We start from the raw sequence: 54,769 nt of genomic DNA, 5'->3' as shown, positions 1-54,769 counted from the left end.
ATGATCATTTCAGGAGCATTAGCTTACTAATTTTAACCCCAGGTTCTTTTCACATCTTCTTTTACTTTGGACAGTACTTTTCAAATCAGGACACAATTATTCCTGACTGAGGCAAAGAGGTGATTGCTTAAATCTTGCTTGTCATGGAGTGTGGAATAGACTGATTGTTTCCTGATTGAAGCAGAAAGGGAGTTATAGTAACTTATTAACAATATATATTCAGGGTATATTTGACCTCTGTACACCTCACACTGACCAGGCAGCCAGGCCTATCAGCATATAAATCAGCAACTTTAAAAACATGATTAATTGATGTTAAGGGCCTGGAATTTTCTGTGAATATGGAAGTGATTTTGCAACCCAATTAACTACGTGTCTGACTATATGGTTGCCCCTGCAAATCATGGAGGCAGCTGTCTGCATACAACTAGTTGCTCCAGTAGTCATCTGAGGGGTCAGAACCGCAGGCACAAAATGAGAAGCTGGGGAGGGGTCTCTTTAAAAAGCCGAGCCATTTATTGGTAGAGCAGGAAAGTGACTCTTGCTTCAAGGTTCCGAGGATTGAGAAGAGAAGGGATGTCATATCCACTGAATCTGAGGTCTGGTCTACACTGCAGACCTATACCCGTACAGCTAGGTCACTGGGGGATGTGAAAAATCCACACACCCCTGAGCGACTTAGTTATACCAATCTAACCCCCTGTGTAGACGGCGCTATGCTGGCGGAAGACTTCTTCCACTGACGTAGCTTCTTCCTCTCGGGAAGATGGATTAACCACACCGACTGGAGAACTCTCTCCCATCGGCTTAGAGCAGAGGTGGGCAAACTACGGCCCGGGGGCCTCATCCAGCCCGTGGGACCATCCTGCCTGGCCCTTGAGCTCCCGGCCGGGGAGGCTAGCCCCTGGTCCCTCCCCCACAGCCTCAGCTCGCCGTGCTGCCAGTGCTCTGGGCAAGGGGGCTGCGAGCTCCTGCCGGGCAGCATGGCTGCAAGACCCGCTGGGTGTAGTGTATTAAAGTGCTCCCCGTAGGAACGAGCTACTTACAGAGCACCAGGACTGGCAGCGGTAAGTAGTACACCATAGTAGCACATTCCTACGAGGAGCACTTTAATACACTACACCCCAGTAGGAAAGTCTGTGCCTCCCTAAACAGCCTGGCCCCCACCCCCTATCTGCCCCCTCCCACTTCCCGCCCCCTGACTGCCCCCCTCACAACCCCTGACCCATCCAACCCCCCCCGTTCCTTGTTCCCTGACTGCCCCCTCCTGGGACCCCCCGACCCTAACCACCCCTCTGGGACCCCACCCCCTATCCAACCCCCCCTGCTCCCTGTCCCCTGACTGCCCCGCCCCCTATCCACCCCCCCTCAACCCCCTGACACATACCCCAGGACTCCCAAGCCTATCCAACGCCCCCTGCTCCCTGTCCCCTGACTGCCCCGCCCCCTATCCACCTCCCCTCAACCCCCTGACACATACCCCAGGACTCCCAAGCCTATCCAACCCCCCCTGCTCCCTGTCCCCTCACTCCCCCTAGGACCTCCTGCCCCTTATCCAACCTCCCCGCCCCCTTACTGTGCCGCTCAGAGCACCAGGACTGGCAGCCGTGAGTAGTACACAGTCAGTAGCACGTTCCTACGGGGAGCAATTTAAGACCCTCCATCCACTTTTGGAACCCTTACGGGGCCCTCCGGCCAAAAAGTTTGCCCACCCCTGGCTGGCAGCATCTTCATTAAAGCATTACAGCCACCCAGCTGCGCTGACGCAGCGTTTTAAGTGTTGACTTGCCCTGATACTTCGGGGAACTTCTGCTTCTATTCACTCCTAGGAGCCCTGCAATCCGGGCTGTCTCAGGAGTCTTCGTCAAAGAAAATATTTTGTTTAACAGGAAAGAACTAAGTGGCAGTTCTAAGGTACTAGGCGATTTATAAACAGCTAAGCAAGGTAAATAGCCGACGGGGGGAGAGAGGAGTCTCAACTTTTAGAAACTCTGATTTGAAGTAGCAGCAATACACTGTACAAATCTTGGGGCTGCCAATTGGACAGGAGAGGGATGCTGAGCAATCGCCGGCCGAGGGTTTGTGTCTTATGAGAAAACTTGTCTTATGAAAGGAGACTCAAAGAGCTTGGCTTGTTTAGCCTAACTAAAAGAAGGTTGAGGGGAGATATGATTGCTCTCTATAAATATATCAGAGGGATAAAAACCAGAGAGGGAGAGGAATTATTTAAGCTTAGTACCAATGTGGACACAAGAACAAATAGATATAAACTGGCCACCAGGAAGTTTAGACTTGAAATTAGACAAAGGTTTCTAATCATCAGAGGAGTGAAGTTTTGGAATAGCCTTCCAAGGGAAGCAGTGGGGGCAAAAGATCTATCTGGCTTTAAGATTAAACTCGATAAGTTTATGGAGGAGATGGTATGATGGGATAACATGGTTTTGGTAATTAAATATTCACGGTAAATAGGCCTAATGGCCTGTGATGGGATATTAGATGGGGTGGGATCTGAGTTACCCAGGAAAGAATTATCTGGCTGGTGAATCTTGCCCATATGCTCAGGGTTTAGCTGATCGCCATATTTGGGGTTGGGAAGGAATTTTCCTCCAGGGCAGATTGGAAGAGGCCCTGGAGGTTTTTCGCCTTCCTCTGTAGCATGGGGCACGGGTCACTTGCTGGAGGATTCTCTGCTCCTTAAAGTCTTTAAACCACAAGTTGAGGATTTCAATAGCTCAGACATAGGTGAGAGGTTTTTCGCAGGAGTGGGTGGGTGAGATTCTGTGGCCTGCATTGTGCAGGAGGTCGGACTAGATGATCATAAGGGTCCCTTCTGACCTTAGTATCTATGAATCTGTGAATCTGCCTTCGTGTTGCCTGTTCACGCTGCAGAATGTCTCACATGCCTAATAAACTCATAATTCCGTCAGGGGAAGTTACCTTTAGATGCCAGCCAGTGACTCGGAGGCAATAACCTTGAATTTGTAACCTGCTACAGGCGCTGCATTCATTATTTTTCTTCCATTACCAAGAAGGATCAGCTTCGGGATGTGGAAGGAGGAGATTTCCAGGGTCAGCGAGTTTAATATTTTGCATGTCTAGATAGAATGATACTCAGAATAGAAGGAAGATGTTTGTCCTCCATGAAGGACTGTGTGAAAAGCATAAATGCATAGGGTCTGAGTCTCCTCTTGCTGGGATAAATCAGGACCAGCTCCATTGTGGGAAATGAAGTTACAGTGGTATAAAATTGGTGCGGGGGTGGGGGTGGAACCAGGCCCCAGGTGGCAAAGTTACAGTTGATATACAAAGGGGTTATACATATTCTGTCAATCGGATGATAGTTTAGGGCTGGACCCTCAGCTGCTCCAGAGCTCCTCAGGGATGGAACTTGTGCTGGCAACTTGAACTTGCCTCCAAGGGCCATTCGGAGAGCTGGCGATCACTCCAGCTCCTCTCCCATCTCTGGAATTCCCATCCTCTCCTGTGCCCTCTGGCATTCACATGGCATAGACCTGGGCAAGCCTGCTCGGGAGTCATCCTCAGCTGCCACCTTTCCATCCCCCTTTCCCTGCCAGGGACTGGAGTCAAGATCAGAATCTGGCCCGTTAAGTCTTTTCTTAGACGTCTGATTCTGTCAGGGGCTGAGTGCCTTCAGCTCCCTAGTTAAAGTAATGGGAGTTGAAGCCATTGAGTATCTTGCAGAAGGCTCTCAGCACCTCACAAGCTTGGGCCCTAGGAGCATAGAGAATAGCCAGAGGAGATCTGGGTTCTGGGTGATGCTGCTGTGGGCAGGTCAGTGGAGTCACCTGGATTTACTTGTTTTTCTTCTTCTTCCTCTTCTTCTCCCTCTTTTACTTTGCTTAGTGGCTTTGTGCCGTGCAAACACCTCATAAATAGGCAGAGTGTATCGAAATGATGCTTAATTCTCTTATCACACTTATCAGAGAATGCCACTGGGACACATTGAGGTAATTGTCTTCTTCTCCCCTCTTGCTTTTCCTCTTTAATTTGATCCTTATGTTTGCCTCGGAACAGCAGGCATAAATGGATGGCAGTTTCAATGTGTTTATCTTTTCTTACTGTTTTATTTAATAGATATGGATTGCTTGGATGCTTTGTTTAATGGATCTGTGGACAAGAGACGAGAGGAGATCTCATCTCTGTAATTTAAAGAACTGGCAATAAAAGGAGAGAAAAAAAGAAAGGAAACGGTGAACAGCAATGCTTTCAAATATATGTGAACATTAATAAAAGCCCTGATCCTGCAGTGGGATCTGCGTGGCCCCAATCCACCCTTAGCCAGGTTGAGGCTTTTGATTGTAATCCCTTCAGGCTGGGAACCATGCGTCATAGATATCTCTGTAAAGCCCCTTTCAAAGTGCTACATAAGGACTAACTCATGGCCCAGTGGCACAAGGGAGTAAGGGAGTGGAAGAGGTCCCTCACTCCTTTGCATTGGCTACCTGTGCCAGGTTGCAGCAGGAGGAAGACAGCAGGTAATTCAGAGCCACTAAGCCCTTCCCTCCTGTGCAGGTGGATGATGGGGAAGGGACAGGATCTGAGCTCTGCCCCCCAGGGCACTGGCTAGCATCTCACTCTGCACCAGGGACAGCACAGTAAACACTGCCCTTTGCCAGGGCTGGTGGTAAAGTGACCATTCCAGCCTAATGCTCATTATTAATAATGGTTAACAGCCCTACCCTCCGCTGTATATGCAGGAATGGGAGAAAATCACAAGCGTGCAAAAAAACCCAAAACCCTGTATTCCACCACACTGTGGCCTTGCCTCCACTTCTGCTCTAATCTGCATATTTTCAGCTTTCATTTTTTAAAACATTGCATTTGTATCATATGAAGATGCAGCTGTCACATTATGCTGCTGACCTGCTAACCCAGCCTAAGAGAAAAGTTCTCCTACCCAACAAGAGCTCCCTATGGGGTGGGATATTCACCCCAGTGAGTTGACACTGCACTAGCCCTTTGCAGGTGAATTTCCCTCAGCCATCTTGTTCTTCGAGTGGCTGCAGCTACTGACAGAGGAGAGGCACACACTGTGCTCTCTCCTGGATGCGTTACCTTTGTTCTTTCTTGCTGCTAGTTTTCCTTAATCTGCAATCAAAATCATTTTAGACTCATAGTGCATGTTAGGTCTATGTGTCTGGTAACACAACACCCACTGAAACAATTTAGTTGTTCAGCACAGAATGCCAAGATATTGAAAGAAAGTTCTTAACTTTTCTCTCAACTGTGGAAGGACTTGAGAAAACAATCTATCAGAACATACCCACTGGGGACAAAAGCCTCTTGATCTAACATGTTTGGGCTCATCAGCATGTGCAGAAAATGGAGGGTTATAAATGAAACACTGTGTTATGCTCTTTCTCACTTCCTTTCCGTCCATCTTAATGACAGAACTTTGCTGTCTTGAAGCAGGATATAGACCTTAGTCAGACAGAGAACTTCTGATGTTTGATGTTACTTTCCTGTTATTAGGATTTTCCCCCTGTCACTTCCTATAACAAACCCAATAAGGCCCAGATCCTCAAAAGTGTTTAGGTACCTAACTCCCCATGGTTCTAGGCCTAAGTGCCTAAGGCTCGTTGTTCAAGCTTTTTTGGTACATGATCAGTTTATCAGTTTTCTGATCTTTGCCATTCAGTCATGTTGCCCATATTACAGACAGCTGACCCTGCACTGAAAGGCAGTGGACAGTCCACTGCACATCAGCCTCTGGGGACAGAAAAAGGTAGAAAGAAATTTCTTTTTGCTACAACTCGGTGGCCAGCAGAAGTGTATTTAGAACCATGTAACATAAACATTACCAGCCACAACTGAGGGGATGTATCCTGTGAGAGACTGGACATCCTGAAGGCAATGGGGGTGGATGATACTCAGTATCATCTCTTTTCAGAGTAACAGCCGTGTTAGTCTGTATTCACAAAAAGAAAAGGAGTGCTTGTGGCACCTTAGAGACTAACCAATTTATTTGAGCATGAGCTTTCGTGAGCTACAGCTCACTTCATCGGATGCATACTGTGGAAACTGCAGAAGACATTATATACGCAGAGACCATGAAACAATACCTCCTCCCACCCCACTCTCCTGCTGGTAATAGCTTATCTAAAGTGATCATCAAGTTGGGCCATTTCCAGCAAAAATCCAGGTTTTCTCACCCTCCGCCCCCCCCCACACAAACTCACTCTCCTGCTGGTAATAGCCCATCCAAAGTGACCACTCTCTTTAAAATGTGTATGATAATCAAGGTGGGCCATTTCCAGCACAAATCCAGGTTTTCTCACCCCCCCACCCCCCTCCAAAAACCACACACAAAAACTCACTCTCCTGCTGGTAATAGCTTATCCAAAGCGACCACTCTCCCTACAATGAGCATGATAATCAAGGTGGGCCATTTCCAGCACAAATACAGGTTTTCTCACCCCCCCCCCCCCCACAAACTCACTCTCCTGCTGGCAATAGCTCATCCAAACTGACCACTCTCCTTACAATGTGCATGATAATCAAGGTGGGCCATTTCCAGCATAAATGCAAGTTTAACCAGAACGTCGGGGGGGGGGGTAGAAAAAAACAAGGGGAAATAGGCTACCTTGCATAATGACTTAGCCACTACCAGTCTCTATTTAAGCCTAAATTAATAGTATCCAATTTGCAAATGAATTCCAATTCAGCAGTTTCTCGCTGGAGTCTGGATTTGAAGTTTTTTTGTTGTAAGATAGCGACCTTCATGTCTGTGATTGCGTGACCAGAGAGATTGAAGTGTTCTCCGACTGGTTTATGAATGTTATAATTCTTGACATCTGATTTGTGTCCATTTATTCTTTTACGTAGAGATTGTCCAGTTTGACCAATGTACATGGCAGAGGGGCATTGCTGGCACATGATGGCATATATCACATTGGTGGATGTGCAGGTGAACGAGCCTCTGATAGTGTGGCTGATGTTATTAGGCCCTGTGATGGTGTCCCCTGAATAGATATGTGGGCACAGTTGGCAACGGGCTTTGTTGCAAGGATAGGTTCCTGGGTTAGTGGTTCTGTTGTGTGGTGTGTGGTTGTTGGTGAGTATTTGCTTCAGGTTGGGGGGCTGTCTGTAGGCAAGGACTAGCCTGTCTCCCAAGACTTGTGAGAGTGTTGGGTCATCCTTCAGGATAGGTTGTAGATCCTTAATCATGCATTGGAGGGGTTTTAGTTGGGGGCTGAAGGTGACGGCTCTTGTTTTCCTGAATGAAGTAGCTGATGCTGGTGTGGAGGGGAAGCTCAGTTACTCTAGTCCCAGGCTTCCCTGGAAGGAATCATCAGTGCAGGGAATGGTATAGCTCACCCTGGCTGGTGTGGCAAAAGGGGGAAGCTCAGAGCTGCTGCAATAGTTCCAGACTTACTGGGGCTATTTGTCAGTCATTTTTGCTGATGTTTCCAGGATTAGTTTGGTTTTATTGTTCAGTGGTGGCCGAGGTTTTGAGAGGAACCATTTGCTGTTGGCAGGAGCTCAGATTGCCAAGTCCGACGTTCTACCCTGGAGACACACTTTACTGCCTGCCTGACAGTTATATCAATCTTCTGGCTTCTGAGCGTGCCTGCCTGGACTTGAGATGGGAAATGTTGTGGGGGACTGGGGGGAGGGAGGGGTCTACCCAACAGGACAAGGCCTGAGCAGGTAAAAAAGGTCCAGTAAGCCCTGTGCCTGGCTGCACCTGGAGGAGAGTCAGGGCTGGCTGAGCCTAATGGCTGATGAAGCCCAGCTGGGGGAAGAGCTGGGACAGGCATATAGAGAGTAAATTGGTGGTAAGAGCAGGCTACAGGAAGGAACTCTCAGTTACTTCCTAGAAAGGAGGGGAGGGGAGTGGGCTAGGCTAGGCTAGGCTAGGCTAGAGACAAGAGCAGGTCTAGGGGGAGAGTAAGCCCTAGGATCCTGCCTCGGAATACAGAAGCTGGCAAGAGCCTGCGAGAGGGTGAAGTAATCATAGGAGGCTGCAGTGGTAGGGGGGTGGGCCAGTAGACAAAGAAAGGAAGAGCACAGGTGAACAGCAATAGGGCTGAGATTGGGTAGACCGTGGTTGCTGGGCATAGGGTGCCTTTGCTGGAACCTAGAGTAGTGAGCAGGCCTGGGTTTCCCGGCTAGCCACTAGAGATGTGGCCTGGTCTGGGCAGTGGAAAGGAAGACTGCCTGAGACAGATCGTCCAGCGGAACTTTGATATCCTGTAAGGGGAAAATTATAGTGACCTGTCCAAAGGGCTGAGCCATGAAGAGGAAGCAATCGAGTCCAGAGAGAGATGGAGTGAGCGACCGAAGGAGGGGGTGTCAGATTGGTCGAGAGTGGCCATAAGGAGGTGCCTGAGTAGTGAACCACATGACAGGGTCCAAGAGGACTAACTGTTCTTTACCTTGACAGCAAGGAAAAGTCCCTGTTTGAGGAGTTACTGCAATACATCTGCTTATTACCTACTGTAGAATGGTTTTCTCCAGGACACTGTGTCTAGTTATTCTGCAAAGTCCCCCCTTTTCAGTTTAACTCCACGCACCTTCTATAAGAGCATACAACCCAATGCCCACGGCAAACATCTGTATGGGAAATGTAATGCGTGTGTAGGGCGCTTGGGGTACTACTGGGGTGATTCTCCTAGCACTACCTGAAATGGACTGGATTAGATGTGCATCTAGAGAGGACCTAAGCTGTGTGATATGTTCCTCAGCAGTTCTCTGCCCGAACAGCTATGATCTGGTACGTGCCTCTGCTAATGGCTGGGGTACCATCAGTGTGAGCTTCTTCACCCTAATTTCTTTTTGTCATCTATGTCCCCACCAGTGGGAGCATTTTCATAGCAGTGTATATACCCTGGCAACATTGATGGGCATTTTACTTCTGCATGGTAATTTTCTATTACTGGTTCAGTGCAGGGATTACGATACTGTTCTCACACTTGGTGTCGTAGCCAGCATGACAATGATTTATTTCTGTGTCCTCTGACCAGATGCTACTTACTGGGGGAGAAAAAAGGAGTGAGCTGTGTGAAGGCAGCAGCTTTGCTCTGACTTGGTGCTGGATTATTGGTTTATGGCGTGTGGCTGGTATAGCCCATTAAATGCTCCTTGTTTGCAGAGCCTGCAGTCAGGCAGGTGTTCACTGAGTTGAGCAGAATGGGGCTGTTTGGAACTTGAGCCGGAGAGGTCATTATTAGCTGGGATCAGGTTCCTGAAAGTTCCAGCAAAAGCCCATTTGGATGAAAATCTCTCTCTTTATTATTACAATTAGCACTGTGAGGGGCCTGATCATGCCACTGCATTGCTCTCAGGAAATACCAGGCAACAGGAGGGCAACTCAATACCCAATGCCACAAATTGCCTAAAGATTTATTTAAGGATGCAATTGCCCCTGTCAGTCTGAGAGGGCACATGCAGAGCAGATGGATGGCTGCAAACGGTCAGACATTGAGACTTCAGGGTTACCTGAGAGCATGGGAATTCCATGCTTTCATAGGCAGAGTAATGAGCACATTGAAGCTAGGAACTCTTAGGAAGAGCTGTTATGGTATTTGTTCTCAGAAGTAACTTTGACAATATAAAAATGGCACCTTCTTACTCTGCCTCTGGTGCCTGATCCAGCTCTGACTTGTAAATCAGGAGTAACTCCATTAAGTCAATGGAATTACAGCAGCTGGTATGACAGTAACTTTGCATCCACTGTATTTTGTTCCTTGCGGGCCTTGTTCCAATCTCACACTAATAGAAATAAGTATACCAAAGTCAACAGGTTACACTGGTGCAGAATGAGTGGAGGAGAATCAAGCCCTGTGTGTTTTCAGTCACTGAATTACATCTGTTTACTGAAACAAATGAGTTTTTGCTACTGTTAGCACTGCAGAACCAACACTGGCATGGGAAAGCAGGCTGGGGTCTCTTCTGTATTGAGCTTCAATAAAATGCTCAACTAAATTTGTTCCTGGTGATGCTAGTGTGGGAGGCAGACAGAGCCCTGTTTGATGTTCAGAGCGCAGATGGAGCTTACAGGGCTGACAGAAAAATCATTGCTTGGCCTGTACGCCCAACAAAGTGATTTGCAAATTCCTGAGAAAATGTAATCCTGGAGGCCAACCTGTTATCCTTATAGAGCTGCTCCTCTGCCTGAAACTTCACTTGAAGAGCCTCTAGTTCTCAAAGGGACATCTACCATCCCATAAAGGACAAGCCTCATGGTAAGGCTTGACTCTGCAGTGCTGCTCTCCTTGCATGTGCAGGTTTCCATGGGAGTCCTGCATGCGCAGGAAGAGCAGAATACCAAAGCTGGCTACTGCCAAGGTGGCTCTAGGAGGAGAATTTTTGCCTTTCCTGTCTTTGTAGCATATCTTCTCCCTGATGCTCATCTGCCATATTGTGTCATCAGTTTTTACACAGTACTCCCCATCCCCAGATAAGCTTTTGTGAGCCACTCCAGCTTTGACTATTGAGCTGCACTGTGGAGCTGTAAGGGAACCTGTCAGTTCTTCCTGTAAATACTGTGTACCCCCAAAAGAGCCTAGAGAGTCTAGAAGAAGAATGTCTTGTGATTAAAGCACTGGGCTGGGACAAAGGAAACCTGGGTTCATTTCCCTGCTCTGCCAGAGACCCCCTGTGTGACATTAGACTAGTCACTGCATCTCTGTTTCTTGTCTGTAAAATAGGGTTAATTCTAATTCCCTGTCTCACAGAGAGGATAAATGTATTAATGATCGTGAAGCACTGAGAAATTACAATAATGATGCCATTTAGATACCTAGGCAGATAGCAAAAATGAACCTGCTGTTTTACAGGCTGGTTGTTATGCAGAGTATGCTCTGAACTGCAGAAAGATCCCCGTGCACTAGGCAGAACTCATGAAATAATGAAATTGGTTGTGAGAGGCAAGGAGGTGCTTTGGACCCATCACTGATAATATGTTTGATGTGCATCAACCTGCAAACTTCTTTGGAGACAATTAAAGAGATATTGGAGCTTAAGGGGATTAGGTGGATCCTGTCATCTGGGCTTCACATACCATCTACCTGTTGCTGCTTATGCATGTTAATATCTGGAAATGGAAATAGAAAGGTCTCTTCTGAGAGTGTACGGCTTTCTGAGATCCTTAGGCTGTGTGGTTGTTGCAGATTTAATAGCTTTATTAGTTTAATTGTCCAGATCTTTATCGTAACATATTAGCAGGTACTTGTGAGCTTTAATAAAATTGGCAGTTCTATTTTTTTGCCAGTAACTAGTTTAAGATGTTTCACTTCACTGTCTAGATCTTTTTCTTTCTTTTATTTTCCATATAGCATATTACACTTTCCTTCACTGCCCTGAGAAATAACTTCTGGGCTTGTGAGCACTAGATAATGGGATAAATCTGCCTAAACAATACATTCATCGTACACTCTTTTTTTATTCACATCCTGCATAAGCAGCCACACCTTTTCTGCAACAAAATAGCTGAGAAAAGAAAACTGGGAATTGAATAAAACCCCCTCAAGTGGAAAATGGATTATGCAACACCCGAGTTGGATGCATTCAATGTATAATCCATTTCCGACACAGGAGTCGGAGACAGATACAGGATCTCTGACTCATAGTCAATAGGTAGCTGTGGAGATCCTCTGAAAGGTGCTCTCGGGGATGACTATCCCTCGCAAGTTCAGCCTTGCTAAGGTAATCAGAAATGCTCCTCAACCTGCACTGGCTAAGGGTGACAAAGTTCTGGGCTGCACAGCATGGTGAAGGGAAGTCAAGCTAGAGAACCCTTCACTTTGGATGGAGCTAACTGCACCTGAGATGAACGGGGATCAGTTTATGTTCAGGAGAGGATTCTCAAAGATTTGCATATCAGAAACACATGTGATCCACATTTGGACGTACACTAAAGAAACACTCATTTTAGACTCAGGAAGCTCCTGCACCATGAGCAGAGAGGCACTTATAAATAATAAAGCTCTCCTTTTTAAAGGTGTTAAACACTCACAAACCCAGCCAAAGTCAATGGAAACTCAGCACCTCTGAAAATCAGGCCCAATGATAACTGCTTCCCTATTATAACACTCTTCTCCGTGGAAGAGCTTTGTGGGGAACAGTACGCTCTGATCTGCCTCTTGTCTGTATGCTTGTATGGAAGGGATCAATGCTTCCCACCTCCTGAGTATTTTCAGAGTTCAGGTTCAGGAAACGTCTCCCATAGAAGTTATTTGAAATGTACTTGCCTTTTTTTTGTAATTGATCTGCCAAAATGCAGTGCGTTGGCTAACATGGAGCTATGCAACAGGAGCAGGCTGCTGCACTGAAAACATGCAAAATCAAAGGTGACACTTCTGCTCCAGTAAAACTCCCTTCCCCCGTTCAGTGATGATGATGACAAACTAACCAGCCCCTGAATTCTGCCAGCCCCAGACCATTTCTTTACTGCAATGCTCCAGGCATTGATTTCTTCAGGCTGCTTCTTGCAATGAGCAAGGGGCACCAAGCAGAAAGACTTTGATTTGGAGACACCTCACTTGGAAAAATGTTAGTTTGCAAGTGTTGAATCTATCTAGGTACTTATATGGTCCCTGTTACTGTCATATCTGAGCACTTCACAGTCTCTAGTATACTTATCCTTACAACACACCTGGGGGGCAGAGGAGTACCATTCTTCCCGTTTTACAGATGGGAAACTGAGGCATTGAGACACTAAATGACTTGCCAAGAAAGCAGAGAATTGAATCCTGGATTGCCCTGTAAAGGAATCTGGAGGCATCATCCTTGCTAGGGAAGGCAAAGGGACTGTTGGGACACCTGCTGGCTGGAGTGGAGTGCAGGAGATATGCAAGTATAAGGAACAGCCCACTTGTTAGTTTTGGAGTATGTCCCCTATGAATGCCAGAAAAGGTGCATAATGGAGAGATGAATGTAATGTGCTGGGGGACCCCTTCCATATTCCTGACCAGGGCTCTAGAACAACAAACGATGAGGCTCCCTCTGACAGTGTCCGTCCCAGATTTTATACTGAGCCCAGTGCATGCTGGGACAGAACTTTGGCTGTTTAGTCCCTGTTATAAGAACACTGGTATACTGCAGTCATTATACTTTACCATTGAATCCAGAGGCTTGATTTAAGGATTTCACTAATAACACAGATTGTGGTTACAGGGCGAGCAGCACTTTAGACCCTTTTTAGTGCATCTCTTTAGTGACAGGTTGTGATACCTTTACTTCTCTCTAGATAGAGAAACTAGACTGGGTCTTAGGGCTGCAGTCACCCTGCTTACCACCATGATAACATGACAGACCCAACTGTGTTTGGTACCTGTATACCCCTTTCCTCAGGGAGCCTGTGGGAGCAGCTGATTAAAGTGACTCAAACAGCTTCTTCAATACAAAATATTATTTATTATCCACAGGTACGTAACACTCAGAGCATAGGGGTAAAATAACAAAAGGCCTGTCTGCCTGGGTCAGACATAACTTTTATTCTTACCTTGAAAGCTTTGGGTAAGTTCCACTCAGCCCAGCCCCTTCTCCCTGGGAGAGACAGGGGTCCTCTGAGTGTTTCTCTCTGTTAGAGACCCATCTCCAGCCACTGCTGCCTGCTCACCCACTTTCTCTCTAGACTGGGGTCTTTAATGGTTTGGGGTCCCCTTGATTCTAGGCTCAGGCCTGGGAAAAATTAACTTGCAAGTCTGGTTGGAACCAAGCAGGTGACCACTTCCTAATGAATAGCTCCCCCATTGTTTCCTTAAGGGCCCTGGGTATTCCTTAAGATATGGCAGTACCATATTTTTGTCATTGTTTCATTTTCTGTTTGTTTCCTCCCAGCAACCTCCTTTGATTTAATTCCATGCAGTCAGGAGGATAATATCAAATGGGGAAACTGAGGTGCAGATGATATTCCTAAAAAGATAATATGGAGAACTTCCTCCTTCTCCACCATATGGGACATAAGAAAATGTAGGAGGCCACAGTCAGCTGGTGGCATTGCTGTTCTCACTGATTTAATTTTAGAATATGTCAAGTGTCTGTGTGATGGACTTACTACCAGAGCAAAAGAGCTTTGAAGGAGAATCACAAGCTGACCCCTGTGCTGGTGGCTTTGCATTTAACCTGCCTGATATTTCCATCTCTGGGGTGGGGGTTAATTAAGTAAAATATGTAAAACATGAGCAAACAGAACCCTCCCCCCTTTGTGGAGAACCCTCTTCTTGCCCTGCTCTGGATTATTCCAAGGGTGGGACAGGCCCTCTGAGATTCTTGAGGAGTAAGTGATGGTGAATAATAAGACAGGGTCAGATCCTGACCTCTTCTAAGGCTGCTTTGTGCCCCCAGAATAGCAACTTTAAACCAGGCAGCTGGGGATTCCTGAGGCTGCTCTAACTTATGCCAGGGGTTCGAGTGGCTCTTAGCTGTCCCAAGTTCAGGGGAGTAGAAAGATGGCTGACAGTGATGTATGCTTCCTCCGCTGTCCTCATCTGCAGCCTGGGGCGCTCTGGCACAGCTGAGGATCTGGGCCTGCAGCTGGAGACCAGCCATGGGGAAAAATCAAAAGTGGTGGAGACTGAAGGAAATCCACTTAAATGACAAACTTCTGGGGCAGGATCATGGGCTCAATTCTGATCTCATTCACACCCACATAACATCTTTGACTTCCAAAGGAGTCACTCTTAATTTACAGCAGTGTAAGTAAGATCAGAATATTAAATGTCTCTGCTCATGGCTATGCATGTCAGTGACTCAACATATACACACTTCTTATTATTAATATAAATTACTAATACTTGTGAGGAATAAATACATTGATGAGCAGTGGTGGAGAGTTGGGGAAGAGGGTGGAGAAAGGGAATAGAGGGGCAGATGGTGGAGGAGAGGCTGAGGTGATGGAGGGAATGGGTGGGAGTTGCGAGATTAGTAAATAAAAATGGGGTGAAGGGAGGAAAGCAGGGGGGCACCCCTACAGCATCTCCAGCAGAGATTGAGACAAACATTCACTTGTTTTGTCAATGAATGAATGAGCTTTCCCCAGTCTCCGCTGTGTCAATGTTAATGTACAGTAATTGCAGCAGGCAAGAGACAGTCCATGTCCCATCAAGCCCATAAAGTTCTGCCTTTAATAGAGTTACACCAGGTCTGAATTCAGCCTGAATTCAACTGGCAGAAAATCCATCCCCAGGTGCTGAGGGCTTTGAGACAAAACTGAGAGCATGAGACTGGCAGAAGAGGAAGAGACAGTAGGACAGTCCAGGCACCATAGAGAAACTGTCTGTGATTTCGTGCAGCAGCAAAGAGATTCAGTTAAAGTTACATTACACCCACCCACCTTGCAGCATATTTGCCCATATTGATTCAAATGGCAAAATTGCAGCCAGTCTGGCAAAGCTTAGAATAGGGTGAGGTCCTGTGGAGCTGGGGTGTATTAACAGCATTGTTAATGGCAAATGAGTCAATGGCCTTATTTCACTGTCTGTTTCCTGTGGAAACAGTTAGTAGTTATACTGCTTGGATAATTAGATTTCTCCTTTCACAAAGCCCATGTGTCCTGGGTAGTTGCTATGGGATGGGATGGGAGGTTAGTAACTAGGGACCAGCAATGAGTTTAGTTCAGATAAGAAGAACCCCAAACCTCAAACTGAACCTCTGAGCCTTTCACTTCTCACTAAATGCAGCACAAAGATCCAAGTGTGGGTGTGTTTTCAGTTGATGAAATCAACCTTTGGGCAGTGATTGTCCACGAGCCCTAGGGAGGGACAGAAGAAAGTTTGGTCATGATTACCTTAAGTCATCTTTTAATCAAGAAGCCAAAATGCATCCGGTGCTGCTGTTCTTATGGCCCAGGGCCAAAGCCTTCATGTGTTTGGACTGAACAAGGCCCACTGGCCTTAGGAAAGCAGAATGCCAACTCAGCTGCCCAGCAATGCCATCCTCTGGTCGTTAGCATCCTGTCGCACTGCACCCAGAGTGAGGGATTCAGCAGAGGCAAACAAGGACTGATGGGGGGGATAAAGAGAAACAAAGACTGTGAAACCATGATGACTGTTGGCTGCATCTTCGTTTTCCTTCCAGAGCTTTTTAAACTGGGCCCATTTGCTCCTGGGACGGTCTAATGATCGTGACATTTCCTTTGACTTCTTGGGGCTTTCCTAGGGAAAGATTCGGTATCTTTAAAATGCACTTTCCCAGACTATCCAGCCCCCACTGACCAATGTGTACAGAGAAATATGTTTGCTAATCTACACGCCATGAGCAAGACCTTTAGCTTGGGCTCCTTGCGGGGAATTCATCAGTGTTCAGTATACAAAGATGTGTCTGTTGTGTATTCCTCACAGGGCCAGAAGCATTAATGGCATTTAGATGCCTGTCAGGTTGTCAGGCATTAGACACAAGGAGATTGCAGGACCCCAAGGGGATCTGGTCTGCTATAAATAGCTGTGTATCAGAGAGTAGGGAGGAAAAAACCCACCTTTCCAAATGCTGCAGTTGTACCTCAGCTGGGCTAGCCCACGTCACACAGACATGGCTGAATGACCTGTTGAGGGAGGGGGTGTCTCATGGGACACACAGGCTTTCACTCTTACATCACTGATTCAAATCTGCCCTAAGGTGATAGTGAATGAAAATCATTCCTATTTAGCAGTTGTTGGGTAGACTGAGTGAAATTAATTAGTGTTCTCAGTAGTAAACAGGTATGCATGTCACAGAAATGAGCCGTGATAATTGATAGGCGTCTGGGTAGTTTCAGCAGAGATGTCAAGGAGTGAATGGGTATGGAGAGGGAAGGAGATTCCAGTACCAGTAATGATGATAAGAAGCAAGGAGAGATTGGAAAGACTGAGGCTGTAGTTTATTATGTTCCCTCTTATTCCTCTCCTCCCAAGGCAGACAAAGTAATGAATAGTACAGAGAAGTTAATGTGGACACTCCTATTTTTGCACAGGAACATGGGGATGTTCAGTGAAATTGAAAGACAATACATTTAAAAGTGATAGAAAGAAATATTTTTATGCAGGCATGATTGGCCTGTGGCACTCATTGCCACAATATATCACTGAGGCCAAGAGCTTTGTAGGATTCATGAAAGGGTAAGAAATGTTTATCGATAATGACAACTCCCACAGTTTCATTCAATCGGATTCTAAAGAATTTGTTAAGGGATACATAAAGCCTCATGCTTCAGGGCATAAATAAACCCAGTAAATGATGGGGTCAGGAAGAAACTTCTCGTATGGGAAGGTTATACCATAATTTTCACGGCGGAGTCCTTGTACTATTGTCTGCATCATCCACTCCTGGCCTTTCTCAAAGATGGATACTGGACCAGATGGATCTGATAGCAGCTCCTATATTCCCCTTATTTCCCTAGACACAGATCCTTCAGAACAAGATTGAGTACATTTATCCAGGCAACATAAGGGAAGTTTTGCAGAGCTGTGCTGCACCTGGTCTGTGGGTAGAGGATTTCAATTTATAGGGTCTGATCCAAAGCTTGCTGACTTAAATGGGTTTTGGTTTGGCCCCTACTGCTCCTCAGCCTGGCATCTTTCACCAACACTAACATATGCTTTGAAAGAAAAAATAAAATCATTGCAAATGTTCCCCTGAAGGGTATTAAAAGGCCAGCTTTTATGTACCAGGCAACAGGCGCTGTCCATGTCCCATGAGCTATCACCTGCAGAAATGCAAATGGCATTTTCACACTGAGCACAGCAGTCAGGAGACATTTCTCACTTGCTGTAAAAATGCTTAATTGTGATTTGTGCCCATTTAACACAAAGAAGGGAAAACAGACTCTGGATGCAACTATCTGTTAGGAGACAATCCTTTGTTTTCCAGGCAGATCATTAGTAACATGAAATGATATTTAATGATCATTAAAAAGGCGGCAATCCTGCTGGGACAGATGGCTATTTCAGTCTGGCTTTCTCTGAACTCTCAAAGCAAAAGGCTCCCTGGGAGGCAGTGGGATGTTACTTGAATCATATGTTTCCACAGAACACTGTCCCCCCTGCTCTCTAATAAGATTGCTTCTAGTCTTCCAATGTTTAGGTTTCACAGTATGTGAAATCTTTGGCAAAAAGGCTGCTTCCTGCATTTTGCTGCTCACTGACATGACACCTCTAGTCTCCCAAGTGCTGCTGAGTGAGTAAGCAGAGAACAAAGCATTATAGTAGCACCACGGGGCCACAGCCAGATTTGGGGCCCCATCGTGGTAGGCACTATGCAGACATATGGTAAGAGGTGGTCCTTGACTTTCATCCCAATATTCTACTTGTAAGTTGTATCTTTTTCTCCCACCCTTTACCTGTTGTATTCAGACTGTTAGATCATTGGAAGAGGCTTGGTCTTTTGTAATGACTATATATCAGTGATTCTCAAACTTTTTGTATTGGTGACCTCTTTCTCATGGCAAACCTCTGACTGTGACTCCCCCCCTTAGAAATTAAACATGGGGAAGTTAATTTAATTTAATATTCATTTAATTTAATGGGGGATTGAGCCTGTCAGCCCCGTGCATGGCCAGGCTCAGGCCTGTCAGCCCTATGGGGCTGACAGCTCGCGACCCCCATGTAACCATCTCACAACTCCTTGAAGGGTCACATCCCCAGTCTGAGAGTGGGTCGCAACCCTGTTTTAATGGGGTCACCAGGGCTGGCGTTAGACTTGCTGTGGCCCAGGGCCAAAGCTGAAGACCAAGCCCCACCGCCTGGGTCCAAAGCTGAAGACCAAGGGCTTCAGCTCTGGGTGGCAGAGCTCAGGCTATAGGCCCCCTGCCTGGGACTGAAGCCCTTGGGATTTGACTCCCCCATATCCGAGGCAGTGGGGCTCAGGTGGACTCAGCATCACTTCCCCCTCCTGGGGTTGTGTAGTAATTTTTGTTGGCAGAAGGGGGTCATGGTGCAATGAAGTTTGAGAACCCCTACATAGCACAATGAACTCACAATTTGGGCCTGGACCTCTAGACACTACTATAATACAAATAAACAATCATGACTATTTACTTAGCAAAGACTCCTTTAGAAGTGCTAATAGCACACATTTTAACCTGCATTTCCTCTTTAGAAAAATAAAAGGACTTTGAATCTCTCCTCCCCAGAGAAATATAACAGTACTACAGATTACGGTTTGGTTCTGATTTTATTGTTATAAAACACCTTTTACTTTTATTTTCACATGCCATTGTCTTTGCTTTGTACAGGTAGAGCGGTGGGCGAGCTGACTTTCTGAGTGGAAAATGTGTTAACAGAAATCCAGTTATATCCAAACCACCAAAAGGAAAATATTCCCAATCCCAAAGAGCCCATTTTCCTACTGCACTTCTCAGAGGGGCTCTGAGACCACAGTATCTCTTCTGAATTTCCAAAGACAGAACCATAATGTTTATGTCACAGACAACTCACTTCAGTAGCATTTGTCTGTATGGCAGCTTGGTGTGTTACAGATCAGACAATGACGTCTCAAGTGGCACAGCATGTGAAATTCTCTGCTAATACTATTTATGTTCTATGGTTTCTAGAGTTTCTTTACTGTTTGCAACTCCGATTGATGTCCTTTGCAGCCAGGAGAGAGCTTGTTCCATTTGGACTTTATCAGCACAGGGTAAGCAACAGCAAGTGGTCAAAGTACAATGGCTAATGTATCAAACCATATAAAGTATATAAAGTCTGCTGCAGTTTCCACGGTATACATCTGATGAAGTGAGCTGTAGCTCACGAAAGCTCATGCTCAAATAAATTGGTTAGTCTCTAAGGTGCCACAAGTACTCCTTTTCTTTTTGCGAATACAGACTAACACGGCTGTTCCTCTGAAACCTGTATCAAACCTGCATCTCTGCAGAGATGGAGCTGCAGGAGGAGAACATCTGATTGGAAGTTTATCTATTCAGTGTGAAAGCTTTTAATGAGCAAGAGGATTGTGCATTTCTTGTGTCCAGGTGTCTCTGGTAGAGATAATTTGTCCTTTTTGGTAAGTTCATCTCAGTTAAAATAGAAGTAATCTTTTTCTCGGCATTTTTTCTCGTTATCTCTCTTTCCTTCCTCTGTCTTTATTTGGGGGCGGGGAAGGTTGGGAGAGGGCATGCTAGGTTTCTTCTCCCTCTTTAGAATATCAGATTCAGAAAAACCTACCAAATGGCCATCAGATATGTCTGATACACCTCTTAGTAAGGATGAATGTATTAATAGGTGTTCTTCCTGAGCAGGATTATAGAGAAGTCTTTTCACTAGCCATGGTGTTTAGAGACAGAGACTGGCAGGACATTAGTGGAGTTTCATAGTTGTTCTTAGGGTCAGTGTCCCCCTGATACCTCTTGCTCATTGCCAGGGTGCAGCTGGACTCTTTCCCTGCAGAGTCCATGGAGTTCCTGTAAGAGAGCAACTCAGGCACAGAAGAAGGTGCAGTCCTTTCAGACAGAGAGAAGTTAAAAAGGGAAACCATCCTCTGGTGGTATTTGCTCTTCATTTCTTTGGCTGACCTGTAGAGGTTCCCAACAAAGCAATAGCATATGGGGTTGAGGCTGGAGTTGGTGAGGCCTAGCCACTGAGCAAAAGGTCTGAGCTGCAGGACCCAGGGAGATGGAGTCACATCCTGCAAAGAGTTGGGGATGTTGAAGTCAATCCAGATGTCCATCAAGTAGACTGGCAGCCAAGAGATGGCAAACAGCAGGACCAGGGCCACCACCATCTGGGCCACCTTCTTGCGGATCTTCAGCCTGGAGGCTGGCAGGGATCGGTTCAGGGAGTTGCGCTCCTTCAACTGGCTGGTGCAGCTCCACAGCCTTCGCACGGTCAGGAAGCAGATGGTCATATTGAATAGCACGGGCAGGCAATAGAGGGCACAGAAGAGCAGGAAGTTGTAGGCTTGCTTGAGCCTCTCTTGAGGCCATATTTCCCTGCAGATTGGGAACACCAGGGGCAGTCCCTCCACCGCCCCAATCTCATCCCTTTTGTTCATGAATATAAGGGGCATGCAGATCCCAGAGGACAGGACCCACACCACCAGGATGGTGCTGAGGATCTTCCTCTGAGTGAAGAAGGACCTGGCATTCAGAGGGTTGTGAACACTGTAATACCTGTTCACACTAATGACCGTGAGGCTGAGCACACTGGCTGAGACGGACACGGCCTGGACAAATGGCACAGCCCTGCACAGGAAGTCCCCGTACACCCAGGCTTTGTATATCAAGTTCCCCACCGTGATGGGCATGCAGACGCACACCACCATCAAGTCGCAGATAGCCAGGTTGATAAGGAGGCTCCTGGTGGCACTCAGGCTGGGCATCCGACTGCTACGCTTCCTGGTAAGCACTTTAATGGACATGATGTTCCCAACAAATCCCACCACAAAAGAGAGTAGGTACAGGACGGTGAGGCTGATGGTGACAGGCTCCTTTGCAAACAGGAAGAGCATTTTTTCCAGCTCCTCCCAGTCCAGCTCCTGGCTCCCATTCCACATTCTGGGCAGGGACCCGTTCTCTCCTTTCAAAAGGTCTAGCAGGCTGAGGTGGCTCTCTGGGAAAGAGAAGGAGGAATTCATTGCTGCTCCCTAGAAGCCACACAGAAGCAGCCAGGGAAACACCACCCCTCAGGGGTAGACTGGTGGTCTCCTCTGGCTTTGAACTCTATGATGCTATGACCGGGAAGCTCCTTTCCCACCACTGGACCCTGAGCGGTTCTGGCATGTTCCAATGGACTCATACAAGCCTGGAAAAGAGAGTTAATGAAGAGGGGTCAGAATGTTCTACTGTAAATATTTTCCTTTCTTAATTGTTACTCAGTCATGTGTGGAGAATTGTACATAGTCAGAAATGGATTCCCAGTGAATTTATCAGCTCCATGCATAGGGTGATGCCTTTAAATCCTTAGGAACATAGGAATTGTCAGATTGGCTCAGACCCATAGTCCATCTGGTCCATTATCCTGCTCTGACAATGGCTGGCACCAGATGCTTCAGAGGAAGGTGTAAGAACCCTGCATGCGATGGAATAACCTGCCACTAGAGAGAGGTTTTATTTCAGCCCCAGTATTCAAAGGCTGGCTGATGCCCTCCCATAGAAAGCGCTTGAGTAAATGCTGAGCAAACACCTCAGGCTCTGACCCCTGGACAGTACTGTCATTGCTTGTAGGAGTCTGGGGTTATTTCCAGACGCTGCATCCCTGGTCCTCCCCCATCGCCCAGAGATAGGAGGGGGAAGAAGCCCAGAGCCATGCCTGTTAGTATCAAGCTATCCTGTCCCAGTTAGAGCCCTGGGCTGAAAGACTTTCCCCTAGCACCCCAAGTTGTATTTCCGCATGGCCCCAGGTGTGGTGCTGAGCAGACAGCTCCGCTCGCCCGTGTCCAGCAACCCTGGCCCCGCGGGCCCTCAGAGCCAGCCCCCGATTCCGCACAGCTCAGCCCCCCGCCCCCCGTCCAGGCGGAGTGAAGGCACTCACCTTCGCAGGGAGCCGGCCGTGCGAGGGGAGCGGGGCCGGGTGGCCGCGGGGCTGGGGCCGAACGGCGCTTCAGCGGATTGACTGCCTGATGCCCGACGCTGTGTGCAGAGCTCAGGGCGCCTGGCCGCTGAGAGCAGGGAGCGGGACCGGTGGGTCCAACTCGGGGAGCTCCCCGGGGGCGGCCCTGCGAGCTGCTCCCGCAGACTTGTTACACACCTGCCCGCTCCCCTCGGGCGCACACGCGATCAGACACACTTCACGGTGTGCACACTCGCTCCCCTCTGCGCCCAAACACACCCAGCCTACACTATCTCACAGACACACACATCCTTCACTCTCACACACCCCCCTACACAACACACCCCCTACACACACACTATACAGACACACACATCCTTCACTCTCACACACCCCCCTACACAATACACCCCCTACACACACACTATACAGACACACACATCCTTCACTCTCACACACACCCCTACACAACACACCCCCTACACACACACTATACAGACACACACATCCTTCACTCTCACACACACCCCTACACAACACCCCCTACACACACACTATACGGACACACACATCCTTCACTCTCACACACACCCCTACACACACGCCCACTACACACACACTATACAGACACACACATCCTTCACTCTCACACACACCCCTACACAACACCCCCTACACACACACTATACGGACACACACATCCTTCACTCTCACACACACCCCTACACACACGCCCACTACACACACACTATACAGACACACACATCCTTCACTCTCACACACACCCCTACACACACGCCCACTACACACACACTATACGGACACACACATCCTTCACTCTCACACACACCCCTACACAACACACCCCCTACACACACACTATACAGACACACACATCCTTCACTCTCACACACACCCCTACACAACACCCCCTACACACACACTATACGGACACACACATCCTTCACTCTCACACACACCCCTACACACACGCCCCCTACACACACTATACAGACACACACATCCTTCACTCTGACACTACACACACACACACCTCCTACACAAACACACACACTACACAGACACAAACATCCTGAACTCTCACACATTACACACACCCCTACACACCCACACAATACGCAGACACACACAGAGAGACACACCGTACACTGTCTCTCACACACACACACACACACACACACACTACCTCCTCTACACAAACACCCCCCTATGCAGATCGCTCTACAGCCCCCCCCCCACCCCCACACACCCCAGTCTCTGTGCCTGGCTCCCTGTCGCCCCAGTCCCTGCGCTGGCTGCCCGGCTGGGAGCTGCTGCTTCCTCCACCCCTCAGGCGCCGAGCAGGAAAGTTTGGGGCTGTCCATGAAAAGCCCCCGGGCGCTGGCGGAGGGGCAGGCGCATCCCCGTGGTGCTGAACGGACAGCTCCCTTCCCGTCCCCGGGCGAGCCAAGAGCGGAGCGGCCCAGGGCTCGCTCCGTGCCCGGGCTGCCCGGGCTCCGTGCCCGGGCGCGGGGGCCGAGTGAGCCCTGAGCCCGGCGGGGCAGCCTGTAACCTGGGCGCTGCTCTGCCTGGCGTGGCTCAGGCTGGCAGCAGCTCGGGCATGGTCCTCGCCTAGCCCCTCGCTCCAGCCAATCCGCTCCGGCGGCTCGCCCCGCCTGGCGGGGGTGGCTTTGCTGATTGTCTCATCCCGGCTGCCCCTTCGCCACCCGCGGAGCCGTCCGGTCCGCAGCCCCGACCTCTCCCCTCCTGCTCCGCGGGCGGCTAGCCACTGCTGCCCCCTTGCTCCAGCGCCGGGTTATGCTTGTCACGTCTGCTTGGGGAGCTGAGTCCCTGGGACTCCAGCCCTGGAGCCAGGGCTTGCCCGCTTGCTGCAAGCCTCTGTCTTTTGTCCCCCTCGGTGTTACTTCCCTGAGCTCTGCCCAGGAGCCACAATCTCTGCCCCAGCCAACGCTAATGTCCCCGGGAGCGGAGCTGCGAGAGAAGATTGTTTAGGGCTGGAAACGGTGCTTCGCTTCCCCAGAGCCAGAGCAGGGCAGGAAAGGGATGCTGGAAATAATTCAGTGGCTTCAAAGAGGTGACGGATGTCTCCATCAGTGTCCAAAGCTTTGCCTCTAGGACACCGGCTTCTTTTGCCCCAGTCCTACTCTTCAAATAATGGGGCTGAGTTGGGGTTAGATCCGCGCCCCAAGAGGAACGTTCTTTCTTTGCTTGCTTTACATTTAGGAAAAAACCCAGCCCCCACTTGAAGCACCTTCTCATGCTGTTTTCTTAAAAGCCATTAACTCCAAGCCATCAGGGCAGGAAAGGGGAGTTTAATAAAGCCGAACTATGCTCCCTTTTAAGCTAACTGAGTTAAGCGTGGCTGGCAGTGGATCTTCGATCTGCAATAAGAGATAAAGAGGTTTAATAACTAGCTAATGGATCAGAAGCGAATGGCAGCCTGGGAGCTTCAGATATGGTTGATTATTTGGGCTCAGCTACAACCCTACCCCCTGTGGGAGAGACTTGGGAATCTTATTGCTTAATTTTATGGTACAGTAGGGTTAATCCTATCTTTCTGGTTAATTCAGATCAATAAACAGACAGGCAAATAGGATGATGGCAATGGGCCCTCTAGAAACACTTGCCATAGATGGATGGATGAATCTTGTCCTTTGCTGAACAAAACTTTGAAGAATAAGGGCCTTGTCTTACCTATTTCTGTACCTTTACAAGTGTAGACAAGCCCTAAGAAATGGGCCTAAATCATGGAATAAAGTCACTAAAAAGAGTGAGGTCTCTATCAGGGAGTAAAGTTGGAACTGATGAGCCATTGGGCTGGGGGAAGCAATTAAAAACATAGGGGTGGGGGGTGTTAGTCTTTATTCTCTTCCTTTTGCCTCCCCAAAGGAAAAAAAGTATGAATTCTCCCTATATGCTGCACATGGGAGGAAGAGAAGGCTGGCAAGGTTGATAATCCAGTCCTGGTTTTGAGGTTCCCTTTTCACAGATGGAAGCTGTTTGTCAATGAATTGTAAATGCCCTTGAACTCAATGGAAAAACTTCCATCTATTTTCATCTATTTATGTGAAGGGAAAGGAAAATATTTCCAGTCTGCCTGCCACGAAATGAAAGAATAATCATCAATGGAACCTCAAGTCCAGGAGGGGAAAAATGATCTGGGTATAAATCTCTTGGCATGCATTAGAACAGTGTTTGCTCTGGTCATGTGAAAATCCATTTCCTTTCAGTTTCACATACCTATATTTGTAGGACACCGGAGACAAACAGCTTCTACAAACTAACTCTGTTATTTTCCTCAAAGCGCAAGACACACACTATAATCCCCCTGCCCTCCCGGTGAAATGCACAAATACCCTTTCGGATCCCTGACATCTGCTGTTATTTCACACCTACGCCAAAAGCAAATGGCTACATCGCTAAGGCCAGATCTAGACATTTGAAATGTACATTGCCCCCCAGGCCTTGCTCACACATCACATATTCTCCCAAGGTAGACATGTCATTGTACACAACATTAACACTGCAGAGGCCAGTAGACATACAACTCTAACAGGGTGTTAATAAAAGGCCCAGGTGAAGAACAAAGAGATGTGCCGGTGCCCCTTAAGAGATGTTATACTTAAATCATAGACTATGGCTGCCTATATTCATACACTAAAAGATTCCAAAAGCCCAAACTAATGAATTTAGTTCTAGTAACCCCCACTGGCAACCTACATGGCCCACTGTCAAGAAGCCTGAAAAATCTAAAGTTTAAAATATCAAACAACATTTTAAGATGATCAGTGGTGCAAAATAATTAAGGTACTGGCAGTGAATCTAACTTTGGCATGATGCACAAGTGCCTAATCATCTCTAACTCATGGATCAGGAGGACACATTACAGTGGGGGGGAGGAATATATAATGGTGAGAGAGGAACAAGGATATTGATAAATTCAGAGTCACCAAATAACTCAAGATGTGGCATGCAGTCAGAAGGAAGTTGCTAGAGCATCGCAATGAAGAGAACACACTGAACACCAGATTCTCTCTCCTCTCACACCAGTTGGCCTTCAGTGGAGCTGTTCCTGGTTTACACTGGTATGAAGGCCAAATATACAGGAGTTCATTCTTCACCTCTGCATATTATGGGTCTGACTCTGGTCTCTCAAAGGGATGATTCAGAAGTAACCCCACTAATGCCAATGGAATTACAGTTGTGCAAGATTGGCGTGAAAGGAGAATCAGGCCAATTCAGCCACTTAGGGGCTTTGCCAGCATTTCAGAAGAGCTCATAGTAGGTAGGTCCCTATATAATGTAAACATAATACAAATGCTCAAACCTGCACTGTGCCTTTTGCATCAGCTGCATAAGGGATCCTTGGGTAGGGCAAAGGCAGTATAGCTTGCTCAATGCCACCTTTTCCTGGCACCAGAGTATAGGGGTGCTCCAGGGCTGTGTGGTAGAGCAGGAAGTTGAGTGGCTGGAATGGGATTTGCTCTGGCAATCCTGGGACCCATTGTAATCAGCATAGGTTAGAGAAGCCTTGAGGCTGTTCTAGTTTATGCCAGTGGCCAAACTGACTCCTAGCTACTTCTAGACTTGGGAGTGCAATGGAGGAGTAACTTCTTCAGTTCAGCATACAGTTACAGCAAACCACTGAATTAAACTTTTCTCCTTTTCAAATATAAGGGTACTAAGTCTCATTCTCAACTGGTGAGGTTGCTGAAGCATGTTATTCTTGTGTCTCTGACCACCTTGGGAGTATCCCTGTTATGTCATATAGTACATGTGAGTGTATCTGCATACATATGCAGAAGTTGTCTACTGCCATATTAAGTGTGTAGGCTTCTATTCAAACCAAACTTTGTTTTTGCAATTGTTTTGTTAGTTTTGTTTTGATCCATTTAGTGGAACTCATGTGGTTGTTTGAGCTGCAGCTGTTTACTTCTACGGCCTAGGAGGTCAGGTGTGTAGCAACTGCATCAGGGTACAGGGAGTCAAAATTTCAGAAGGAGCTTGGGCTTTAGCACCCTGAAAAGTGGGACAGTCCCAAAGCTCATGCAGCAGTCCAAGCTGGAATGTCTACACTGCAATTAAACAGCCCCACTGCCTGAACCCCGTGAGCCCAAGTCAGCTGACACGGGCCAGCCACAGGGTGTCTAATTGCAGTGTAGACATACCCTCTGAGTTGATCTGGAAAATAGACAGGATGGTCCTTGCCTGCCTCACAGCAGTGATGTGAGGTTTAGTTAGGGCTTGTATCACAAATTTGCACCAGTTTAGTTAAATTGTTGCAAACCCCTGAGTGGACACTCTGTAAAATGTTTAAGAAATGGCTTATATTAAGTTAGCTTATGTCAGTAATGATCTGACAAAGTTTGTGGGTAAAATCCTGGCTCTTTTGAAGTCAATGACAAAATTCCCCAGGACTTCAATGCGGTCAGGATTTCACCCTGCATGTAGACAAGCCCTTATTCTGTATGGTTCTTATACCACGCTTCTCACCATAATGTCTGAGTGCCTTCCAGTGCATTCAGCAACTTGACTACAGATCTGTCATGTTTTGTTTTTTGTCTCATCCACTGCCCAGAGGAGTGTCTTCTTCTGGTAGGGTTTTAGGTGTTTTTTTAAAGATACATGTTGCTTTGTATTTGTGTTTGAGAAGGCAAGGTAAAGGAAATGCACCTTGCACTGGGGCAAAAGGTAGTGATGTTTGGGGTGGGCCTTACTTCTTGGGGGAGTTCATTGCACAGGTTTGACTGGTCCCCCAGAAAGTTCTATCTCTGACACAGATGAGCTTTCTCTTAGTGTAGCAAGCTCTCTTGTGCCACAAGAGCAGAGTTGTCAACCACAGTCTTCAACCCAGGGCTTTAGATGGTCTTTTAGATACCCAGGCCATGAAGTGCTTTGAAGACAAGGACCAAGACCCCAATCTTGGTTCGAAATTCTATGGGAAACCAGTGCAGAGAGCAGAGGACAGGCATGGTATGTTCACGGTAGCCTATGTTGCTGACGAGACGCACTACGGCATTCTGTACTTGCTGGAGTTTCCTAAGTGCTGAAGGCTTCACAGCCAGGTCTGTCACATTGCTGTAGTCCAGCTGGAAGGTGACAAAGGTGTGAATAGCTGAGGCCAGGTCATCATCCGCCAGGATGGGATAGAGTTTCCTAGCCAGCCTGAGGTGCTAGAGAGGGTTACATGTAGATGCTATGTGAAAGTTTAGCATCAGTGAAGAATCTAGGAGAACTCTCAAGCTGCAGACTGAACTGACTAACTGTGGATGTGTACCTTCCACCAAAGGGAACAGCACCATGCCTGCAAGCTCTTCCAAGTGCTTTCCTTTGCCCATCAGCAGCGTCTCTGTTTTGTTTGGGTTCAGCTTTAGCCAGCTGTTCTTCATCCATGAGCTGATCTCATCCAAGCACCAGGCCATCTTGGTGGCAGTGGTGTGGTTATATGTGGTGAAGGATAGGTAGAGCTATGTATCACTTGCATATTGCTGGCACCTGAGTCCTTATTGTTTGATCATTCACCTAGTGTTTGCATGTAGATGCTGAAAAGGTCTGGAGAGAGAGTTGATCCTTGTGGTCTCCAGAAGTCGGAGATCTAGTAGTGGAAGGACTCAGATCATTTTAGTGCATTCCCCTGGACCCCTGCCATCTCTCTCAGGCATGACAGAAGAGTCTCATGGTCTACAGTACTGAATTCTGCAGAGAGATCCAGGAGGCTGAGATTGGATGTGGGCCCTCTATCCACTGACAGGAGGAGATCATCCATCAGTGTCACTAATGCAGTTTCAGTTCCATGCCCTGACCTGCCTCTAGTTCATGCTGCTATTTTCCTTTTACCCTAAGGGCAGGGCCCATGTGCTCTTTTATCTCTGTTAAATGCCATACAAATTATTATTATTATTATGGTGAGCCTAAGTCTAACCATGAGTGGGACTCCCTTTGTGCTAGGCGTTGTACAAACAGAGGAGTAGAAAGTCCCTCCCCCAAAGATCTGACAATGTAAATAGGCAAGAGAAACACAGGGTGGAGGAAGGGATAGAACACACAAGCAGCGTGAACAATGGCAGCAACAAAATAATAGAGCCCTCTCTCTCTATGTGTGTATGGACTGATATCCTGCCATAAGGAGGATGTTACAGTACTTTAGCTTTAAATGTTACCCTCCTCCAAAGTTACCCTGACAGGGTAAGTCCTTTGGAGCCTCAGTACCTTATTACTCAAAAACCCCATATTAAGTCATGGCCAAGCCATCATAAAAACAAAGAACCGTCGTTCGGGGACCTACTAAACCAGGGTTTGTTGCTCCCTCTGCTGGCTAATCAAACATGATCCATTTCCAGAAATGTTCCAGCGTGATGGATGCTGCTGGTGCACAAAGATTTTTTGGCATAAGACATTGGGAGCCCGATTCTGCATTCACATCAGTGTCAATCAGGAGTAATTCCACTGAAGTTAATGGATTGACATCCGTGTAAATTTAGCATGGGGTCAGACTCGCATCTGATATATCATTTAAAGATAATACACCAAAGCAGCTAAGTATGTTTCAGATTTATTTAAAAACAAACAAATGGGAAATCAGTGTTTGATAAATGGAAAGGAACAATATTGAAAGAAATTTTTTCAGTTTTCTAAGAATAATTACAAGCATCAAAGAATGACTAATTTTAAGTTTTTGAGTGTCCTTTTAAGTACTTTAAATGGACAATATATAATTTTTGGGGTCTATGACTGTGAATTGCCTAGATGCCTGTTTTTATAAATACATGTAAGCCAAGTTTTGTAGCTGCCACTCTTGTTATCTAGAAGTCTCATGGACTGAGCTGTACAGAAATGCAATGGCTGGAATAAAAAGATAACTATATGGACAGGAATTGGTCTGATTTGGTGTTAATTGATTCAAGACCAAACAACATGTCATGTTGCCATTAGTGTGATTGCAAGAGTGATTTTCCCCCAAATAGTTTGTTGTTGGATTGAGCAGGAGGGAAAGCACATAGAAATCTGTGGAGTGATAGAGAAATCCTGGGCCAAATTCATCCCTGTAGGACCTCTATTTAAATGAATGGAGTCATACAGGTGGCGGGAGGGGTTGACCCAACCTCATTAAAAAGTGAGCAAGTGAATATAAACAGCAGAGCTGTACTAACTCTGAAACTAGTTGTCAGTAGAAATCAATACTGTACGTATCTAACTTACAGCGCAAATACACAAACAAGAGTGTCAAGTGATCTTGAGCTCATGTTCAGCCAGAACCATCTCCCATCAAATTCATGCCATCCAAAAGATCAATATGTTTTTTTTTATAACATGATGGGCTTTTCAAAGGGGAGCAGTGAATTTCCCACCGCCATGCACTGAGGTGTCTGGGAAAGAAAGGGAAAACCAGATGAACAAACTCTCAGGCAAAGCACCAGCCTTACTGCCACTGTTTGTTTCACTCAGGATTTTTTTTTGGAGGGGAGCAGATGAATTTGGTGCTCATGAAAATCAGATGTTGATATTTTTGAGATCCCCCATTCTGAGAAAGTCAAGGATTTCAAACCTTATGTGCAAGTTTTCAGAGGGGCTGTGATCCTGCGGCTCCTGTTAATTTCAAGGACCCATATATTTCCCCAAAGGGTTGCATTAATCTATATGCCCCTCCTATCCCAGCAGGAATGCAACAGGCTGTACTAGCATCTTGCACCTTCTCTCTCCTCGGCTACAACTAAGGTCAGTTTAATTAAGTGAGGGTTTGTTTTTCTTTCTCTTTTTAGATGACCAGTGACACATCCACTCTTAGTAAAACACACATTCCTTCATCACCAGGGAGAAATACTTAGAACCTGCCTGAAAATGAAGCCCAGATAAATCAGACCTGGTGACCCACAGCAGTCAGGTGGTTCTGTTTCTCCTCTCAGCTGCACCGATTTCGCACTGGTGTAACACTATTAACGTCAGTGGCATTACACCTGAATAACCAGTACAGCTGAGAAGAAGAGCCCAGGATAGCAAAGAGCTACTAGATTATCCAGAGACCACCAATTTCCCAATTACCAAGGCCCTACATGAATCTCAGTCTACCTAAACACTTCCAGGCTTGCAAAACTCTAACAGACCTCCTCTGTTTACACCCAGAAACATGAGCAACTGACTACTAGGTCATCACATGACAAAGGATTTTCAGTTGGATCAGCTGACTGCTAATAGGGGGCATCATATGACAAAGGCTTTAAATTTGACAGTGTGGTTTACCCTCTCCTAGCTGCAGGCTTAGAGGGAAATGGAGTGGAAACAGAAAGAGACAGGAAGGAAAGGCAGAGGGAAAAGAGCGACTGGAATAAAAATGTTATTGCTAGTAAAGGATTTCAGGGAGAATACAGCAAGTAAAATTACAAGGGAAGGGAGTACGTCTATCTCCCAGGGGGTATTCTGACCCTGAATCTATTTGTTTCTGCTTGGACCTGCTGGGGTTTATAGGGCTTAGGTTAGCTATAGTTGCTGGAGTAGGGCCATTTTTGTAACAATGGCTGGAGATCAAATGACGTGTATTACGAACAAAACCTGATATGTTTTGTGTACAAACTCAGGAAATTGTGAGCATTCCTGCTCCGCAGCATTTAGCAGGGTAACCAAGGAAGATGCACCTGGAATCTGAGTACCCAACTTTTGGGGAGGGTGCAAATTTGAATTTGGGTCTGAATATTTCAGCTTTCTCTAATAGGCTGAACCAAACATCTCCAGACCCAAACACCCCCACATTCTGAGAGGTTCAAAATCTACATTTTTCAGTTCTTGGTACGAAAAGGATCCCCTGTGTAGGTTGCCTTTGCTCTATAGTAATAGTGCACAATCTATATTAGGTTTCAGAGGAACAGCCGTGTTAGTCTGTATTCGCAAAAAGAAAAGGAGGACTTGTGGCACCTTAGAGACTAACCATGCTCAAATAAATTGGTTAGTCTCTAAGGTGCCACAAGTCCTCCTAATCTATATTAGTGAAGTGGTTCTCCTAGAAGCACCCCAGGTAATTTACAGAAGCTACAGCTGGTCATCCACTGCTGGGCCTCTGGGAGGCAGCAACCTCTGGGGCTTAGTGTGACAGCCAATATGTGCTAGCAACACAGCTAAAGCTTAGAGCAAAGGCCAAGGTTAGGTGCTGAAATGGCTGCGCGTTTCTGACAGTCAAGGGGCAGCTGGTGCTGTAAATCACTCAGACATCTTATTTTTGGGACAGGATGTTGTGTTGAAGAAGAGGGAAGTAAACAGGGATATGCATGGCACTTAGATCAGCACTTAGTGTGGAATCTGAAGCAAAGGAAGTTGGAGGAAGGATAACTTATAGCCCAGAGCATAGAAAGAAAAGCTGGTAGCAGTAGAAGATAATGCACCTTAGGTTAATTCACTGCTCACAAGCTTAGGCCCCTTCTCTAACTCCGGTGGTCCAGCATTACACACAGCATGTGGGACCTAGCTTGCTAAGTGGTGCAAAACAGACTTAATGGGATCTTGCGCATCGAGTTTGCAATCTTGGGTCTATCTGTTGGGCCAGTGGTTCTCAATCAGGGGTAGGCATACTGCTGGGGGTATGCAGAGGTCTTCCAGGGAAGTACATAGCTCATCTAGATATTTGCCTAGTATTACAACAGGCTACATAAAAGCACTAGTGAAGTCAGTACAAACTAAAATTTTATACAGACAATGATGTGTTTATACTGCTCTATTTACTATCCACTGAAATGTAAGTACAATATGGATATTCCAATTGATTTATTTTATAATTATATGTTAAAAATTATATGGAGAAAGTCAGCAATTTTTCAGTAATAGTGTGGTTGGGACACTTTTGCATTTTTATGTCTGATTTTGTAAGCAAGTAGTTTTTAAATGAGGTGAAACTTGGGGGTATGCAACACAAATCAGCCTCCTGAAAGGAGTACAGCAGCCTGGAAAGGTTGAGAGCCACTGTATTAGTCCACAAAGGCTGGTAGGAGATATCTGGGATTTCAGAGTAAGGCAATGAAGAACCTCAACCTGTGCGATACCTAGCCATTTGTACAAGGCTGCGGGTAGGTCATGTATTCCTGTGGGTAGGACACTGAATCAGGTGAGAGGTTCAACTGGGTTCTATTTCAGGCTCTGCCAATGACCTGACCTCTTCTGTGACTTTGGTCAAGTCACTTCCCCTTTCTGTGCCTTAGGTCCTCCACCTGTAACATGGGGTGATGCTGCTGCCCTCCCTTTGCAAAGCATTCTGAGGTAGAGAGATGAAAAGTGCTATATAGGAGCTAAGTATTATTATTATTTTAGGGGATTTGGGATGGAGAATTAATTCCTGATCTTAACAGGCAATCATCTTCTGCTCTGATGAAGCAAGAGATTTGATTAGCTTTATTACCTTAATTTGCAGTGCTACACGTGATGTGGTGCTGCATCCAAATAGGCTGAAGGGGGAGGGGTCTGAGCAGACCACAAGAACTGGAGTGTGTAATAAACTTGGATCCTGATAGGCTAATAAATAACATTTCCGTGGTCACTAATATTATATAATAGCATAACTGTCAGAAAACCTGAGGACTTTATCTTCCAATACCAGGTCCTTTGTATTATGTCTATTGGTTTCAGATAATCTCTCTCAAGCTTGCCTTTAATCTCCAGGACCACCAGGCAGCAAGTGTCCGAGGATGGTACCTGCCCTCACCCCTAGCCCCACAACCACGAGGCTGGAGTGTCTCGTCCAAGCTGAAATGATTCAAATGCTTCAGGCTTTGTCCTGTGTTTGTAAGAAATCCCCTTCCCCACAAACACCATCAGGAAAAGCACTTGCCCCCTTTCCAGCACAGTCTCCACTGACTCCCTGGTCCAAACGGTGGCAGACCTCATGCAGCCGGGCCTGGCTGGTAGCACTAGGAACTGTCTCACCCTAGAATAGTGAATTACTTCTCCATCCCCCTTCCCCCCATTTCCTCGGAAAGAAGGCACATTTCATCTCCAGTTTTCTCACAAAGAAACCACAAATCCTGCTGACTTAAGGGGCTTCGAGGCCTGGGCAGTAAATCAGAAACCCAGGCTGGAGTCTGCTAGATCCTGAGATGAGTTCAGAGCGGTGGTGGGTGAGAAAGATGCCCATTGCTAATCAGCTCTGCTCTTCCCAGAGCCACATTCAATGACAATGGGGCGTGGCAGGGGGATTACAAGTGTTATAGCGTGGTGGCCGAGGCAGTAATTTAGAAACACTGGCTGGTGTTCACAGAAAATTGCTGGCTAAAGGTCAGTGGCCTGCCCCGGTCAGCTCGTCTCTCTCCAGCAAGAGTCACTGCCCAGGGAATGAAACAAGCCAGAATGGAAGATGATCACTGGAGAATTAATAACAAGGCTAAGGGATTACAATGGCAGTGCAGGGTAAATCAGGCTTGTCCAAGGCCACAGACTTTGTTTTGGCTCTGCGTCCCCATCTTTCAAATGGGTTTTAAACACTCCCATCCTGCCCCTCCGCCTTCCAGAACTAGAGGGAGGCCTCAGTATTCCTCATTGCCAATCAGCACCGGCAATGAGCCACTTCTCCCATCCCACCTCCATCCCGCATTAGCTTTCCCAAGGTAGGACCCAGCAACCCATGTGGTCAGAGAAGAGCCCATTGTTAAAGCTGGCAGAGAGAACACCTCTCATTCTGATGTCACTGGACAGCATGCTCTGCTGATTGGATGTGACTATCACTGATTAGTGAGTCAGGGTGCTCAGCTGGCTGTGGGGGAGCGGACAGAGCTTGTTTGCAGGGAAATGTGACAATTATTAAGAGTGTCAGAGTCATGACCAGACTCTGAATGTCACAGGCATCAGCGGACACCGTGTCTGTTGGACACCTGCAGGGCTCCTTTCTGTGACGCTGCCTGACTCAGCGAAGCCCTGAGGGGCCCTAACCCGGGGTGCCACTGCAGAGGAGCAGAGCAGGCACGGAATCCATTACCAGGATCAGGGACAATGGATCATGGGTCTGATTCGCCTCCCCATTGAATTCACTGGAGCTATGATGTAAAACCAGTATGAATGAGAGGAAGATCAGGCCCTGCTACAGGTATAAGGACTTCTTCTCTATTGCTTCAGGTAGCAACAACTAGGGACAAAATACTGTCAATAAAAAGACACTCATCAACCTATTTAAGTACGTTGAGATTCAGCATTCCCTCCTAGCAAGGAGACTCCTGGGCAAGAAACTCTAGCCTGGGGATTTACCTGGGACAGTTACAGGCCAGAAACTCTTGCTAAATCGATCTGAACATGTATCAGGCAGGGAGAGGACTCCTTCAGCCTGGAAATCATGGGATCACAGCTATTTTCAGACACATGGTTTCTTCCAGCCTGTAAAACTTCCTCTCGCTTGCTGTTCTAGGATAGGATCTGAGCATCTCTTTTAGGCTTCCTCTCTCTTTTACGTAAACCAGTAGCAGCAGCAGCTTCTGTATTTATAACTAGAGTCATGTCTTACCCCACCAAGGAGGCTTCAGGACAGATAGCCTCTCCCCACATATCCAGGATTTGGGAGTGTTCTGTGATGCTTCTGAGCATGGCTCCAGCTCTTGTGTGCCGTCATTTTAAATGGGACATAATGAAGTTATGGCTTTGGGGGTACATAAGTCCAGGGGTGTTAACAGTGGCACTGGGGGTGAATTAATCTCCGTCATGGCTGCAGACCATATGCCGATTCTGCTTCTTTGGCTTCTAACATGGTTTTAAACTCTCCAAGGGATTGATATATATGTGGGGGGGAGCCTCCTGTTCATCAGCTCCCACCTGTTTCAGCTCCCTAACCATTAATATGAAGGCCTGTTTAAAGCTGGGGGAAGAGGCCTCGTTTCTTTTCCTTGTAGCCAAAAGACCAGTAATCAGGGGCCTCCTGCCACCATCAGCATGCCTCATCATCTCCTGAGAACGGCTGTAGGGGCTCAGCAAACCTCTCAGGCTAACCTGAGCAGCAGTAGGTGACACTGATCAAGAGGCCTGATGCAGGCAGTGGCAAGCCAGCAATGGAAGCCTAAATCACGATCAAAATCGTGCCACAAGTCCTCCTTTTCTTTTTGCAAATATAGGCTAACAAGGCTGCTACTCTGAAACTTCTCAAGAGTAGTGATCAACAAATGGCAGAAGAGGGCGACTCTGAGCCAGAGGGTACATTCCAGTTCCAGTGGCGGCATGAGAGAGAGAACTCTGTAACATTGAGCTATGGTGTATGTCTTGCCTTCAGGGATGCTCTATGGCTTAGTTGCTCCATATCAGCATTTCTATCTGCAAGAATGAGACATGCTACAGCCAGGAGCCATCAAGTACCTTTCATTGCCAGGGAAGCAAAAGTTTCAGTGTGAGGATGGAGTGGTTAATATTTCTACCCCAACAGCAGCTCCACTGATGTGTCAGGAAAGTTTGCACTCTGTTTCTCTCTCAGATGGTAAATAAGTGAGATCAGCCGATTAGCTCTCAGGAAGGCTGAGGGAGCCTGTGTGTTAGAAGAGACATGGTGCAATCGGATGTTGCTGGCTAATTTTTTATGGCAGCTCTTTTTATTTATTTGTACTTGAAATATGTTTGCCCTGTTCATCCAAGCTTAGTGACTGAAGTAATTGGACTAATGGAATATTTATATAGTGGTGGGATATAGGTGGGGCCAGGGGCGGCCCTAGACTAGCTACCAGCAATTGGCGCCCTAGATGAACCATGCAATTGGTGCCCTCCCACCCCCAAACCTTAAGGGCAGATCTAGGCTGAGGTTTTTGGTAAACTGGGAAACATTTTACCCCTTTTTTCCTTTTAATGTTTTTTAAGCTTTTTTTATAAAATAGAGGCTTAATTATTCAGTTTGTCTGTCCAACCAATGTTTCTGAGATCAGATAAAATAGAGACATGAAATATTCAGAATAGATTTGTACATGACAGCTAGATGATATTTCAGTCTGATTTCAAATAAAAATGCATTAAAAATGTTAATTATAATTTTTATTGTTACAAATCCAAAATCATCCATTACGCTATCCTACTTTAACTGCCATTACCACCACATCCAATATAGAAAGAAATAAGAAAACTCTTCAATGAACTTTAACCTTTATTTACAAAACACTCTGAATAAAAAACACTCTGTGCTCTTAAAACATGACTTTTCTTGCTTTAAGGTTTGAAAATTGAGACACTAGTTCTTTTAGATCCAGTTTTCCAGCTATTTCATGCTCTATTGACGTTGTGGCAAATCCAACAAGTCTCTCTTGCCCCATTGTTGAATGCAGATACGTTTTTATCAATTTTAACTTTGAGAAGCTACGTTCCCCACTAGCTATGGAAACTGGCAAAGTTAAAAGACTGCGTAGAGCTATAAAAATGTTTGGAAAACTGTCTTATTTTCACAGACAAACTTCAGTACTTCTTCAGGAGTGGAATGTTTCTTAAGTCGTCTTGAAAAAGCCTGAAGCTCACTAAACAAATCTGTAGCATCAATGTCTTTTGAATTTTCATGAGGCAATGCCGACTCTCTGCTCTACATGAATTTCCGGCTATGCGACCTTGGTGTATATTGGAGGTAGGTGTCACTAGCATTACAGCTCTTGCCGCTGGCAGATGTGTTTCATTGTGTCTGAGTTATTGCCTAGCAAAATTGCGGAGTGGGTCATCTTGGCCCTATGTTGCAAACTGAAATTTTTTTTGCTAAAACATTATTTATTTTGCAGTAAATAAAAGATTTGACACATTAATAAATTCTCAGAAATGTAGAGAAATGAATTATAATTCATATTCCCTCCATACACACAAGGGAATTGAAATAATGACATCTTCGTTATTTTATTTGTATTGTTTTTCATTTTTTTTCATTTTTTTAAAAAAAATTGGCTCCCCCCCCACAAATTTGGCTCCCCATTTAACTTGGCACCCTAGGCGACCACCTATATGGATGGGCCTGCCCTGGATGGGGTTTAGTGCAAAGTATTATTATTTTGAATTCCCTCAGCAGTTTTCCCCCATGAAGCATAATCAGCATCATGAAACTTCCCAACAGGGACAAATAAAATGAGCAATTTCTTTCAAATATAGTTCAGTGGTATCAGAGACAGACAGGGCAAATTTTATGCTGTAAAGGTCCTGAGTCTGATTGCACTTGCATTTATTTTAGACCCGTGTAACTGCATTGACTTCAGCAGAGATAACTGTGGGTTTCGGCCACTGTAACTCTGATCTGGATCAGACTATAAATGCAGCTCCTCTGGAAATAAGCCCCCCTCTCTGAGGCTGACCCCCCAGCTGGGCAGTGGGACCCAGCAGTGGTGGTTTTACTTCAGAGTGGTTGGAAGCTCCAAAAAGGAATGAACAGGGAGAGTGAAAGTGTTTCACTTCCAAAAAGGGGGATTCTCCAGGTCAAGGTGCGACTCGGCTTGTGTTAAGGACTTGATTAACAAGGAGGTACATCTATCACAATTTCCACCTTCTGTCTTGTAACCGGCCTGGTTGCCATTTACAAAACATATTTTCTATTCTTTTTAATGTGACCACATCTGTTCTGAGCCTTCCTGTGTTCCCAGTACAGTCTTTGCAATGAGAACATAATGTCCTCGAGTTATAGTCTGGAAATACTTTTAAGACTCATAAATGTAGACTTTGCAGTATTCTGTGTTGGGATTGGCAGACTATTCACCCCTTCCTTTTAGGTCAGTAAGACTATAAATAGAAGAAAAGGAGAATGACCTCAGCCAATCAGACGAAAAGAGTTCTGAAAAGGCCAGAGCTAAACTTTGACTTTTCACTGGACAGATAACAATTCCAGTGACTCCTTCCAATGACCAGAGATAGTAGAGGAGCAGATAGCAGCCATTTGTCCTCTTTCTTTATGGCTTACCATTTGGAACACAATCTATCTAATACCTGGGGAACAAGGGGATGATTTGAGGGCAGCTGGAGTTGCCCTTTTGAATTAATTCATATTCATATTTAACAATGGTGACGTGTTTATGTCACTGCATGCAAGTTTGTCCATTAGCAGCCTTTCTACTGCTGGAGTGCAGTCAAGGGGTCCTACATGTAATATCCCACCAAGAGGAGAGAGAGGTGGACAATGTCAGAGAGGAAAGGGGGAAGGAGAAAGCAGGAGAACAAGTGAGTGTGTGTTGATTCCATTGGATTGAGAAGGAAGGAAGACGGAAAGGGAGAGAGAGAGAGAGATTGAGTCTAGCTGCTAAAAATATGGCGCTCTGTGCTTATCCTGAAAAACATATATTGCTAGAACCCAGTCCTGCTAGGACCCCTCGGCCTGGACTTTAGTTGTGCCTCCCTTGCGTTCTGACAAAATCATCTTGGCTCAGTGCTCCTTTAAGCCCCTCCCCCTTTTGACCCACAGAATCACCCCTCCCCTTTTTAAGCCACAGAATCACTCCTAGGATCTGTATAACAACAGGGAAGTTGGCGGGTTAGAGCAGAGCAGATATGCATATTGTTGCAGTGTGGACAAAATTATTCCAAGAAATCTTGCAAAATTAGTTGTGACAAATTTTATTCCCCAGGTTCTGAACAGGAGCTTGGTTTCACCCCCTCCTTTCATGCCAAAGGGCCTTGTTTTCCCACTGTTGGATACAAGTGACTCCCTCGGAAGTCAATGAGAGTTGCTTGTACCCTGTGGCTAAAGAATCAGACCCTGGCTAGAGCCCCAGGGGAGGAATAATCCAGTTGACCTGACCAACTGGTGGAGTTTTAAACCACGGATTTCTCTAAGGAATGGACAGGCCTCATTCTGTATGAGGGCAGGAGCAAGGAGCATAGTCCTTTGCTACCATTTGTCAGGGATCACCTCCTCTCCTGGAGGACAGGGGGCTGCCTGCGAGCTGGGACCCGGGGCCAACGAATGTAGAAGCCACTTCACTCGGTGCCATTTTTCAGATTTTATTGGTGATCATGTTGACATTGTACCAAGCTCCAGTAGGCACATGCCCCTCTCTGCTGGCATCATTCTTACACATCCCCTAGATCAACATCTACAGCTGAGAAGTGTAGCTAATCCATACCCTATTCCGGAGTAGGAATATTTGCTCCGATAAAATTCAAATGTTCTTACCATTCAGTGCATACTGCCACACACAACAAACTGCTGTGTGGAATGCCATTGTTCATTACGACAAACAAGGATGAAAATGCCTAGACTTCCAGTTCTCCACCCTAGGGCACATGGTGTCAGAATGACTCTAGGGATCTGGACTGACTGACATTAATGAGCTTGCTATGTATTGCCATTGTATTGCTAGGATACAGTACATCATAAGCATGACAACTCTGTGCTATAGTGTTCTCCAGCAACATCCTTCCTGCTGGAGACAGCAGATGATGCGTGGGAGAGGGAGGAGAGAGGGTACCCAGTTGCCTACTGGGGCAGGGCTCTTAAAAGTGGTTAGGCTGGAAAGCCTGTCCCAACTTTAGTGCCTAATAAAGACTCCGTTTGGTGATTTCCATTGAAGAAATTCTGACATCATTAACGACCTGCAGTTTGGTGATAGCCGAGAGCTGTTTCTGCCGATGCTTGTACTGGAGGATTTTGTTTTCATCAATGGAAACATGGAAATAGTCTGGGTCAGAGTAGATTTCAATCTGAAAGAGAGAGAGTGAGAGTTAGGATCTCCAGGTCTTGGTCTGAAACATCACCAGAGAAGCTGATCCAGCACAAATGAAAGCATGTCTGATCTGTGGTCAGTGACAAACCTCTAGGACACTGATGGGTGTGCTAGCCACCTTCCATTCAGGCTAACTAAGGGAACAATTAAAACACCTCTTTGTTTAGTGGTAGCTGAAACCACGGCCCAGAGACTAGACTGAATGCACACACAGGAGCTTTGGGTTCATTGGTGGAGATGGGAAATGGCAAAGCAGAATAACTACCATTCATTTGGCATCCAGGGAGTGTGCAAAACAAATGTAGCTTACACCAGCGGTTCTCAACCAAAGGTAGGCGTACCCTTGGGGGTGTGCAGAGGTCTTCCAGGGGGTACGTCAACTCATCTAGATAGCTGCCTAGTTTTACAACAGGCTACGTAAAAAGCACTAGCAAAATCAGTACAAACTAAAATGTCACACAGTATATATTCCGTGAATGTAAGTACAATATTGATATTCCAATAGATTTATTTTATAATTATATGGTAAAATGAGAAAGTTAGCCATTTTTCAGTAATAGTGTGCTGTCACTTTTGCATTTTTATGCCTGATTTTGTGAGCAAGTAGTTTTTAACTGAGGTGACAGTTGGGGGTTCACAAGACAAACCAGCCTCCTGAAAGGGGTACAGTCATCTGGGAAGGTTGAGAAGCACTGGCTAACACTGATTTTTGGTGTTGTGAGGGGATAAATCAGGTCTGGAGTAAGTGGGTCCAGTTCCCCATAGGCTTTGTGGGTATAATTTAAAGTGTGTGTGTGAAGGGGGGCATGCTTTTTCTTACACCCTCTTGTTAATTGATTTTCCTGCTAATCACATATACCCTTAATCCTCCCACTTGCCTTGTGCATTACAGTTGCTTTGCACAGCCCCTATATGGCATGGCAGTGCAAGTCACACCACTTAACCACTTACAGCTCTTTATAGTCATCTTATAACTGATTTGTAGTTTACCTCACCATTTACATCCCTGCTAAACTGAGCCCAGGGATTGCCCAGGGAGTTACACCTGCATCATTACTCCATGCTGGATATGGCCCAGAGTGCTAAAGAGATCAAATTCTGTTCTCTATTTTGTCATTGGAGTTAATGAAGTCAGTGAAGTTACTCCAGGTTTACAACAGGGTGACTGAGCAGAACTGTGCATTGAGGGAAGGATTGAATGATTTGTACTGCTGGTGCCAACTCCAGGGCTGGCAGTCATGTCTCTCTCCCAGCAGGCAGTGTCCCCAGAGATTTATGGGTTGATATTGAATTACCTGGAAAGGTTCCTTTGCTTTTAGGGGGAAGGTGTCAGTTACTTCTTCCGGCCCCCAACGGCTGGAGAGGAAGGAGTTGCAGATGATTTTGGAGTCAGAGAAGCGAGGGTTAAAGTGGAAAGCGATCTGGTCTCCTGCATTGCAGAGGAAATTAATTTCAAACCTAAAAAACGAGAGAAATCAGTGAGTCAAACCCATGAAGCCTGGCAGCTGGGTCCCGTGAGACACCATGATGCTCTGAAAAATGGCTGCAAATAATGCTCTTACATATTTGCACTGGAGCTTGTTTCACCTTTAACTATCACACTCCAGCCAGGACACAGCCCCTCTGGGTATGATGCTTCGAACTATGAACGAAAAAAAAAAACCCAAGTCAGTTATACTCTGCAACGAAGAGAGACAAGGTGGCGGAGGTAATATTTTTTATTGGACCAACTTCTGTGGGTGAGAGAGACCAGCTTTTCAGCAATAAAGAAACGTATCTCGGCTTTCTCCCCTGCCCTCTCTCTCCTTCCCCATTTCCTCCACAGCTTATCACTGAGTCACTTTTCATCCCCCCTCTTTCCCATCTTCTCTTCCTCTTTTCCCTTGTCTTCCTCTTCCTCTCTCCCCTCCACCTCTTTGTCACTCAGCAATGCCACAAAATAAGCATAAACCAGCTCAGCCTTTCCTGCTCTCAGAATTCCCCTTTCTCTTCAGCCCAGCCCAGCTCTTTATACAAGAGGTTTTGGGGTGGCAAATCCCATTTTATCCGCTGATAGCTCAGAAATCACTGCTCTGCATCAACTGGCAGAGCAATTCCAGGGCTCTTGCTGCAAAAAACCTGCATAAAGTCCCTGTTTGCTGTGAAATCAAGGACATCCTTCTTCCCCGCCTCACCCTCAACAGTGCAAAATCTGCCAGGTCCTGAGCATGAGACTGTGAGGTGCTTTGAGGGATGGTTGGAATGGCAGGAACTGATCAGAGGGGAATAGTGAATCATAGACATGTCAGGCTAGACGGGCTGTCAAGAGTCACCTAGTTCAGCCCTCCATATTAAGGCAGGATTAAGCCCATCCCAGACGGATGTTTGTCTAGCCTCTTCTTAAAAGCCTCCACTAAGGAAGATTCCACAGCCTCTCACCTGGTCCTGTGCTTAACTTTCCTTATAGTTAGAAAGTTTTTCCTAACTATCCAACCTAAATCTCCCTGTGCTGCAAACTAAGTCGATTGCTTCTTCTCCTGGCCTTGGTGGACATGGAGAATAACTGATGACCATCCTCTTTATAACAATCTTTTACATATTTGAAGACCATTCCCCTCCCAGCCTTCCCTTCCCTAGACTAAAGGTGCCCAGTTCTTTCAGCCTTTCCTCAGAGGTCATATTTTCCAAACCTCTTATCGTTTTTGTGGCTCTTCACTGGACTCTCTCCTGTTTGTTCACAGCTTCCTTCAAGTCAGTGGAACATGGGCAGCTGGATAAGGGCCACCTCAGTCACTGTTACACACCTCACGCTTTCCAGGCTGGGATCTTTGTCCAGTCTCAGGGGTTAAACTTGTGTAAAAGACGGAGAGAGCAGGTTCGTTTCTCAATAATTCATGTGTCTGTTGAATAACTCATTTTTCATAAGAAATGCTTGACATTTCCTCCCTTTTCTGATGCTCTTATGAGCCGACTCTCTCTCCTGTGCTTCACACAACAGCAGCACCATTGAAATGCAGCCGGCTCTACTAAGGGGGGAAGGCAGGAGGAAAGGGGCCCACATCTCAGCACAACACAATGGGAAAAAGAGGAATTCTGGCTATGAAAAATTAGTCAAGCCGCCGTTCTTACAGAAAATACCCTGGGATCTCTCATGTCCATGCTGAGCAGATGAAACTTGAGATGTCACAGTTTCCCCAGTGAAATCCTCACCCGCTGAACTGCTTGGGGCTCAGCGTGCCTTCCTCATAAGGATTTGGAACAGGGAGATGAAGTAAGTGATGAATTCGTCTGAAACAGCTCGCTCTCTTCCCCATACTCCCCTGGGAATGACACCTGCTTCCTTTCGCTAGCGGTATGCCCACTCTACCCCCAAATGACCATCTGTGTTTGCAAAGTGCCTAGCACAAAGGGGTCTTGGTCCATGACTGGAGGTCCTAGGTGCTACCACAGCACAAATAATAAATAATAATAATAATATAATAATAAAATCTCATGGTTCCTCCTCGCCCCCCCCCCCACACACACACACACACTGCACAATGCTCATCCCCATCACTGGGAGAAATCACTCCTGGTTTTGGCAGATACTCTGATGCTCTGCTCCAGTCCCAGTTTTCACTCCCAGTCATGTAGAACACACAGTCTCCCTCCCTCCCGGGCTTCACTCATCCAGTCTTTTACTCTGCCACTGGAGTCCATTCAAACCGTGCTTAGCGTCCCCCAGACACACACGTCCTTAGGGCAGGAGCTGAGATGTAATCATCTCAGACAGCTCCTCTGTTAATCTCCAACCTCCTGTCTGGCTACTTCTAAAGACGGAGCCCACTAAACACTTCCCCGCCATTCTCATGCTGCTGTTTGGCCCCCCACACATAGCGGATATAATGATACTCACACATTTTGCCCCCTTAAAAACACCTGGGTCATGCAAAGCTGATTGTAAGGTGTAAACGGGGTGGAAGTCATGCTGGATACCCAGTCTGGGCTTCACTTGGCTCTCACCCCTACAGTCACTACAGCACATACAGCGAAACCTGCCTCACAACAGCAACTCCCTCTCTGCTACTGGGTGTCCTGAGAGAGATTATTTTAACCTACAAAAGAAAGACCCCTGCTTGGGTCGCTCCACTAGACGCTGGGCCAGATTCTGATCTCAGCACAACACTGTAATCCTGGAATAACTGCAGTGAAGTCAGTGGTGTTAGTCTGGATTTACACCAGTGTAACTGAGACCACAATCTGGCCAGCTGCCCTAAAACATCCTTCTGTACTCGATTACAACAGAGATACATTTTGGGGCTCATTACTGAAACAGAAGAGCAGCCCCATAAGCAGAACTCCCATGTACCTGTAAGTTTTTGGCTTTGCTCTGGCCAGATTTCTGGGTTTTCTCCCCAGCTGCAATCCTCTTTCTTTATCTACCCTGTGCTTGAATTACCAGAACCCCAGACGCTGACCACCAGCTTGAGCTGGTGAGTTATGCCAGATGCTCGTCCCTCTCCCTTACCCGCAGTGCCATGCTGCTCATCTGCCTTTCCACCGTCAGACCGACCCACGGGGGGATGTGCAGCCAGCAAGACCTGATATAAGGGCTGTTGACCACGTGTGTGTGTGTGGGGGGGAATTATCAGAGACAGAGGAGTGAGCTAGCCTCCTGACCCTTGGTGGGAGAAGAAGAATGGAACAATCCACTCCCTGCCTGTCTTGCAAAGTCAGACTGTTCATTCTCTCAGCACTAATCCAGACCTTGTGTTCTCACTAACAATGGCAACAGCAACAAAATAATCCAGAATGGTGACGTGGTGGCATCATTTTATTATAGTGTAGAAAGTTTGAATTGCAATCCCAGATAACACCTGGTCTTTACTGCACTAGGCCTCCCTCTGGTTAGGGTGGGTTTCCTGGCAGGGAAATGGCTGAGAAGAAATCCCTATGGGTTAATCCCCTGGGAGATTCTTCCACAGGCTAGGACAAGACTCTTGGAGAGAAAGAGGTGACTCGGAGAGTAACCTCCGGGTGGGGGGGAGTTTGATTATACCTGTGGTCCATGCCCTGGGCAGGAGTGGACTGCAGAGGGAGACATGACTGGGGAGAATATTAGCCTTCTTGGTTCACATAGCTACTCTGGGAAAAAAAAGCCTCTTTCCCTCTTCCCCCTCCTCTGTGTTGCCCCGCCAGAGGGTGATGATTTCTGTGTATACGGGAGGAATTTTTCCCACTTGTTTTTCTTTCATTCTTTGTCATTTGTAATCCTGTCTAGAATCAGCTGATTCAAGCTCTGTCACTTTTCCCCGACAAAGCCTGGATTGTCAGCAGCGCATTAGGATTTAACACGCTGCTGATAACAGCACATTGCATTGACCCCTCTCTTCGCACAGTACAATCCATGTATTTGGGGGCTGAGCAGATATTTCCCAGAGCTGAAAGGCACCAAGCAAAGGGCAGCAATGAAATGAAAACTGAGAGTCGCCATAGAGATTGGTGTAAGAGTGTTGTTGGCTGCGAGGGGCTCTCACGGCAATTCCAATTCTGCCTCTCACAGCAGGGGGTCACATAGGGAATGGTGCAGCAGCATGAGTGTGTGTGTGTATGGGAGAATGAGCTATTCCTATCGCCACCTCCCCCAGCAGGGGTCGCTGCAGAGCCGCCTTCCCCGGCATGTGGAATGCATCGCTCTGGAGGGGGGCGAAGAGTGGTGATGCACGCTTTCCCCATGCTGCCCTCCTAAGCCAGTGGGTTGAACGGGGGGCGCAACTGGTTTCCTTTTCCTGAGATGCGGGGCGGGCTCAGCTTTCCAGTGTTCTGGAAATGCGGCTGTGGGGGACGGCGCAGAAGTGCGGGGGGACTCGTAACAGTTTGAGTATTGCACAGCACTGCTGCAGAGCACTGGTTGTGGGGGGATCCCTTGGCTGCTGCAGTGGTGCAGGAATAGTTTTTATAGATGGGGGTGCTGAAGGCAGAAGCCATGTGTTTGGGGTGTTGTTATTACTTCAAGAAGGGGGTGCGGCAGCACCCCTGCGCTGTTGTAATGTCAGTTTCTCTCAGCTGGAAGCATGGGGAGGAGTTGCCTATTTAATATACATCTCCAGATGAATTAACTTGAGCCAGGGAATACCTCTACACCTTCCAAAGACAGAATTTCAGGTAGGTCTGCCTCCATGACCCCAAAAACTAGGTACGCCTCTGCCTATAAGGTGATTAGGTTGCCATGTATAACAGTTGCATATTGCAGGGTTTTTTAAGTGACTGCATAAATGTACTCCTGAATCTAAACTTACAATATAAGCTCTTGTGGTTGCAGCAATAACTGAAAATGTGATCAGAAGGGACTAGATGCGGTGACACTACTAATAATACCTGGCTCTTATATAGCACGTTTCATCAGTAGATTTCAAAGTCCTTTACAAAGGAGGTCAGTCTCATTATCCCTGTTTTACAGATGGGGAAACTGAGGCAACAAGACGTAGGTACCTAGCAGTAGAGCTGGGAATAAATACCAGTTCTCCTCAGTCCCAGTCCAGTGCTCTGTCCACTAGGCCACAGTGCTTCTCCCATTACAGTATACTGCCTGATATCTGCCTGAGTCTGCAGCCAGCCTGAAACAATAGCTCTGAGAGAAGTGTGAACTGCTTCTGTTCACTTCAGCATGACTGTTAACTCTAAAGTTTAACAATATTTAATGTCAGCATTAAATATTTCACCAGTGATCCTTCAAGCACAGCAATCTGCTTATCCGTCATTGCTGATGTAGCACGGGCACATACTGGGGGGTTCCGTGAGGCAGCTGGTTGCTATCAAAGGTAGTTTTCTACCTTTCTTGCTCCATTATAGTCTGGAGTTTGATTTCATGACAGTGACATCTTTCTCAGTGGTTTTCTCAGATGTCATCCGTTGTCCTCCTCTCGTCCGTCTTCCACCAGGAGGTATCCAGTCAAGGACTTTTCTAGGAATACAGTTTTTTGATTCCGTACAATCTGCCCAAACCTCTTCAGCCTTCTTTCTCAAATCATTGTCTCTACAGTCTGTTGACCAATCTTTTGTAACACATCATCGTGGGTTACTTTGTCTCACCAGCGGATACAAGTATTCTGTGCATTTGCCTGAGCCTGATCACACTGAAGCCACCGAGTGCCTTTGAAAATCCCACCAGATATGGATAGCTGTGCTAAAAGGTGACTGCAGAGAGGAAAGATCATCTATCACTATCTGAAAGGTGTAAACACTCAGAATGGGGAGAAAATACCAAGAGTGCTGGAAGCTGGGAAAGCTCAGAGCAGGGGGTTGGAATAGGGAAGGGAAGTTCTTGGGTGAATAGCAGGACAGCTTCCTGACCATGAGTTCTAATAGACTGTGGCATAATCTCCCAAAGAAAATGTGGTAAAGGTGCCCGGATTTGGGATTTTTTTAGATTAGACTGAAAAAGAGATGAGATAATGCATTGTATGGAGAGTGGGACTGAGTGATCTGAGAGGTCTTTTCCATCTGTAATTATGAGTCCATGATTTTATCAACCTGCTTTGCTGCCTACAAATAAGTACAGAAACACCTTCAGTCAAAGAAACACATGTCTGAAGAGAAGTGTGGAAGAGACGAGATTGGTCCTGGGACAACACGGCTACAACAACGCTACAAAGAACTGTGGAAGATATGGATGTAGTCAGACATCTTTATTCAACCATCTCCGTTCACCTCACCATTAGGCAACCATGAGAAATACACACATTGTGACAGGCCACTTCCAATAAACAGATGTACTGGAGCAGTAATTCCAGTTCTGTGCTACAGGTGGCAGCATCGGGCAACACAATAGAGGCGGGAATCTGAGACCGCTTCAGGGGAGTCATGAGACAAAGCTCAAAGTATAAAAGACAATGCTATCCTGGTTATCAAATTCAGACCCTGTCCCCTCCTCGCAGCCTGTGAACTGGCCCTTTGTGATTGACGCTGTGTTCACTGTGCCGAATCCTGAGCTACAGGGAGTTCAGAATAATTCCTTACCGGTTTCCAGAAGAGGCGCTGGACTATACACTCGATAAGATTCACTCTTTGTCCTGCTTTCCCACTGGCTGTGACTTACAGGTCTCATTCCAAAATGTCCCTGCTTGTCCCTTCCCCATCTGGTTCTCCTGTGAAAAGGCCAGACTAAAAACAAAGGAGGCCATTGGGCTGGGTTTTAGCAGAGCCTTTTTAGGGGCAATGGAAGGGTCTAAGGTGGAAACAGATCTCTTTCTACATATGGAGGCACCATATTTGTGTCTCATCACAGCCATATGGGCACCACACCTCTCTTTCTGCACAGAGCCCCCAGCTGTTGCAGCCTCTTTTTGGAATCAGAGTCCTTTATAAATACCTACTTCGATGACAAGCAAAAGGCCTGTCCTGGAAGGATCAAATCCCAACCTAGTTCTGGCACACAAACGATGGGCACGTGGGAGCTCCCGCCACAGATGGTAGCTTTGCCAATTCTGGCATTTTCCATTTAATTTCTTACTGTTGCACTAGAAGCTCTGTGAGGGCTGGAAATGGCGGGAGAGCTGGCACAGACGGCCCATCGGGACTGTAACCCAATGTGTCCTCTATGCTTGTTCTGAGCAGGGTTAAAGGGCATGGGAGCTACAACATGGAGTGGGATTATGCTAGTGCACTCACCATTGTCACCCCGGCGCACGAGGAGTAGCAAAGGTGGGAAATGGGGAGTCAACACATCCACGGAGTTGCAGCCTAAACAGATTTTTGGGTGCCCAGCTTGAGACACCTTGAAGGGGCCTGAAAGGCAGAGGGTGGGTGATTCAGCACTTACTGCCCAGCAGGCCCCACGTTCTGCAACAAGTTGAGTGGAAGAAAAGGCTTCTGTTGTTCTGAAGGCAAACGGCTGCTGTGAGTGATGTGTCCTGGGGAAGAAAGCAAACACCATTCACCTGACATGGAAAAGATGCTTAACCAGAGACCAGTTTGACAGGTGTGCCTTTATTTACCTACCTGTATTCTTCCTTCTGTGTCCCTATGCACAACTGATCTTAGCAACTGTTTGTTTAGCCACTAGGGGAGGAGAATGTAAATATGTTTAAAGGCTTTGTGGATGGAGGGATGAGGGTACCAGGTGGTTAGCTTGGAACATCTTAAAGCTTCCTGCACTGTTTCCAAGGACACAGAGTGTGCATCACATGAGTACAGGAAAGCCTACCACAGTCCCCGTCACACAAGTTTATACTGCATAGCCATATCAATATATTAACACTGATCATTATTAATAATACATTAATGAAGTACCCTGACTCCCTAAGTGCCTTATTTGAGGGCATGCACATTATTAAGATCTTACTTTATGTATCTTATTTGGGGCTCTGTGCAACAGGATGGTCACACATACAACTGGGTAAAACTGGAATAAAAAATCACTCTACATGCTACTCCTATGCAGGTATTCATGCAGCATGGCCTGGTTCATCAGCTGCTGCAGTGGGTCACAGGGGAACTCTGTTCTGTTCCTAGCTCTGCCATTCTTCTACTGCGTGATCACTAGCAAGTCAGTTTGCCTCTCTTTCACTTCCCTGTCTTGGTCTGTCTTGTCCCTTTAGTTTGCAAGCTCCTCAGGGCAGGGATTGTATCATCCTATGTGCTTATACAACGCCTAATGCAATGGGGCCTTGGTCTAAGTTGGGATTCTAGGCAGTACCCTAATGCAAATAATATTAGTAATGAAAATACTGCACAGAGCTAATGCTGTACGGGCCAGATGCAATGCCCATTCGGTCCAAGGGAAAGACTCCTATCGGCTTTGGTGGGATTTGGATCAGTCCCTTAGTGTGCAACAGTCTCTCTCTCTCTTCAAATGAGACAGATTGTTGCCATAATTAAGATGCAGACCAGTAGAATCCCAGAAAAATCGTGCATCGTGCAACGTAGCAAGAGAAACGGCAAGAGTCAACACCCACAGGCACGCCCTGTATCTGGCAGGCTTCATATTAAAATATATTGATGGAGTTTCAAATGCATTGTTAAAGTGTCCACTTTGTCATAGTCCACAAGGGGCAGCCAAACCATGGGAAATTGCTTCATCACTTGAGGTTTTGCTCATTTGTTTTGTCAGGGTTTCCATTATTTAGGCTGTCATCACAGTGTCCCACATCGTTCTCAGTTAGGCAACAACAGCCGGGGGCTCTCTTTTCCCCCAAGGCTCATCCAGGCTGCATCTTTGCTGGAGTCGCTGACTGTGAAGTTCCCTTTGGATTGGAAGGAAGAAAGACTGTTTCCAGACAAGTGACTAGGGGTCAGAGGGTACGTGTACGAAGCAATAAAAACCTGTGGCACAGAGCCTCAGAGCCCAGGACAATTGACTCCGACTTTCAGGGCTCAGGCTGCAAGACTAAAAATTGCCGTGTAGACGTTCAGACTTTGGCTGGAGCCTGGCTTCTGAGGCCCACCCCCCCGCACAGGGTTTCACAGCCCGGGCCCCAGCCTGCGCCCAAACCTCTGCACTGCAATTTTTAGCCCAGCAGCCAGAGCCCCACAAGCCTGAATCAGCCGGGGCCCACTGAAGTGAAATGATAAAACTCCCCTTCACTGACCAGGATCTGTGTTTTAAAATCCTTTGAGATCCTTGAATGGAAGGAGCTAGAGAAATACAAAGTGGTTCTCTTTTAAGACAAGCTGCCCCTTAAAGGAAGACCATACCACTCAACCCCCCATGAGGCAGATTAGGAAATGTTACTCTGGGAGTTTGGCTTATGATTTGGGATTAATATCCTCTCATATGGGGATTCCCCCTAAAGGTGGGTAAAGTGACCCTCCTACTTCATCCCTACCAACACGTCAGTGTGACGGCCACTCTCATGGTCAACACACGGGGACTTCCGGACATCTGATGAAGTGAGCTGTAGCTCACGAAAGCTCATGCTCAAATAAATTGGTTAGTCTCTAAGGTGCCACAAGTACTCCTTTTCTTTTTGCGAATACAGACTAACACGGCTGTTCCTCTGAAAACTGTTACAGCTTGAGCTAAAGTGCCATGACTCTGCAGCTGGGGCTGCAACAATTCATATCCTCTGCAGACCAGCACAGATGGGACCTGTTCCATGAATGCTCTAGTCGATGGGTTACATCAGTGATATAAATTATCTGCTTCTAGTTTCTTAAGAGCTGAGGCCCTTTGGAACACCAGTGATTCTCCTTCTAGTTACACAGTGGGAGGATGTTAGAGGGGCATCTCTTTATCAAGGGATCTCTCATCACTTCATACAAGTAGGTGTAGGTTCTATTCCCAATTTGCATGACTCCTTGCATAATCTGGAAATCACTCCTCTAGATCCGAGGGTTTGGAGCATCACCATTACTGCTGCTCATGAAATCCTTTTGCATCCTGGTGGCTCAATGTGTTAGGCCTGAGCTGGAGAAAAGTCAACAGAGGGACAGGGACGGAATGACATTTATTGCAAAGGGTTTCTATAGCCCGTAGTTGATCATCCTGAAATAATTGCGCTATTACATGCAGACCTGATTTCTCCTTCTGCTCGGAGATACTTTCCTAGGGAGGTATTTATTTGTGTCTTTCCTAACTAGGGTTAACAGAGACGTCTCAGGGCTGGCTTTGGCCCTTGCCATTTTCCTGAGGCTGAACGTGGGTGTCACTGGCTTAGAGCTAAAACAATTAAGATCCTGGGAAAAGAAGGGAGACCATGTGGGAATTCACCCTGTTCACTATTTATCCAGGGTCTCTGTGATACCTGGCTACCAGGGCAGGTAATTGGGTTCCCACTGGTATGTAGCCAGAGTTAGTCGGTAGGTCCTGCCCCCTCAGGATAAGGCACCCCACAACTCCTAATGTATTTAGCATGTGAGAGACTATATTGAATGTGGGGGGATCTGCAGCCCTTAGTAGCTAATCCTGTTTTTTACCCCCACCTAAAAGGCAAAGGGACACGTTTCCAGAGGGGCCTTGGCTTGTCCTCCAGTTTTGCTCCTGCAATCAGCTGTGGGTACAAATAATGGCATGTCACTGTCTAGTGAACCTGATCTGCTGCAGCTTTTGTGTAATTTACCTTGAACATGGAAACCGCTCCAAAGAACTTGATTTTCCACATGGCGCCAGGCATAAGGGTGTTGTGGGCACTAAACTCCACCCTTTCAAGGGTTCGATTTGTCTACGGTCCGGTCCCTGTTTGATCACAGTAGTGAATACATTGCACCTGCTTCGTCTCCGAGTCAAGTGGGTTTAGGGTGAAGCAGGAAGTCAGAAGGTGGGAGGAATAAGTGACCAGAGCACGTGATCATGGGTTCAAGTATTCATGAATGAAGTGCTGTTGTACTGGAACTGGCTGGTGTATTTTGGGTGGCAGGATCCACCCCCCCACCCCCAACCCACCTCGCCACTCAGCGAAGATCATTCTGAAGGTTATGAGATGGAAAGTGTCATCTGTAACTTCAGGATTTCTGAAGTTACAGATGACTAAGCCAGTGCTGTTTTCCTACCAGCTGTTCTCATTACTCCGGGGAGCTGTAAGAACCTGCAGTGTAAGGTGGGACACCGCTTTCAGTGATTCAGCAGCTGGGAATGAGAACAATAAGAAAGGCAAGTGGAAAATACAGAGTGCTCAAGTGAGACATAATCCACTTGGAGCATTCTCTTACAACCTCTTCCCATCTGAGCACTCTGTCCCACATGGGGAGGGGGGTGTCTCTGTACCTCGACACACTGGCAAGGGGTGTTCTTCAGACAGCATCTAGTACAGCCCCAAAGCCCAGAGTGCCCTCTTTCCTCCGTTGAGGTGAGGGGCATTGTCCCCACCCCTTTTGACCCCAGTGGTGTTGTCTCATGAGGATGGGGGTGTATCAACACCTTTCTCTCCTTCCACGGTATGCTCCTGCTTCCTGCTTCTTCCCCCACAGAGCCCTGCTTTCAGCTAGTAGCTGTTCTCTAGGCTCAGTTCCTCTGTGAGTCTGCAGCCAGAGGGGCCTCTTCATTTCTAGTGGCATGGGGCTGGGATGTCAATGGCTGAGTATCCGCTTGAAACCCAGTGAGTTAGAACATGAGTTCCCAAACAGAGCAGGTTCCCAGGCCCTCTTACCTTGACTATGTCATTGAGGCCCCAGAGAGGGAGGATGGCCCAGTGGCGAGAGCACTAGCCTAGGGAATGGGAGGACATGTGTTTGAGTCCCTGCTCTGCCATAGACTTCTTAAGTAAGTCACTTAGCCTCTTTATGCCTCAGTTCCCCATCTGTAAAATGGGGATAAATGACTGCCCTGCCTTGGAGGGGTGTTATGAGGAGACATACATTTCACCAAAGATTGCGTGGTGCTCAGATACCACTGTAAAGGGGCCATCTAAGTACCTTAGTTAGGTCAATAACCAGCTGCTCTAGGAACAGATTTCCCTATCTGTTGCATCAGGGGGTTGTGATCACACTATCCTTCAAATATCACTAAAGTGTGTGTGTGTTGGAGGGATACTGGCTAGATGGGAGGGGGAGCTCTGGTATAGCTGAGAACAACTTCTCGACAGCATTGGTTCTGGGTCAGATCCAAAAGGGAGAGATGGGGAAAAGACCTTGAGAGGCTTCCACCATTTGAAGCTGATCACTTGTGTGAACAACTAGTTCACAAAGTTTCCAGCATCATTAAATCAGAAGCCAGCCTCATCCTAAGCCTGACGGGCCTTTCCCACACATCCCAACATGCAAATGGTCTTTACCTAGCAGAAAGGTGTGTGAGCCCTGGCTGCTGCTGACGTAACACAC

General features: G+C 46.7%; 2 protein-coding genes across 2 annotated transcripts; both read right to left on the bottom strand.

The window, feature by feature from the left end:
* Positions 1-19,094: 19,094 nt before the first annotated feature.
* LOC125644351 (galanin receptor type 1-like) lies at positions 19,095-23,644 on the bottom strand. The gene is made up of 2 exons (XM_048868187.2): positions 22,407-23,644; positions 19,095-21,677 (listed from the first exon to the last, which is right to left on the bottom strand). Exon 2 carries the CDS (start codon positions 21,508-21,510, stop codon positions 20,179-20,181), a length of 1,332 nt encoding a protein of 443 aa, XP_048724144.2. The 5' UTR covers positions 21,511-21,677; positions 22,407-23,644; the 3' UTR covers positions 19,095-20,178.
* Positions 23,645-40,318: 16,674 nt separating this feature from the next.
* On the bottom strand, positions 40,319-45,588 carry GRIFIN (galectin-related inter-fiber protein). Its single transcript, XM_048868191.2, has 4 exons — positions 45,543-45,588; positions 42,619-42,698; positions 42,352-42,514; positions 40,319-41,033 (listed from the first exon to the last, which is right to left on the bottom strand). Exons 1-4 carry the CDS (start codon positions 45,561-45,563, stop codon positions 40,869-40,871), a joined length of 429 nt encoding a protein of 142 aa, XP_048724148.1. The 5' UTR covers positions 45,564-45,588; the 3' UTR covers positions 40,319-40,868.
* Positions 45,589-54,769: the final 9,181 nt, after the last annotated feature.

The sequence above is a fragment of the Caretta caretta genome, chromosome 10 (assembly GCF_965140235.1).
Source record: "Caretta caretta isolate rCarCar2 chromosome 10, rCarCar1.hap1, whole genome shotgun sequence".
In the NCBI taxonomy this organism is placed as follows: domain Eukaryota; kingdom Metazoa; phylum Chordata; order Testudines; family Cheloniidae; genus Caretta; species Caretta caretta.
Note: the sequence above shows the minus strand (reverse complement) of the source record. Positions and strands in the feature narration are given on the sequence as shown.

Excerpts from the sequence above, each read along its gene's own strand:
- LOC125644351 (XM_048868187.2), bottom strand. The coding sequence starts at position 21,510 with ATGAATTCCTCCTTCTCTTTCCCAGAGAGCCACCTCAGCCTGCTAGAC.
- GRIFIN (XM_048868191.2), bottom strand. The coding sequence starts at position 45,563 with ATGAGCAGCATGGCACTGCGG. Across the intron at positions 42,699-45,542 it reads TGAGCAGCATGGCACTGCGG|TTCGAAGCATCATACCCAGA; the intron begins GTAAGGGAGAGG and ends TTTCGTTCATAG. Across the intron at positions 42,515-42,618 it reads ACAAGCTCCAGTGCAAATAT|GTTTGAAATTAATTTCCTCT; the intron begins GTAAGAGCATTA and ends CTCGTTTTTTAG.